The 72,089-nt window shown below is 42.2% G+C and overlaps 1 protein-coding gene and 1 pseudogene across 1 annotated transcript; one reads left to right on the top strand and one right to left on the bottom strand.

Annotated features, from left to right (window-relative positions):
* Window positions 1-15,456: 15,456 nt before the first annotated feature.
* LOC135513309 (glutamine synthetase) lies at window positions 15,457-18,814 on the bottom strand. The gene is made up of 7 exons (XM_064936214.1): window positions 18,705-18,814; window positions 17,799-17,983; window positions 17,485-17,646; window positions 17,251-17,397; window positions 17,013-17,140; window positions 16,697-16,896; window positions 15,457-16,498 (listed from the first exon to the last, which is right to left on the bottom strand). The coding sequence occupies exons 2-7, from the start codon at window positions 17,962-17,964 to the stop codon at window positions 16,186-16,188; spliced, it is 1,116 nt and encodes a 371-aa protein (XP_064792286.1). The 5' UTR covers window positions 17,965-17,983; window positions 18,705-18,814; the 3' UTR covers window positions 15,457-16,185.
* Window positions 18,815-20,843: 2,029 nt separating this feature from the next.
* Window positions 20,844-46,146, top strand: LOC135506972 (uncharacterized; annotated as a pseudogene).
* Window positions 46,147-72,089: the final 25,943 nt, after the last annotated feature.

Genomic DNA, 72,089 nt, shown 5'->3' with positions numbered 1-72,089 from the left:
ATCCCACAAAAAAACAGAGAGGAAATGGCTGCCTAAATATGATCCCCAATCAGAGACAACGCTAAACAGCTGCCTCTGATTGGGAACCATACCAGGCCAACATAGAAATAAAACAACCTAGATTACCCACCCTAGTCACACCCCAACCTAACCAAAATAGAGAATAAAAGGGCTCTCTATGGTCAGGGTGTGACACCGAACACTATTTGCAGTATCAGCAGGATTCAACATTTAACACTCACCTAGGCCAAAACCCCAAAATAGTCCCTACTTAGACTGTGCCCTCGGTTTCCCCCTCTGCTCTGGATTCTGTCCTACATATTCGTTCCCTTTCCTTGTCATTTTTTGTGCAATGCAGGATTTTTATTCTGCCAATGTTTCCACTTAAATGCATATATCTGCAAGTATAATTTATATTTTACTTTTGTCACCCGCAAATCAATCTCCTTATTCTTCATTTTTGTCCAGCTGTAAATCTGTGAGAAGAAGAATGCTGACTCAGTGTTTTACGGACATTTTGTGTTGCATTGTTTGTGACCAGCTTTTAGAATCTGACTGTGATTGTAAACCGATTGACCCTTTTAATGTGGTGCAATGAGATATACTCTGCTCTGATTACAGGATACTGTAACAGTTAATTATGTGTATGTCTATCTATAAAACCTAATGAGCGTCCTTGTAGCAGCTGACTGTGCATGCTATTCATTGACTGCCAAAGCTGACTGCCAAAAAATGGAGACTTGGGAGGAGAACTGTCCCTTTAAGGAATCGGGAACAACTTGTACAAATCTACTGTGCGTGTTACTAGCAGATTGAGGCTGATTGTCATTCATTTTGCCCTGGAGGCAGCACTGATCAATTTCCACTAGATAGGCCAGCTGCAGTGGCAACCTGTCATTCAGGGCAGGTGGGGCAGATCCCCACCTGTTTTGAGCACCACACGTTTAGGCTTGCCTGTTTTGCATTTTGGCATCAATATGTGTCACATATCAGTTTGCAAACATTGTAAAAAATATATATAATTGACTTAATAAAGCCGCATACGAACATGGTCTCTTTTATTTTCTTGAGTAAGGCAGCTCCAAGATGCAGGTGTTTCAGCCTAGCTTAGTGCTTTCTGTGGTGGTGGGACTATCCAGCAGAAAATACAGAGCATTGTGCCTGATTGGCTCAGTTTTCTGTCATGATTGGCTCAGTTTTCTGTCACTCGTGGGACAGTACGTCATCTCCAATTCTAAGGTTAGAGCTCAAAAATGTTTGCCCTTTGGGTTCAGCCATAGAGTTATATTAGAAGTGCCCATCCAAGAAGGCTCAAGGTCACTGGCCACAGATAGATTGACATCAAATCACGCTTAATCTACAGAGGCTTTGATTGGACTGATCATGTCAACATCATACATTCAAAGTTTTAGCTAGCAGTCATCATCAGTTGTCATCAAGTTGACAATCTACTGGCAAATACTTCTTAATCCTTGTCATATGAAGAGAAATAATGAAGAGATTATAGATAAAAATGTATCGGTGGTTATCGACCATTGGAAATTGCAAATTCAACAATGAGTTGTGTTGAAGGAATCAGTGGCTAACTGCAAACATTGCAAAGAGACCACTAATGTTAGCCTACTATTCAATGGAGTAGCTGTTTTTTCCCCTGAGTTCCCACCATAAATCCAGAGAATGCCAGACTTTGATGACAAAGTTTGATGACAAAATTTGCCCAAAAAGAACCGCTGCTACAACTTCACAAGGTGAGTCCAAAAATGTCTTATATGCTGCTGCATAAATTATGTAATATGCCAGGGAGAAATGTATACTGTAGCGGAGAAAGTAAAACTAAGTTTATGTTGTGCAGTAAGCTGTTTGTAGCCCATGTGCCATCCCAAATAGTACTGTCTTCACTGTGAGGTATGTGCTGTGTTCACTGTTAGGTAAGTGCTTTGCTCACTTGTATCAAAGTCATAATGAAATGACAAATGCTCTCCTTTAGCCCAGGCTTTGTTGTAAGAACAACAGACCTGTGTGATCACCCTCTCCATAGCCGATGTGAGTAAGACCTTTAAACAATTTAACATTCACAAGGCCGCAGGGCCAGACCGATTACCAGAACGCGTACTCAGAGCATACGCTGACCAGCCGGCATGTGTATTCACTGACATTTTCAATCTCTCCCTGACCCAGTCTGTAATACCTACATGTTTCAAGCAGAACACCATGTGCCCAAGAATGCCAAGGTAATCTGTCTAAATAACTATCGCCTCATAGTAGTCCCATCTGTAGCTATGAAATGCTTTGAAAGTCTGGTCATGGCTCACATCAACACCATCATCCCAGACACCCTGGACTGACTCCAATTCATATACCGCCACTACAGATCCACAGATGACACAATCACTATTGCACTCCACACTGCCCTTTCCCATCTGGACACCTAGTTATATGTACATATCTATCTCAATGACCTTGTGCCCCTGCATATCGACTCGGTACTGGTAACCCGTGTATATAGCCAAGTATTATTACTTTTATTAATACATGTTTACTTTTCTATTATTTCTCTATTGTATTGTTCTCTGTATTGTTGGGAAGCACACGTAAGTAAGCGTTTCACTGCTACTCCACACCTGTTGTTTACGAAGCATGTAAACGGCATACAAGTCTTTTTGGTATGTGAGCATGGATTTACTTTGACTACTTTCTTCAGTAAGGTTGTGAAGACTCTGTTGAAGGTCTATATAAACGGCATGCAAATGTAGTTTATATACAACTATTTTGCTGAGCATGACCTATAACTGTAAGGCTGCGTCAGAGTTCAGCTGGTTCACGATACATGGCACATAGCTATGCTTCTAAGCCATAAATACCCAGTTGCATTGGTGAGATTAGTGCACTGATATAGAGCACATTTTTTATTTAACAGAGTCTGGCTGTATGGAAAGAGTTTTCTTGTGAGAAATAGCTCAGTCATGAACTATTCTACCGCTAGGCTGGCTCCATTCACAAAGTCTTCCCCTCTCCCGGTTGAAGTCAGTCTTCTGGTGTTTTTAACTACAGGGGTCCTTTTTTTCAGTCACATAATGAAAAAAAGCACCCCCTTTTCTTTCTAATGGTATGTCCCATAATAGCGGGATTTTCCATGGACTAGGATAGGCGCTAGACCAGAGATGGTGCAAAGCCATTCATTGGAGAGAGAGGTGGATAGATTTTCTATGTCGATGTTTACAGTATGAGGTGTTGGGTTTCAGATTTAGAGTTTCTTTGACAGAAGTTACCCATTGGTCACAAACTGGTTGAATCAACTTTGTTTCTACATCATTTCAACAAATAAAATCAACGTGTTGACGTTAAATCAATATGGAAAACTGATTAGATTTGTAAAAACATAAATCAACATAAAGGGATTTCAGTCATCTTTGTCTTTTTTTAGGTGAAAGGTTTTCACCTACATTTTCACCTAAATCCAATGACATGGTTGGAATTCTTGTTGATTTCACATTGAATACACATTAGTTGACAACTCAATCAAATGTAAATCAAAATTAGACATTGAAATGACATCTGTGCCCAGTGGGTAGTTCCCTGCAGGTTGGAATATATTTTCATGAACTTGCCCTGAAGGCAGTGTGGTCACGAGCTGGCACAACCAGAAAGTCATAAAATCAGATTTTAAACTAAACCTAACCTTAACCACACCGCTAACCCTAATCTAATGGCATTTTTGTTTTCATGAAATTTTACGATATAGCCAATTTTCACTTTACAGCTGGTCAATGGCGATTTTAGCATGCAAAAAAATTAAATGTGGGATGCATGCCAGCAAAGTCACTACACAACACAACACTAAACAATACATTAATTGCCCTATAACGGTGACAAACGGTGGCCACAAACTGTTAAGGCCTACATAATGTTGTCCCAACATCAGAGTCCCAATACAATTCAGCTGGCAGTGAAAAAGTTCATTCAGCCTCATTTACTGCCTTTAAAAAAACATAGCTGATATGGCTGACTTGCTTAAACAAATGTGGTTTCTACTGACAATTGAGATGTACAAATCATGGCATAAGGGGACGACAAGCGGATAAGAGGCAATCCGTAATTTCGATTAAGTCATTAATGAGTAAGCGACGACGGACATAGTCAATATAACTATTTGTTCAGCACTTTTGAAATGTACAGCGACAGAATTCAGAACATGGGCCGTTCTTACAGTATACTCCCTGTACAACAAGTCAGAACCGTAGGATAAATAAAGGGGGCATATAAACAGACAATGAAAGCTCTTACAATATTCGATGATTACATTTCTCTAAAACAGGTTATAGGATATTTGGGACAATAAAATATAATACCTCACAGTGAATGTGGTCAAAACAGATTTTATTCCAATTGGAACTTGTACAGTAGGGAGGGTGACAGTCTCATGTGAAACAGGGTTCAACATTTCTGCTGGGCTATTACTGTAGGTCAGGACAGGAGAGAACCCAGTCGGCATGCTGTGGAACTTCAGGCATGAGGCTAGCTAGCGTGCTCTGATTTACAATACTTTCCAGTTACACATTTGGCCAGTGTTTAGTGGTTGTCTATCTTGGACCAAGGTGGTTTGTTTGGCTCCACTCTTAGAAAAAAAGTTGCTATTTAGAACCTCAACAGGATCTTTGACTTTCCACAGAGGGTTCTACATGGAACCCAAAAGGGTTCTTACTTGGAACAAAAATGGTTCTCTTATGGGGACAGCCAAACAATCCTTTTGGAACCCTTTTTTTCTAAGAGTGTAGCTTCCATTTGTCATTAACCCACAGTATGTTCTGATAGCGGCTTAATGATGTGCATAGTCAGCATGTTTGTGTCGTCCCCACTGATATCCATTCTAATCAGAGAAGATAGTATGTGTCCTAGACTCTCAGAAAGTAATTTGCTATCTAGAACCAAAAACTGTTCTTCAGCTGTCACCATAGGAGAACGCTTTGAATAACCTTTTTAGGTTCTAGGTAAAACCCCTTTGGTTCCAGGTAGAACCCTTTTGGGTTCCATGTAGCCCAAAACGGTGCTACCTGGGACCAAAAAGGGTTCTCCTACTTTGAATACTGCCAAAGAACCCTCAACGAACCCTTTTATCTAAAGAGGGTATGTAAGTCCAATGATTTTGAAAGTCACTGTCACTATTCAAGGCGTAATAAATGGAAGTGTTGCACTAACCACACTGCTAACCACACTGTTAACCACACTGCAAACCACACTGCACCCTCTGAGCCAAACAGGGACAAAGAAACTGTATCTCTCAGTAGTCTACAAACTGAAGCCTAGTGAAAATTGTGTCACTGTGTCATACATAATGGTTTGGCCAATCCTGGTGCAGGTGAGTGAGCGTGGCCTATTAGCATCAGTCCAATCACACCAGAATGCTCAACCAATCAGGCGGCTTCTAGCGTGCAGAGTGCCGCCTCTGTCTCTCTTTGTGAGAATGTGTGTCTGCTGTATGAGTGTTCTGTCTTGTATATTTACACCTACAGTATTGTGTTGGTAGATGTGATTCCATGAACATGTGTACACATGTGCATGCTTGTATATATAGTACCTACGTGTGAATGCATGTTCATGACTGCATGATGTGTGTGTATGAGTGTGTATCGGACCAGGACAGCATGGACTCAAAAGCAGTAGCGATTTTAGCATGTACATTTTGGTGTGGGGAGGGGGAATGCATGCCAGCAAATCCACTACACAACACAACACAACACTAAACAATACATTAATTGCCCTATAATGGTGACAAACGGTGCCCAGAAACTGTTAGGGCCTACATGAAGCTGTCCCAACAGCAGAGTCCCAACACCTTACCACTGCTACACCTGGCTATCAGCAGAGCCTTGTCTGGCAGCGAAACGGTTCATTCAGCCTCATTTACTGCCTTTAAAAAAACATAGCTGATATGGCTGACTTGCTTAAACAAATGTAGTTTCTACTGACAATTGAGATGTACAAACTATGGCATAAGGGGACGACCAGCGGATAAGAGACAATTCGTAATTTTGATATAGTCAGGATAACTATTTGTTTAGCACTTTTTAAATGTTCTTTGTCTACCCTTACTACTTGGCCGTGGCGTAGTGTCAACATGAGCGACAGAACACTGAGCCAATCATGGCACAACCACAGAAAGTTAACCCACTCATTGAAAATAAGAATTTGTTCTTAACTGACTTGCCTAGTAAAATAAAGGTAAAATAAAAATAAATAAAAACTGAGCTAGGCTGAAACACCTGCATTTTGGAGCTGCATTACTCAAGAAAACAAAAAAGAGCATGTTCGTATGCAGCTTTATTAACTCAATGATATATGTATATTTTTTTAATTGTTTGCAAACTGATATGTGACTCGTATTAATGCCAAAATAACATGGGAAACAGGCCAGCTCTGCCCCACCTGCCCTGACTACATTTTCCATTAGGGCAAATCAAGTCTGACATTTTAAAGTGGAAATTAAAAACTGCACAGGAAAATTATCTGCGACAAGAGAGTGATCAAATTAAGATAGCAGATCTGTATGAAATATGTGCCCAGTCATACATGCGGCAAATCCCTCTCTTCAAACGCCCCTTAAATGTACGCTGCTTTCTCTTAATAGGATTATATGGATTCCTTGCCAAGACAGAAACATTCCTTGCCTAGTCTGCACTTGGTCTATTTCTGCCACATGGTTCTCTGCAGAATCATGTTAATTCCATCTATTCTCTCTTCTCTATGTCTTTTTCAATGTCTATATCACACCATCTATGTCTAACCTGGTTTACAGCTTACGTGCAGTATGTCATCAGATGTTTATTATCTTGACTTCTGACTCACTATGCATTTGAGTGGAAACGGTGAAGCACTGGATTGTACTGGCATAATGTGTGTTACACAATGGCCAGTGTTTTTACCATGCAATGCAATGCAGAGAGACGATTGGCAGAGCTTCAACACAGCTGATTGATGGCACTGATGGCTCTAAATGCAACAATATGCTGTTTTTAATACTGACACTATGCCAATAAAGGGAAAGGTGGGGTGGAAATCTACACTGACAAATAATTGCATGACTCTTTGAAGCGGGCTAATCTTGCGGGTATTGTACAAGGTCCTATTTGGAAGACCTGATTCTGTTCTTTTTCTCCATGTTACATAACAAGGATGTTTTTTTTTCTCACCCCACCCCACTGATCTCGCCTCCCCGTCCATACAAGAACCATCTCGACCAAGCCTGTACATTCCGGTGGTCGTCATAGCAACAAAGCAGCACCATCCCTCCCCTTCCTTTGTCCAAGCAGCTCCCTCTCTGCATAGCTCCAGTTTCTCAGGGAGGAGGCTACTGGGATTTTATATGCAAGGATTTAGCTTTCAAGAAGGGTGTGTGGAGGGACATTTGGACATTTGAATGGTGGTGGTATAGCTGCTGCCTAACCAAGGGGCTTACTTAGTGACACTGTAAACAGAAATGCAGATATCCCCCATCCCCTCCCCTGCCTACACACTCTCTTTCTGTTAGGTAAAATAGCATAACCAGCACAAACTAGAAAACCGCTAGACATGCATGGGTTAGATGGAAGGATATGTTACAAGCAATACAGACATTGTTCCTTCCACAAAGCAATTGCATCTTAACATGTTGAATAGGAGTTATTCTAAGGCAAGGATTGTTGATGCAAATGTATCAATTACTCCACCATTTTAATTGTACTTAAGGTAAGGGGATCAGACTTAATCAGACTTAATAGTGGGGCTTAATAGTGGGGTGGCGGATAGCTGGTTAACTGCAAATGCAATGCTTGATGCCTGCAATGTACTTATATGGCATTTTATCTTATTCCTTCTTAGTCCATTGATTCTGAGGTAACTGTATATTCTGAATTGGATTGTAAAACATGGGAAGTGAACAGGACATACTCAAATCACAATCAAATCGAAAGATTTTATTGGTCACATCCGCCAAATACAACAGGTGTAGACTTTACAGTGAAATATTTACTTACGAGCCCTTTCTCAACAATGCAGAGTTAAAAAGTAAGACAAATATTTGCTGAATTAAAAAAGGAAATAGTAGCACAACAAAAACAATAATGAGGCTTTATACGAGTATCAGTACCGAGTCAATGTTCAGGGATACAAGGTAGTTGAAGTAATTGAGGTAATACAGTATGCACATGTGGGTAGGGGTAAAAGTGACTAGACAATCAGAATCAGTGGTGGAAAAAGTTTAGTAAAAATAAAGATACCTTAATAGAAAATGACTCAAGTAAAACTGAAATTCACCCAGTAAAATTATACTTAAGTAAAAGTCTAAATGTATTTGGTTTAAATATATACTTAAGTATGTATCAAAAGTAAATGTAATTGCTAAAATATACTTAAGTATCAAAAGTGAAAGTAAAAGTATAAATAATATCAAATTCCTTATATTAAGCAAACCAGGCACCATTTTCTTTTCTTTTTTAATTTATGGATAGCCAGGGGCACACTCCAACACTCAGAGATCATTTACAAATGAAGCCTGTGTGTTTAGTGAGTCCACCAGATCAGAGTCAGTAGTGATGACCAGGGATGTTCTGTTGATAAGGGCGTAGATTGAACCATTTTCCTGTCCTGCTAAGCATTCAAAATGTAACAAGTACTTTTGGGTGTCAAGGTCAATGTACAGAGTAAAAAGTATAATATTTTCTTAAAGAATGTAGTGAAGTAAAAGCAAAAGTAGTAAAAAAATATAGTACAGTACAGATACCCCAAAAAACTACTTAAGTAGTACTTCAAAGTACTTAAGTAATACTTCAAAGAACTTTACACCACTGATCAGGAAATAATAAACAGAGTAGCAGCTGTGTGTGTGTGTGTGTGTGTGTGTGTGTGTGTGTGTGTGTGTGTGTGTGTGTGTGTGTGTGTGTGTGTGTGTGTGTGTGTGTGTGTGTGTGTGTGTGTGTGTGTGTGTGTGTGTGTGTGCATGGTCAGTGCAAGAGAGTCCAGTGCAAAACAATTAAGATGAATACATAATGAAGGGGGTCAATGTACATTTTCTGGCTAGGAATTTGATTAACTGTTCAGCAGTCTTATGGCTTAGGGGTAGAAGGTGTTCAGGTGCCTTTTGGTCACTGACTTGGCGCTCTGGTACCGCTTGCCAACAGCCTATGACTTCGGTGGCTGGAGTTTTTGGCCGTTTTTAGTGCCTTCCTCTGACACAGCCTGGTACAGAGCCATTCTGTTATGCTCTTGTAAAACCTCAGAAAACTTCCGTCAATTCCAAGGTATACAGATATTTTTGTTTTGATTAATTTTCTCTCCAGAATGGGGTGGGGCCTGTTCCAACAAAGATGTCCGAGAATGCATTTTTGATGACACCTGAAGATTAATAAAGTGTAGGAAAACTTCAAAACATTGCATTTCTAATGTTTGTGGTACTGATTTGACAGTCTGGTAAAGGCAGCAAAAACACTTTGATATAAAACATACAAGCACAAGATATGGGGTGTAATCATTAGTCTAAACAGTCACAAAACAAAATCAGGTAGGTCCCTCCCCATTTTGTAACGTTTGTTCCGTTTAAGGAAATGTTTTGCAACAGAATAAGGGTAATTAATATGCCCCTGCTTTGGTGCAGGGACTTATTTTTTGATTTGGGGGGGGAAATGCCAAGAACAACATGACAAAGGTAAAGTACATGACTAGGGAATTTGCCAGCCAACTTTTCTCCGAAGTGACCTGCTTTGTACTTTATGATTGGCTGACTTGCTTCTCACTGAGCCAATCAGTACACTTTGTAACTTTTCTGTTGTAGGGCCAGATAGGATGTAGGTAAAAGGTCCGACAACAACTCTTGCCAGCACCCCCTTCCCCGCAGGCAGCAGAGGGAGGAGGACAGGCTAAGTCAATATTTATGTCCTACGAAGTGTCGATGTTCCTGCACGTCCAGGGGAAAACATCCCCCCTTGTTCCCTTACAGAGTAAACACATTTTTCTACCACGTGACTGACTGACATCTTCCTTAGCTAAAATACTCTGGTCCTGTCTAGCCAAGGGAGGGGACAGTGATGAATCAGCGGAAACACAGGCTGCCGCTGCAAGCTCAGCAAAGAGATCAGTAGGATAATTCGGTATTTCCCCAAGTCCTAGAAGGAGCTTAAATAGATATACAAACATTGAAGAGGATGGCATGTTATTAAGATGTTATCAGTGGAGAAGTCAGGTGACCTAGTGGTTAGAGCTTTGGGATTGCTAATTTGAATCCCCATGCTGAAAAGGTGAGAGAAAAAAAATCTGTTTATCTGTTTCTGTTTCTCAGGAGAAGTTGGGCCATGCAAAAAAACACATTTCCAATACACATGTGGAGTAGGACAAATATGAGCACCCTCCTATTCATTATCAAATCAAATGTGGGTCAGTAACTGGGTAACTTCGTTTAAAAAAACGTTGGATTTTACCTCATTTTAACATTCTATCATAAAGAGCACATGTTCAACTTCATAAAAAAATCTAGTTTTCCAATCTCAAGAGGCTAAATTTAAAAAACATATACATAGGGAAAGGGGGATACCTAGTCAGTTGTACAAATTCATTATCAAATCAAATGTGGATCAGATTTCCATTTCCCAACTTGCAGACTTGCTGCTGTGCGTTTCATTGCTAACCTTACTTTGCTACCTGACAACTTTACGTTTTTTTACTTTTAATTACCGTTTATATTTTTAGTTTTTCCCTCACTCAACTTTTTTTTTTCATTCAACTTTTTCACTCCGGACACTTTATCTGGACGTGTTTCGTCAGGCCCTCCACCAGCCGAAGCTAAGTAGTAACATTAACATGATGCCTTCTAATTGCAGTCGTTGTACTCATAATATACAGGAGAACGATCGCCATATGGCGAGTATAGCTGTGCTGCAAGCCCAGCTTCAGACGCAATCGTTAGGCAAGGGTAATTTCAGTGAAGGAAAGGATGAAACAGTGTCTGTGCCACCAGTAAGTACAGATAGTAGTATAAATCCCCTCGCACGGGGCACAGTGTCTCCTAACCCCTCCTGTATAAGTCTCCAGTATTTATGCTGTAGTAGTTTATGTGTCGGGGGGCTAGGGTCAGTCTGTTATATCTGGAGTATTTCTCCTGTCTTATCCGGTGTCCTATGTGAATTTAAGTATGCTCTCTCTAATTCTCTCTTTCTTTCTTTCTCTCTCGGAGGACCTGAGCCCTAGGCCCATGCCTCAGGACTACCTGGCATGATGATTCCTTTCTGTCCCCAGTCCACCTGGCCATGCTGCTGCTCCAGTTTCAACTGTTCTGCCTGCGGCTATGGAACCCTGACCTGTTCACCGGACGTGCTACCTGTCCCAGACCTGCTGTTTTCAACTCTCTAGAGACAGCAGGAGCAGTCGAGATACTCTCAATGATCGGCTATGAAAAGCCAACTGACACTTACCCCTGTTGCACCCTTGACAACTACTGTGATTATTATTATTTGATCATGCTGGTCATTTATGAACATTTGAACATCTTGGCCATGTTCTGTTATAATCTCCACCTGGCACAGCCAGAAGAGGACTGGCCACCCCTCATAGCCTGGTTCCTCTCTAGGTTTCTTCCTAAGTTTTGGCCTTTCTAGGGAGTTTTTCCTCGCCACCGTGCTTCTACACCTGCATTGCTTGATGTTTGGGGTTTTAGGCTGGGTTTCTGTACAGCACTTTGAGATATCAGCTGATGTAAGAAGGGCTAAATAAATAAATTTGATTTGATCAGTAACTGGGTAACTTCGTAAAAAATACATTGGATTTCACCTCATTTTAACATTCTATCATAAAGAGCACATGTTCAACTTAATTAAAAAACTAGTTTTCCAATCTCAAGAGGCTAAATAAAAAAAATATATATAGGATACGTATATAAAGGGAAAGGGGGATACCTAGTCAGTAGTACAACTGAAATGTGTCTTCCGCATTTAACTCAACCCATCTGAATCCGAGAGATGCGGGGGGCTGCCTTAATCGACATCCACGACTTCGGCGCCTGGGAAACAGTGGGTTAACTGCCTTGCTCAGGAGCAGAACGGCAGATTTTTATCTTGTCAGCTCAGGGATTCGATCCAGCAACCTTTCGGGTACTGGCCCAACGCTCTAACCACTAGGATATTGTACGTTTGTCATGTGCCAGGGTTGACTGTTACAGGGTTGGCAACTTCATCTTAAATCAGCCAAAAATCCTTGTGACAGGGGAAATGGAAGCTTGTTGTGTGCAACAGGGAGGGGCAATTGAATGCAAGCCTCACAAAAACAAAAAACAGGGTTGATGTGTTACGCTCGATCCGCTCAGTTTTCCACTACAAAACACCAGAAAATGGACAGAAAGTGTAGAACCAGTTCAACTGCTTTACACTAAGATTTGACTATTAGATACGGATGCTCAATACAGAAGTGGTCCGATGAAGCTGATGCTAAGCTACAGGACTATTTTGCTCGCACAGACTGGAATATATTTCCGGATTCATCCGATGGTATTGAGGAGTTTACCACATCATTCACATCTGCGTTAATACGACGTTGTCCCCAAAGTGACTATAAGTACATATCCAAACAAGAAGTCATGGATTACAGGCAACATCCGCACTGAGCTAAAGGTTAGAGCTTCCGCTTTCAAGGAGCAGGACACTAATCCAGATGCTTATAAGAAATCCCCCTATGTGAGAATGCTGTTCATTGACTACAGCTCAGCATTTAACAACATTATGCCCTCCCAAGCTCATCAGTAAGCTAAGGACCCTGGGACTGAACACCTCAATTTGCAACTAGATCCTTGACTTCTTGACGGGCCACCCTGAAGTGGTGAGGTTAGGCAACAACACATTCGCCTTGCTGACCCTCAACACCAGTGTCCCTTAGGTGTGCATGCTCAGTCCCCTCCTGTACTCCCTGTTCACCTCCCACTGTGGCCACACACATCTACAACACCATCATTACATTTGCCAACGACACGACGTGGTAGGCTTGATCACAGACGACAATGAAGCAGCCTATAGGGAGGAAGACAAGAGACCTGGCAGTGTGGTGCCAGAACAACAACATCTCTCAACACGGGTAAGACAAAGGAGCTTATCGTGGACTACAGGAGCGGAGGGCTGAATACTCCCCCATTCACATCAACGGGCTGTGGTAGAGCGGGTCAAGAGCTTCAAGTGCCTCTGTGTCCACATCACTAAGGGCCTATCATGGTCCAAAAACACCAACACAGTCGTGAAGAGGGCACAACAATGCCTCTTCCCCCTCAGGAAGCTAAAGAAATTTGGAATGGACCTCAGATCCTCTAAAAAGTTCTCTGTATCCAACCAAGGAGCTACAGAGGGTATACGGCCCAGTACATCACTGTAGCCAAACTCCCTGCCATCCAGGACCTCTATACCAAGCGGTGTCAGAAGGCCGTAAAAAGTTGTCAAAACTCCAGCGAAGTCATAGACTGTTCTCTCTGCTACTGCACGGAAAGCAGTTCTGGAGCGCCAAGTCTGGGACCAAAAGGCACATGAACAGCTTCTACCCCCCAAACCATAAGACTGCTGAAAAGTTAATCAAATGGCTACCCTGAAAATGTACATTGACCCCCTTCATTATGTATTTCTTTATCTTAATTGTTTAGCACCGACTCCCTTGCACTGACTCTATGCACACTCACTAGACTCGACCCACACACTCACACATACTACACTAAAACTCACACACACACACACACACACACACACTCACACTCACTCACTCACTCACTCACTCACTCACTCACTCACTCACACACACACTCTCTACATATGCTGCTGCTACTGTTTATTATATGTCCTGATTACCTAGTCTCTTTTACCCTACCCACATGTACATACTGTATTACCTCAACTACCTCGTACCCCTGCACATTGACTCGGTACTGATACTGCTTGTATATAGCCTCATTGTTTTTGCGTTAATATTTTACTTTTTTTAAAGCAAATATTTGTCTTACTTTTTAACTCTGCACTGCTGGGATTGGGCATAAGCGTTTCACTGTAAAGTCTACATCTATTATATTCGGCACGTGACCAATAAAATTGTATTTGATTTGATGTTCAATGTTTCTTTTGAAAGATGTGTAAAAATGAATAGTTTCACCATGCTTTACAATGATGGTAAAAACTTTGAGAAACGTTGGCGTTAAGGGGCTAAAAGTCTAAGGATGCTTAGCGGGACATGTCAAATTCTGAATTTTGTCTTTGTGTTAAAATCTGATTTTTTGAATGTTCCATGTGGTCTATGTTAAAAGACACTTCATTTAATATAAAAGGCTTTTAAAATTCAACATTTGTGCACTTTTTCAACTTAAAATAGCAAAGGGACACGACACTTTTTGTGGAACGACCAAACTGTGACACTAGGGTAGAGTTGAACAGCCTCACAGCCTGGGCTTCCGAGGCTAAATTTAGCATCAAGTCATACAATGTTCAAAGGGAAGTTCAACCTCCAGGTCTGCTACCATGCCAGAGGACGAGGCTGCTTTATCTGAGGAGCCCTTCCTTGATACAATATGTCTAGCCCTATTCTCCACACATGACCTAAGACATGCAAGGAATACCATCACCCCTCAGAAAACCAGTCTCGCAAGGACACCACATACAATCTATTCCAGCCCTAACAAAGTAAACGCGTCACTCAAATGATAAGCTATGGTCTGTGAAACTATGTTCTTCTGGGATGCCAAAGAAATCAGCGTCAACATACAGTAAATAGGCAGCTGCCTGCCACTGGGTTATTAACTTGTCACGCAACGCTCACATTTGGGCGTGAGAGTAGGTGCACGTGTATGACTGGTTATACTGGAAGTTTCCTAGTCTTGTTCTCAGGTGTGATAGCCGCACTGGCACAGGAAGATTATTTTTGTTTTACAACTCAGTCCTTTCAGTTTGAAATCTCAAAGTAGCTGGGAAATTCTGACACCCATTGCATGAAACAGCAACATGGCCAGCTGTAGCCCAATACGCAACACTATTCACACCATGCTAACACTTACGGTCTAGAGCAGGTACAGTCCAGATTTAAGCTTATGATCCCAGATTCATCTTGGTTGAAAATCGAAGTCTCCCTTGTGCATTTGCTCGTGAGAAATATTTTAAGACTATTATTCTGGATTCAATTACTGTGATCATGTTCCTGGGCATCAATGCCAGATAATACCCTACAGTATTTCTCAATGTGTTAACTGCAATAGTGTCCACCAGAGACCCTTTCCTCTGTCAGCCAGTGTAGGGGACTTCTAGTTTTGCACTCAGTGGGCATTTCATGCAATGAGAGGAATGTCAGAGGAACTTGGATGACCTTAGGATTTCACATCCGAAATGCCCTGCTTCTCCTATACCGTCGTCGCATTAGTCCTACATGCCGAATTCTGGCATTTCAGTAAACTGGTTTTGAGACAAGAATCAAAAACAGTCAAGCTTGTGGTAAAATAAAAGTTTAAATGTAAAAACAAAAACCAGGTTCAGCAAATGCAGCTTTTACCAAATCAGGTGCCATAACAGTATATCAGGACAAAGGATAAAACTCCTTCATGAGTCTTACAGGAACGCTACAATTGGCAAGACGGATCCGAATGTAAAAGACTGTTTGGAGCCAGACATCTAAAGAATGTACCAGACAACATGATCCAGGAATGTGTCAAATCTGGAGACAGAAACATTGCCATTTAAATACACTTCCTAGTTAGTTAACATTGAAACAGTACATAGTTTAAAGGCAGGTCAACATACAACGTACACAAACTAGCCATAGGTTTTATTAAGAAAATGACACATGCCACCCAGCCCTAGTCTTCAGTGTCAATATGTGCTTTAGAGCATTTCAGTTCAACAGACTGCAGGGAAAGAGACCAAATGAGGACTTAAACAGTTACGTTACAAATACTCCCCACTAGAAAACCAACACGAGGGGAAAGACAATACCCTGTCAGACATTTCCCCCCCCCTCTCCCATATGTTAACACCAGATTTAATTCCATGTTAAGTTGACCAGCCAACTTTAAGCTACATAAAAATACAAGGTTAAAATCATTTCAGTGGAAAATCAAAATGACAAATACAGTACTAGTTTGACTTTTCAGCCATTAAAAAAAAAAATGAGGGTGAGGGGAAGGGGACTAAGTCCAGAGAGCAATGGATCTCGTTGGGTCTAATAGTCCACAGGTTCATCTCCCTCCTCGCTGAGCAAACAGGTGCGGATCAGAGCCTCCGTCACGGCATACGGGTCACAGTTGGCCGACGGGCGGCGGTCCTCAAAGTAGCCCTTCTTCTCCTGGCCCACGGTGCGAGGGATGCGGATACTGGCGCCACGGTTGGCTACGCCAGCAGAGAACTCGTGGATGTTGGAGGTTTCATGGTGGCCAGTGAGGCGACGGGCGTTGTCAAGCCCCCCTTTAGGGTCGTAGGCACGGATGTGGTAGCTATGCCTCTTTCCCAGCCTCTCAATGGACTCCTCAATGGCCCTGAACAGGAAAGATTAAATTAAAACACAGAAAAGTAGACAGGTGGGTCAGCACCATTTGCATTACCTAGAGAACTTTCAAGTCTGGCTGAATTCAACATCCAAAAGACATACAGATTGGGTGCTAGTGAACAAACGATGCATGCCAATTTCTCATTAAACCTTGCATGAATGCATCTTGATATGAGCCAGTACTCACTTTAACCCGCCTTCTTCCCGCATCTCTTTGGTGCTGAAGTTGGTGTGGCAGCCAGCACCGTTCCAGTTCCCAGGGATAGGCTTGGGGTCAAATGAGGCCACCACGCCAAAGTCCTCACACACCCGGTGGAGGATGAAGCGAGCCACCCAGAGGTGATCACCCATATTGATGCCTTCACAAGGACCAACCTGGAACTCCCACTAAAAATGGACAAAACAAGTGTTTGAGTGCATCAGTCTTTTGAGTCAGTCGTTTCTATTGGCGGATCCTATGCAATCACAGAAACGCCAAATTTTAAAACAGTATTTGAGCCTACCTGTGCAGGCATTACTTCCGCATTGGTGCCACAGATCATGACCCCAGCATACAGACAGGCTCTATAGTGGGCTTCCACAATATCTCTACCATAGGCCTTGTCAGATCCCACTCCACAATAATAGGGACCTATAGAGAAACATGGTTAGATAACAATTCAGATATTTGACAAACTAATGCATCTGCTGGGAGAGCAAGTTGTATAAGGTCAGTCAAAGATCACTAGGATGGGTTTTCACCTTGTGGGCCAGGGAAGCCGTTGTTGGGCCAGCCAAACGGGTGTCCATCAGTGCCTAGGATTGTGTACTCTTGCTCCATGCCAAACCAAGGGACCTGGTTCTCAACCAGGTCCATGACTTTCTTACAAGTCAAACGAAGGTTGGTTTCTGTTAATTAAATGTACCCATATTAGACAAAAGCAAAAAAAAAAAAATCCTTAACAAGACCGAGGCACACCAATAATTCTAGGTTACCTGCAGGCTTATGGTTGTACTTCAACACTTCACACAATACCAATTTGTTGGGGTCTTTGCGGAAGGGATCTCTGAACATTGCAGAAGGAATCAAATACATATCACTGTTTGAGCCCTCAGACTGGTAGGTGCTGGAGCCATCAAAGTTCCATTCCGGCAGTTCTATAGAATCAAAGCAAGTTTAGTTAAAATTAACGCATGACAGTCAAAACAACTAGGCAGGCTACAAAATAAATTATGCCTACAACCCCCAGAACTCAAAATGCCAACCAACAAAGAAAAAAGTAAGCCCTTCTGTTCTAATTATTACATACCTTCGATGCTCTTGGGCTCCGAATCCAGCGTTCTGGTTTTGCAGCGGAGTCCCTCTCCGGTTCCATCGATCCAGACATACATGACTTGGACTTTGTCTCCCTGAGGGAGTTCCATGTACTGCTGTTTAACAGCCTTACTTAGTTCGGCGCTGGCGGACATAGCCATCTTGTTTGTTATAAAACACCTAAGAATGACGACGAAAAGACAACAGGCACGATGAGACTACATCAAAGCAGCCGCCTACTTGACCAGCATCGATTTGTTTGAATAAACATGATGTTGCATAACAGCGCGTTCGGAGACAGGGTTGTGTATTGTTCCAAAACGAATCAAAGTACGCACGCGAAGATAGCCATTTTCTTTAGTGCAAATACATGTCAGAGCTAAAACAGATGTTGGCACCACTTCAAGTAGAGCAAGTCTGACAAAGATAAGTCCATTTCTGCCATATTGATCACATATTACCATTCATAGATTGGTAGGCTGTGAACCACCATTATCCATGTTGCACTAATTAACACATTTCCCAACAAGAATATTTTATCAACCTCCTTTATGACCCAATGAAACTGACTACCTCTTGGGTCTTCTGGGGATTGCTGAAACACCACCCACTGTAGTCATGGCTACACATTATTGCAATTCTAATATTACATCGCACATTTCCTTCATAATTTACAGAACAATGAACCGAACACAACATCATAGAGAGGATAGCAATACATTAGGAAAGACACCAAACTTCACTTAATCTGACAAAAAAAAAGCATTTCCATATCAGGAAAAAGTGACCAAACAAGGGGTCCTGTACTTCTCTGGAACGGGGAAATAACTCGGCTACAATAGAATAGCTCAAGTAAAAACAGGTAGGTTATACTATATCATAAGGAATAAATAGAAATTACCTGGAAATACGAGAAATTCTAAATAAAATTTAAAGGACTGGCAAGTCCAATATAATGTCAAAAAATATCCCGATAGTTGTTCTCTCATTCTAGCTTCGAATTCTTGTTTCAGTTCAATTTATAACAAGAGAGTTGGAGCTCGGGGTCTTTGATTGGTCAGAGAAAAACACGATTTGTTTATTCCAAAGTGAGTGACAGCACACGCGGCTCGATCATTGGACAGGGTTCGAGTCGCAACGCCCTCTAGTATAGTTAAAAAGAATTGCTTGTCATTTTGTGTGACTGATACAATGTATCCAGTACGGTACAGTTTATACAATAACCAGTGTAGGCTATTTAGTACCTATTTAGGCTATTTAGTACAGGTTACATAAAGTACTACAATGGCTAGAAATATATACATATTTAAAGCCAATCGAGATTTGATGGGAGATAGACCTAAATTCCATCTCAGGGAAAATAAAACTCCCTCAAAAAGCCTCACATCATTATATCAACAGAAATGATGAGCGAGTTGACAGGAGCTATATTCCCAACGCCACCCTGTGGTACAAATAGGCTATTGACGTACTGAGAAACTAATAGTCAAGGCCTATAATGAATACCAATTACATTTATCTAGTTTCTCAGCTTAGAAAATATTACATTTGATGAAGAGCCTTCGTATGCTATAGAAATCATTTACATTAGCATTTGTATGTAAATGTTTCTAATTTCTGGAACATTGATCAAAGTGAGGCGGCAGGGTAGCCTAGTGGTTAGAGTGTTGGGCTACTAACTGGAAGTTTGCAAGTTCAAATCCCTGAGCTGACAATGTACAAATCTGTCATTCTGTGCCTGAACAGGCAGTTAAACCACTGTTCCTAATTTGTTCTTAACTGACTTGCCTAGTAAAATAAAGGTTAATAAAAAAGATGAATTAACTACTACTACAGGACCTTCATTCCTGTATTATTCTGAAGTAGGCTATATCATGGTCACTGTAGAGTTGCAGAAACATTTTCTTTGGCCTTGGGGTATTGGTTTTCAATGAGGGGAGAGAAGGAGGCTACAAAGTGAGAGATGGTGTCAAGACATTCCAATTTCACCCAACAATGATACATTTGGAACATTTGCTGTTTATGACATCACTTCAAGAATGCAAAACTTGTGAAAAGACTTTGCTGTAAAAAAAATAACATTACTAATGGTGTTCCTATAGGCCTAACTTTTATTTCTATATGGACTATTTAATATGGACTACTTAACTACTTAATCTTACCAGAACGTCATTGATCAGACCAAAGGGATGCCTTTTGTAAGTTTAAGACCACACACATCTCAAATGACACAAAGAACAGGTGTGTAGCTATGGCATGCACGTCTTTACTCTGTGTGTACTAGCTTAGATAAATCAAATTTGAATTTCAAATGAAAATGTAACATTTAATTTAAGAAAATTGTCTTTCACTTTCTGTGGTCTACTTTTGGGAAGACAATGTGATAAAGCACTTGCGGACCTTATCAAAGATTACAATGTTTTGGATTTCTTCAATACATTTGAATTTGCCAGTATGCGCACATTTCTTCAGTTAAATCAGTAGCTACCATGGTTGATTCTGTATATCTTGGATGCAATTATTTCTCATGTATATCTTGGCCTAGGTGTTTGGTCAGACTCCATTATGTGTTCTTTCCTAAAACAATTGGTACTTGTGTCCTCAAGTTCCATGCATCCAGGTAACCAAAGCATCTTTGACAAGACAATTACTTACTCACACTAATTTAGGTTTACAAAACAATCAAATGATCAACAAGATTCCCACATTCAAGCTGATAAGTCAACTTGCTACTGAGTGGCCTGTCATTCATTGCAGGATGTGAGAAGAGGTGGGTTCCTGGTATGACAGATCGTATCAGTTTGTTTACTTCAAAACAGACAGCTGCATCACTACTACTTTTTGTGTAATGAGTTCCTGCAGTTTTCATCATGACAAGCTGAAAGTAAATATGTTTGGAGTAGAAAGTTGAATATGTTGTCATCTTGACAGGTTGCAAGATTGTGCTTTTTTCCTGATTAAAAGAATGTTAGAAAATATTGAATATTCATTAGGCCCTAATCTATGGATTTCACATGACTGGGAAGGGGCACAGGCATGGATGGGCATGGGAGGGCATAGGCCCACCCACTGGTGAGCCAGGCCCAGCCAATCAGAATGAGTTTTTACCCACAAAAGGGTTTAATCCAGACAGAAATACTCCTCAAAGTTTCATCAGCTGTCCAGGTGGCTGGTATCACACGATCCCACAGGTAAAGCCGGATGTGGCGATCCTGGGTTGGCATGGTTACACGTGGTCTGAGGTTGTGAGGCCGGTTGGACGTACTGCCAAATTCTCTAAAACGACGTTGGAGTCGGCTTATGGTAGAGAAATTAACATACCATTCTCTGGCAACAGCTCTGGTGGACATTCGTTCAGTCAGCATGCCAATTGCACACTCCCTCAAAACTTAAGATAATTGTGGCATTGTGTTGTGTGACAAAACTGCAGATTTATAGAGTGGCCTCTTTATTGTCCCCAGCACATGGTGCACCTGTGTAATGATCATGTGGTTTATTCAGTTTCTTGATATGCCACTCCTGTCAGGCGGATGGATTATCTTGGCAAAGTAGAAATCCTCACTTATAGGGATGTGAACATTTGTGCACAAAATGTGATCTTTCTGTGATCTTTTATGTCAGCTCATGAAGTATTGGTCCAACACTTTACATGTTGCATTTATATTTTTGTTCAGTGTATTTTGTCTTCTCACCTGTCCATTGTGTTTTTCCCTTGTCAGATGAACTGAAGTGGACATTTACAGACCAGTGTCTGCTGAAGAGATGCATGGGCAGTGTGAGAGGGATGAGGTGCTTCTGTTCTTTTGTCAAAGGCACTCGTGGTATGTATTTTTAATGTCTCAAATGATTTAGGTTTCAGAAACTACTTCACAATCTTTTACGGCCTTGAAAATTATACATTTGTGTTCATACAGTTTTATAATCACTTTAGTGCAATTTTCACAAGTATGTGGTACATTTTCACAACTCTTAGTACAAAACTCAACAGGATTTCCCCAGGTGCATGAACAATGAGAATATTTACCACGATTCCGATGAGAACCTTAGGCCAAATGTTCAAGACAGGCTTGTTGCAAACTAGCTCCTGCTAAACATTGTTTCTTTCATTTCTTTAAACTGTGAAATATGTCTTCAATGATCACACATGGGATCAAATTATGGAAATGTGATGTTCAGTCAGTTTTAATGGGTAGTGAAAATGTATTGTCTAATGTGAAAACAGTGTAATGTACTGTAATTTACAGTGCCGTAGCATACCACAGTCAAAGGGAACTTTTTAAACATGTATCTTACATTTTTTGCTATTGGAATAATTAGTTGTTAAAATAACCAATTTGAGACGATATCATTATGTTGTGTTTTTGTGATTAAACCAATGTGCTTATTATATTTCAACGGTTTTAAATGTAAAACTGGCTGCCTTACAAGTGTTACCAGTTTGGTGTTTTATACTAAGAGTTTTGAAAATTCACCACATACTTGTGAAAATAGTACCAAAGCGATAAAATAAAATATAAGCCTGAGATAAGAAGTTACTGAAATGTATGTGGGAGTAGCCCTTTGTGTGTGCGTGCGTGCGTGTCTGCATGGGTGGGTGTCTCGTGTACCTGAAGGAGAGGAGTGGGTGACGTTCACTGTGAGTGTGCAGTGATCCAGATAGACTGGCAGCAGGATGAGACTCAGAAGAACCGCTACCAGGCCCTGCTCACCGTCATCAGGACTGTCCACCTCACGGAGGGCTCCAGCATCGTGACCACCTCACGGAGGGCTCCAGCATCGTGACCACCTCACGGAGGGCTCCAGCATCGTGACCACCTCACGGAGGGCTCCAGCATCGTGACCACCTCACGGAGGGCTCCAGCATCGTGACCACCTCACGGAGGGCTCCAGCATCGTGACCACCTCACGGAGGGCTCCAGCATCGTGACCACCTCACGGAGGGCTCCAGCATCGTGACCACCTCACGGAGGGCTCCAGCATCGTGACCACCTCACGGAGGGCTCCAGCATCGTGACCACCTCACGGAGGGCTCCAGCATCGTGACCACCTCACGGAGGGCTCCAGCATCGTGACCACCTCACGTAGGGCTCCAGCATCGTGACCACCTGTTGCATCCCTGCTGGTAACACAGGGGGTCTGCGTCCCAAATGGCACCTTATACCTTTATTATGCACAACCTTTGACCAAAGACCTATATGGGCCTTGGTCAAAAGTAATACTTTGAATAGGGTTCCATTTGGGATGTGTACAGGGGTTAGCCTAGTGGCAAGATGGAGGGCAGAAGCAAGAGGAGGAAGTGGGAGCTCAAAGATAAGTACCAGTACTCTTCTCCTCAGAAAGTTGAGTTCTGTTACCTTTGGGTCCAGCACTGGCCCCCTTCCAGTCCTGCCCATCCAAGAGCCTGCCCAGCCTGGACAGCAAGAGCAGTGATCCCATAATCCCCCCTCACGCCTGTATGGAGACCCCGATCTGCCACCTCCCTTCTGGAAATATGATGCCCTGGATGTACATGGCCAAGCTGGAATTATACCAGGTGGGTGTTAAACCTTTGACTGCAGTATGTGCTTGACCGCAAAGTGATAACATGGACAGTCATATATTTTCTATACTTTTTCGTCACCCCTTGATTACAAACTCATGTATTCAGTGGCAGTACAAGGTTATCCCTTTCTAGTTTTTTTTTGTGAGTCCCACCTACAATGCATTTCTGGATAAAGACAAACTAACTTCTAATCTGATTTTTAGAATAGAGGAATTTGGAAACAGCTACGCCAGATCGTCCTGTAGTTTTACTCCTCTGTTGATTTATCTCAGTTCACTCAGAATGAGGTCACTGGGAAAGTAAGTCGTGGAATGACAGCGCCCCCTAGAGCTCCCACTGCTCCAGAGCAGCAGGTGAGAACGACGAGGGAGGCTCTGGCTCACTGGCAGGCCTGTACTGAGCCTCTCACTGAGGAGACCTGAGCCCTGCTGCCCTTAGAGGATGTCAGGATGGAAGGCTTAATCCACCTGCACTACAGGAAAACCAGTAAGAAAATAATGAGTGCCATTTGGTTGTAGTAGAAGTACTCTATGGACAAAAGTTGTACCGAATAATGCAAGGATGCGACAGAAAGTTGTAATTGTGGATGTTCTCCTCAGATCTGTACGACCTTCCATTTCAAACCCTGGCTTAGAATTACCCCAAGATGGCTGTGGAGGAGATCAGTAAAACTCATAGTCTCCACTGTGACTGGAAGCCAGTACAGGGTATGACAGAAATTACATTAAATCTTTTCCTATCAGATTCAATGATAAGTCAATGAAACATACCACACTGTAAAAATGTGTCCTTTAGAGAAGCCAGTGGTGACATCCACCAGCAGTCCTGTTAAGAAGGACCACAGCTTTGCCCAAAGATAATCCACGAGACCAAGGTATTTAGGGAAGATGAAAAGTCCCACCAACCTGGACTTCTTCAAGCGTTACCTGAAGGCCTATGATGCTCATGGAGCTCTGAAGTTCTACCAAGAGGTGGACAAGTTGCAGAACAGACCAGACCACCTTCGCCTCCAGAAGACCAAAATCAACAGCATTGTGGCCCGCTTCTTCAGATGATCAGACTTTGGTAACCAGTGGTGGAAAATGTACCCAAATGTCCTACTTGAGTAAAAGTAAACATACTTTAATAAAAAATGACTCAAATAAAAGTTAAATCACCCATTAAAATACTAGTTGAGTAAAAGTATAAATGTATTTGGTTTTAAATATACTTAATTTGAAAAGTAAACGTAATTACTAAAATATACTTAAGTGTCAAAAGTAAAAGTATGTTTAAATTCCTTTTATTGGGGTGGCACGTAGCCTAGTGGTTAGAGGATAGGGCCAGTAACCAAAAGGTTGCTATATCAAATCCCTGAGCTGACAAGGTAAAAAAAAAAAAATCTGTCCTTCTGCCCCTGAACAAGGCAGTTAACTCACTGTTCCCCAGTAGGCTGTCATTGAAAAATAAGAATTTGTTCTTAACTGACTTAAATAAAGGTGACACTTAAAAAACAATATTGAGCAAACCAGACAGCACCATTTTCTTGTTTTTTAAATGTATGGATAGCCAGGGGCACACGCCAACAATATTTACAACCAAGCATGTGTGTTTGGAGAGTGCCAGATCAGAGGCAGTGGGAATGACCAGGCATGTTCTCTTGATAAGTACATGAATGGACCATTTTCCTGTCCTGCTAAACATTCAAAATTTAACGAGTACTTTTGGGTGTCAGGCGAATTGTATGGAGTAAAAAAGTACATTATGTTCTTTAAGTGTGTAGTGAACTAATAGTCAAAAATATAAATAGTAAAGTACAGATACCCAAAAAAACTACTTTTTACTCAAGTACTGTACTGTTGGTAACCACACTGAATAGATCATATAATAGTTTCCCCTCTGACAAGGAAATTCATTTCCTGCCTTATAAATTCATGAATAATCACATTTGAATCAGATTTACTGCAGGCAATGTTGTCACTATGGGCATCACACTCACGCTTAAGATTCCCCTCAGTGCGCTGGAGTTAATGACATGCGCATGCCAATATAGTTAGCCTACTATTTTTAAGCAAGTGTAGGCCTACAACTGCTAAACACTCTCCATTGCTAACAAGTTTCAGTTCTCTTTGTAGATCCAGTATTTTTATTTTCAAAAGTTGCCAAAATGCTACGTCCGTCCACTTATTGTATGTCAGTGTATTCGTAACAACCTAGCCAGTACACATTTATGTTAGATCAAACAAGCCTCACATAGCGATTTAGCAATTCTATTTGTTGACCAATTTCGAAACTCATTGACCTCCATACAAAAAAAATCCTAATTTTGTGGTTGTATTCAGCATTTCACTTTAAGTTCTACACCTGTTGTATTCAGCATTTCACTTTAAGGTCTACACCTGTTGTATTCAGCATTTCACTTTAAGGTCTACACCTGTTGTATTCAGCATTTCACTTTAAGGTCTACACCTGTTGTATTCAGCATTTCACTTTAAGGTCTTCACCTGTTGTATTCAGCATTTCACTTTAAGGTCTACACCTGTTGTATTCAGCATTTCACTTTAAGGTCTACACCTGTTGTATTCAGCATTTCACTTTAAGGTCTACACCTGTTGTATTCAGCATTTCACTTTAAGGTCTACACCTGTTGTATTCGGCATTTCACTTTAAGGTCTACACCTGTTGTATTCAGCATTTCACTTTAAGGTCTACACCTGTTGTATTCAGCATTTCACTTTAAGGTCTACACCTGTTGTATTCAGCATTTCACTTTAAGGTCTACACCTGTTGTATTCGGCATTTCACTTTAAGGTCTACACCTGTTGTATTCAGCATTTCACTTTAAGTTCTACACCTGTTGTATTCAGCATTTCACTTTAAGTTCTACACCTGTTGTATTCGGCACATGTGACTAATAAGACTTGATTTGATTTAATGGTGCAACATGTATCTTCCAGACTTAGGGTCTATACTACTGTTGGCTATGCTACTGTTGGCATAAATGAAGATTTCTACTTCAATGAGTCGGAGGCGCAAGACGTACGACTCACACTGGACCAGGCCCTAATCCCAGATACTCGAGAGGCAGACGTGAGAGGCAGACATGCAGGCACCCTGACAAAACTACGTTGGCAAGTACATAAACCACCTCTAGCCTCCGTTCTATTGTCGAACGTACGATCACTGGAGAACAAACAGGATGAGCTCAGTTTGAGACTATTAATGGGACCTGAACTGCAATATCTTATGCTTTTCGGAGTCGATGGCTGAACAATGTACAGTACATCTAGCTGGTTTCTATGCATCGGTAGGACAGAATGGCAGCACCGGGTAAGCTCAAGGCAGAGGTGTGCTTCTTAACAGCTGGTGCGAGATCTCTAATATTAGGGAAGTCTCGAGGTTCTGCTCACCTGAGTTAGAATACCTCATGATAAACTGGGGCAGCAGTGTAGCCTAGTGGTTAGAGCATTGGACTAGCAACCAAAAGGGTTGCAAGTTCAAATCCCTGAGCTGACAAGGTACAAAATCTGTCGTTTTGCCCCTGAACAGGCAGTTTACCCACTGTTCCTAGGCCATCATTGAAAATAAGAATTTGCTCTTAACTGACTTGCCTAGTAAAATAAAGGTAAAAAAAATAATTACCAAATGAGTTTTCAGCTACACTCATTGTACAAGATCTCTTTCCATGACAGACTGACCAGGTCAAAGCTATGATCCCTTATTGATGTCATGTGTTAAATCCAATTCAATCAGAAGGGGAGGAGACCAGTTAAAGAAATATTTTTAAGCCTTGAGGCATCGATTTTGTATGTGTGCCATTCAGAGGGTGAATTGGCAAGACAAAAGAGTTAGTGCTTTTTGACTTATTCCACATTTTGTTTTGTTAGCCTGAATTGAAAATAAATGTAATACATTTCTCTTCCATCTACACACAATTCCCCATAATGACAAAGTGAAAATGTTTAGAAATGTTTGCACATTTATTGAAAATTAAATAGAAATATATAATTTACATACGTTTTCACACCCCTGAGTCAATATTTTGTAGAAGACCTTTGGCAGTGATTACTGAGTAAGTCTATAAAGAGCTTTCCACACCAGGATTGTGCTACATTTAACCATTAGTATTTTCAAAATTCTTCAACCTCTGTCAAATTGGTTGATCATTGCTAGACAACCATTTTTTAGGTCTTGCCATGGATTTTCAAAGTAGATTTAAGTCAAATCTAACTGCCACTCAGGAACATTCACCGTCTTCTTGGTAAGCAACTCCATTGTAGATTTGTCCTTGTGTTTCAGGTTACTGTCCTGTTGAAAGTTGAATTCATCTCCCAGTGTCTGGTGGAATGCAGACAACCAGGTTTTCCTCTAGGATTTTACTGTGCTTAGCTACCTTCCGTTTATTTATCCTGAAAAACTCCCCAGTCCTTAACAATTACAAGCATATCCATAACATGATACAGCCACCACAATTTTTCTCCACAATTTATTGATATCCAATTGGTAGGTCTTGTCCTATCGTTGCAACTCCCCTTCAGGCTCGGGAGAGGCGAAGGTTAAGAGCTATGCGTCCTCCGAAACACAACCCTGCCAACATAACCCTGCCATGCTGCACTGCCATGCAGCTTCTTGACACACTGCTTGATTAACCCGGAAGCCAGCTGAACCAATGTGTCAGAGGAAACACCATCCAGCTGGTGACCAAAGTCAGTTTGCAGAGGCCCGGCCTGCCACAAGGAGTCGCTAGAGTGCGATGGGACAAGGAAATCCTGGCAGGCCAAACCCTCCCCTAACCCGGACGATGCTGGGCCAATTGTGGGTCACCCAGTCACAGCCTGGGATCGAACCCGGGTCGGTAGTGACGCTTCATACCTCTATGCCACTCGGGAGGCCACATCAGCCACCACTATGCTTGAAAATATTGAGAGTGGTACTCAGTAATAATTTATGTTGGATTGGATTTGCCCCAAACATAACTTTTTGTCCTGAATATAAAGTGTTAATTACTTAGCCATATTTTATACAGTATTACTTTAGTGCCTTGTTTCAAACAATATGCATTTAAAAAATAAATAATGTTTTATTCTATACAGGCTTAACTCTTCTCACTCTTTCAATTTTGTTAGTAATGAAGAGTAACTACAATGTTGTTGATCCATCCTCAGTTCTCCAATCACAGCCATTAAACTCTGTTTTAAAGCAATCATTGGCCTCATGGTGAAATCCCTGAGAGGTTTCCTTCTTCTTCAGCAATTGAGTTAGGAAAGACACCTGTATCTTTGCAGTGACTGCATATTCTTACAGCATCCAAAGTATAATAAATAACTTCACCATGCTCAAATGGATATTCAACGGCAGCTTTTATTGTTATTTTTTCCCAGCTGCCAATAGGTGTCCAACTTTGCAAGGCATTGGAAAACCTCCCTGGTCTTTGTAATTGAATCTGTGTTTGAAAGTCACTGCTTGACTGAGGGACCTTATACATATAATTGTATGTGTGGGGTACAGAGATGAGGTAGTCATTTGAAAATCATGTTAAACACTATTATTGCAAACAGAGTGGGTCCATGCAATGCATGTGACTTGTTTAGCCCATTGTTACTCCTGAGCTTATTTAGGCTTGCCATAAAAGTGTTTCAATACAACGTCAACAGTGAAGAGGCAACTCCGGGATGCTGGCCTTCTAGGCAGAGTTCCAAAGAAAATGTACTTGTCCTCTTGCTCAGTTGTGCACCGGGGCCTCCCACTCCTTTGCTTTTCTGTGAAGGGAGAAGTACATAACGTTGTAGGAGATCTTCAGTTTCTTGGCAATTTCTCGCATGGAATGGCCTTCATTTCTCAGAACAAGAATAGACTGACGAGTTTCAAAAGAAAGTTATTGGTTTCTTGCCATTTTGAGCCTGTACTCGAACCCGCAAATTCTGATGCTCCAGATACTCAACTAGTCTAAAGAAGGCTAGTTTTATTGCCTATTTAATCAGGACACAGTTTTCAGCTGTGCTAACATAATTGCAAAATGGTTTTCTAATGATCAATGAGCCTTTTAAAATGATAAACTTGGATTAGCTAACACAACGTGCTATTGGAACACAGGAGTGATGGTTGCTGATAATCAGACTCTGTATGCCTATTTTGTATGCCTATATTTCATAAAAAATCAGCTGTTTCCAGGTACAATTGTCATTTACAACATTAACAATGTCTACGCTGTATTTTGGATAAATGTGATGTCATTTTAATGGACAGAAAAATGTGTTTTTCTTTCAAAAACAAGGAAACTTCTAAGTGACCACAAACTTTTGAACGGAAGTGTATTTTTGTTCAGTGTCTAAAGCATGATGATCACATGTTTAAGCCACTGCAAATGGTTCTCAATCTCAAAGCAATTAAGATCATTGAATGAGCATTTGTGAAACACTATCTGCCAAGTGAGTGAGACCATGTACAGTGCATTCGGAAAGTATTCAGACCCCTTGACTTTTTACACATTTTGTTAAGTTACATCCTTGTTCTAAAATGTATTAAATATACTTTTTTTCCTCAATCTACACACAATACTCCATAATGACAAAGCAAAAAAGTTTGGAATGTAGTAAAAAAATATTTGCATAACTATTCATACCCGTTGCTATATAACTAGAAATATAGCTCAGGTGCATCCTGTTTCCATTGATCATCCTTGAGATGTATCTACAACTTGATTGGAGTCCACCTGTGGTAAATTCCATTGATTAGACATGATTTGGAAAGGCACACACCTGTCTATATAAAGGTCCCACAGTTTACAGTGCATGTCAGAGCAAAAACCAAGCCATGAGGTCAAAGGAATTTTCAGTAGAGCTCAGAGACGGAATTGTGACGAAGCATAGATCTGGGGAAGGGTATCAACATTTTTTGCAGCATTGAAGGTCCCCAAGAACACAGTGACCTCCATCATTCTGAAATGGAAGAAGTTTGGAACCTCCAAGACTCTTCATAGACCTGGCCGCCCGGCCAAAACTGAGCAGTCGTGGAGAAGGGCCTTGGTCAGGGACGTGACCAAAAACCCGATGGTCACTCTTATAGAGCTCCAGAGTTCCGCGAGAACCTTCCAGAAGGACAACCATCTCTGCAGCACACCAATGAGGCCTTTATGGTAGAGTGGCCAGACGGAAGCCACTCCTCAGTAAAAGGCACATGACAGCCTGCTTGGACTTTGCCAAAAGTCACCTAAATGACTCTCAGACCATGAGAAACAAGATTCTCTGGTCCGAGGAAACCATGATTGAACTCTTTGGCCTGACTGCCGAGTGCCACGTCTGGAGGAAACATGGTACCTACGGTGATGCGTGGTGGCAGCATCATGTTGTGGGAATGTTTTTCAGTGGCAGGGACTGGAAGATGAGTCAGGATCGAGGGATAGATGAACGGAGCAAAGTACAGAGAGATCCTTGATAAACCTGCTCCAGAGCACTCAGGTTCTCAGACTGGGGCCAAGGTTCACCTTCCAACAGGACAACGATCCTAAGCACACAGCCAAGACAACGCGGGATTGAATGGCCCAGCCAGAGCCCGGACTTAAACCCGATCGAACATCTCTGGAGAGACCTGAAAATAGCTGTTTAGTGACGCTCCCCGTCCAACCTGACAGAGCTTGAGGGGATCAGTAGAGAAGAATGGGGGAAACTCCCCAAATACAGGTTTGCCAATCTTGTGACATCATACCCAAGAAGACTCGAGGCTGTAATCACTGCCAAATGTGCTTCAACAAAGTACTGAGGAAAGGGTCTGAATACTTATGTAAATGTGATTTCAGTTTTTTTATTTATAATACATTTACAAAAAAATTCTAAAAGCCTGTTTTTGCTTTGTCATTATGGGGTACTGTGTGTAGATTGGGGGGGAAACTATTTAATACATTTTAGAATAAGGCTGTAATGTAACAAAATGTGGAATGTCAAGGGGTCTGAAAACTTTCCAAATGCACCGTACATTGTAAATGTATCACCATAGACACTCTTGCTCATCTCAACAAAGTGCATCAGCAAATGTTTGGCATAATCAAGGTCATGTCTCCTCCTGTCATCTGAATCTAGCAAAATTGACATGCCTACACTGCAGGACATAATGGTGATAGACCTCTTTGAAAACAACATCCTTCAATACGTGTAGAGCAAAAACTGCCTGTACTCAGTGGCCTTCCATCGGTCAAGTTCTGCCAGTGACGGAGGTTGTCAGGCAAATTCTTTTGGCAATAAGCCTCAAAAGGAGATCAGAGCCTCTGATAGTTTGGTTTTTCTGAGAGGAAGATGGTCTGCATGTTTTTGGACCTCGTTTAAGGGAAATCAACATCCTCATGACACCTAAAGCCCACCATATGAGTACAATCTAATGGAAACCCTGAAATACAGTGCCTTGCGAAAGTATTCGGCCCCCTTGAACTTTGCGACCTTTTGCCACATTTCAGGCTTCAAATATAAAGATATAAAACTGTATTTTTTTGTGAAGAATCAACAACAAGTGGGACACAATCATGAAGTGGAACGACATTTATTGGATATTTCAAACTTTTTTTAACAAATCAAAAACTGAAAAATTGGGCGTGCAAAATTATTCAGCCCCTTTACTTTCAGTGCAGCAAACTCTCTCCAGAAGTTCAGTGAGGATCTCTGAATGATCCAATGTTGACCTAAATGACTAATGATGATAAATACAATCCACCTGTGTGTAATCAAGTCTCCGTATAAATGCACCTGCACTGTGATAGTCTCAGAGGTCCATTAAAAGCGCAGAGAGCATCATGAAGAACAAGGAACACACCAGGCAGGTCCGAGATACTGTTGTGAAGAAGTTTAAAGCCGGATTTGGATACAAAAAGATTTCCCAAGCTTTAAACATCCCAAGGAGCACTGTGCAAGCGATAATATTGAAATGGAAGGAGTATCAGACCACTGCAAATCTACCAAGACCTGGCCGTCCCTCTAAACTTTCAGCTCATACAAGGAGAAGACTGATCAGAGATGCAGCCAAGAGGCCCATGATCACTCTGGATGAACTGCAGAGATCCACAGCTGAGGTGGGAGACTCTGTCCATAGGACAACAATCAGTCGTATATTGCTCAAATCTGGCCTTTATGGAAGAGTGGCAAGAAGAAAGCCATTTCTTAAAGATATCCATAAAAGGTGTCGTTTAAAGTTTGCCACAAGCCACCTGGGAGACACACCAAACATGTGGAAGAAGGTGCTCTGGTCAGATGAAACCAAAATTGAACTTTTTGGCAACAATGCAAAACGTTATGTTTGGCTTAAAAGCAATACAGCGCATCACCCTGAACACACCATCCCCACTGTCAAACATGGTGGTGGCAGCATCATGGTTTGGGCCTGCTTTTCTTCAGCAGAGACAGGGACGATGGTTAAAATTGATGGAAAGATGGATGGAGCCAAATACAGGACAATTCTGGAAGAAAACCTGATGTAGTCTGCAAAAAACCTGAGACTGGGACGGAGATTTGTCTTCCAACAAGACAATGATCCAAAACATAAAGCAAAATCTACAATGGAATGGTTCAAAAATAAACATATCCAGGTGTTAGAATGGCCAAGTCAAAGTCCAGACCTGAATCCAATCGAGAATCTGTGGAAAGAACTGAAAACTGCTGTTCACAAATGCTCTCCATCCAACCTCACTGAGCTCGAGCTGTTTTGCAAGGAGGAATGGGAAAAAATTCAGTCTCTCGATGTGCAAAACTGATAGAGACATACCCCAAGCGACTTACAGCTGTAATCGCAGCAAAAGGTGGCGCTACAAAGTATTAACTTAAGGGGGCTGAATAATTTTGCACGCCCATTTTTTCAGTTTTTGATTTGTTAAAAAGTTTGAAATATCCAATAAATGTCGTTCCATTTCATGATTGTGTCCCACTTGTTGTTGATTCTTCACAAAAAAATACAGTTTTATATCTTTATGTTTGAAGCCTGAAATGTGGCAAAAGGTCGCAAAGTTCAAGGGGGCCGAATACTTTCGCAAGGCACTGTACAAGAAACGCTGGTGTCTATCAATGGAGATGCAGCCACAGTCTTTGATGGCTAGCCATATAGGCCAGCCATCATTTATCTCCTCTCAGAGTGCAACGCTATCCTTCAGTTCCAAGAACCTTTACTCTGATATCTTTCACATGCAAAATATCCAGTATAGAATTTGCTACATTTTAGCATGGCTCGCACTGGTGCATCAAAGAAAAGCTTTGATTGTGACATGGTGATCACCATTTGTTAGTTTGATACCTGAAACTATGAGCACATTCAACTCAGGACACCAGTCAGGTAATCATCCATAGGGACTGGCTTATCCTCTCCAGTGAATAAGACAACAACAAAATAATGTAAATTATTAAAGCTGCGTACAATAGGCCAACATTGATGTTCAAATCCTCAATGAAATCTGAATGCTCAGCGTCTTCACTATGCTCTGCTTAACACCATAATATGGATAGTTACCAGAGGTGTGGACTCGAGTCACACGACGTGGACTCGAGTCAGACTCGAGTCAGACTCGAGTCACAAATATGATGACTTGCAACTCGACTTTGACTTTAACACCAATGACTCGTGACTTGGATTTGAGCCTTTTGACTTGAACTGACTTGATACCCTCCCCAAGCCCAAATATAAAAAATTGTGCTATTAAAAAAAAGTGTGCAGCGCAATCAACTCTCATCAACTCTTAGTGTGTGTGTGTGTGTGTGTGTGTGTGTGTGTGTGTGTGTGTGTGTGTGTGTGTGTGTGTGTGTGTGTGTGTGTGTGTGTGTGTGTGTGTGTGTGTGTGTGTGTGTGTGTGTGTGTGTGTGTGTGTATGTGTCTGTGTGTGTGTGTATGTCTGTGTGTGTGTGTGTGTTAAGGTTGGGTGATTTGTGTTCAAGCCTACATCGCCCCATAGCGATCCTCGATAGTCGAGCGCTATTGGGGGGGGTCTTTCTTATGGCTACCCATGTATTTCCATGGAAATATAAAGTTTATTTGGAAAGTAATAAATATATTTTTTAAAGCATTCGTGATTTGTGTCAATGTAATATACTAACTATTACTCATGTTAAAAGTATGAAATGGTATTACATTTGGTGAAGAGCACATTATGAGCACACTCGAAACGCAAAGATTAGGACTTGAGACTTGACTCGGACTTGCCTGTCTTGACTTGGGACTTGAGTGCTAAGACTTGCGACTTACTTGTGACTTGTAAAACAATGACTTGGTCCCACCTCTGATAGTTACCCCCACATTTCTCAATAGGGTTATACTCTCTGGGTGCATGCTAGCCAGCAGATCCAACCCACTTGCTTACAGCTGCACTAGGGTCGGATAGACTTCCTGTGTAGATTAAGACATCGCAGAGTCAGAGTGAGATGTCTCTGAAAATATACATCAATAAGAAATGCTTCGTATTCCGAATTGTCCCAACTGTTACCCGGAGGTGATTGAACGACTGCTACTTAACTAGCAGTTGTTCAATCTTCTTTTATAAAAGTTGGAATAATGGGACAATTCAGAGTCCCACGCTTTTTTAAATTGAGATACGGTTTCCCTTTACATATCTTGCTCCAGCTCCGCAGTGTCTTAATCTACACAGGAAGTCTGTCCAAACCTCGTGCAGTTGTACACAAGCGGGTCGAATCTGCTGGCTAGGTGTATGCATCTTTTGGAACATTTAGCCCCTCTGAGAATTACCAATAAAAAAAACTTCCCCAAGATGCCAGCTTCACACATACACCACTCTTTGTTGCAGTTTGAGGAGATACTCCTTCATACACTATCAGAAGACCACCCAATCGCATCACTATCAAACAACCTTTCAGTATGATCACTTGTAACACCAGAGGAGGTGTCACTCAAGTTACCATCTACACTAGTTTCACTAGAAATGTCAGATGTCTGTTATTGCTAGACTCTGCCAGAGCTACAGTAAAACATCCGCATGGAATTTAAGTCACCGTTTATGATAAGCCAGAGCTAAATTGCAGTAATCCAACAAACAATCAAACTAAGTACCATTTGCATTCATGGTTGACAAAATGATTGTGTCTTACCTCTTCAGCCATTGTCGTCTTCTCCACATGGCTTGATTAGCTTGACATTGGTTGTGCTCTGTGTTAATGATCACTCGATACCCATACTAATAAGGCAATCATGTCAATCGGGTGCATCTCTCAGACGACGGCACAAACAGGTTGACAAGCAGCATACCACCCTGCATCTCACTACTGGCTTGCTTCTGATGCTAAGCGGTGTTGGTCCTGGTCAGTCCCTGGATGGGAGATAAGATGCTGCTGGAAGTGGTGGAGGAGGCACCCTTTCCTCTGGTCAGAACAACATCCCAATACCCCGCGGCAGTGATTGGGGACATTGCCCTGTGTAGGGTGCTGTCTTTCAGATGGGACATTGAATGGGTGTCCTGACTCTCTGTGGTCACTAAAGATCTCATGGCACTTATTGTAAGAGTAGTGGCGTTAACCCTGGTGTCCTGGCTAAATTCCCAATCTGGCTGTAACCTTATTCTCTCCCCTGTAACTATTCCCCAGGTTGTTTCTGGAAATGAGAAAGTCTTTTCAGTCAACTTACCTGGTAAATAAAAACAAGGCCTGTTTTTCACTAGTGTGGCAACACTTCATGCAATGTATATCACAAAACATCATATGGCAACTTAGCCTTATAAATAGAATGCCAAATTCATGACAATAAATGTGTCTTTGTCTTATCCATATATATTATGAATAACATATTTATAAAGACAATATCTAATGGCAAAAGTGTATTATTAATATAATGAATTTGGCATCCTATTTATAGGGCTACTTTTGAACTTCTAGAGATCAATCATGAATGAATGATTATATACTTATCTACACATTGAAATGATGGTGTGCTTTGGGCAAATCAGATGTCAATGTACTACATTGAGTGTAGCCCACATAAACCCAACCTCACTATGAATGTACTTTCACATAGATTGTGGAAAATAAGTTAGGTATGCAAATGAGTATGAAAGCTGATCACTTTTTTTGTGTGTTGACATGAAAGCTCAGTAGAAATGAACACAGCTTGTTTCCAAAGCTAAGCAGGGTACATAGAGGTAAGCATCTGAATGGTAGACATGTTCTCCTCATATACCAATAGGAGTCACTTTTTAGGCAGGAATCGTTGACTGTGGCTTCAGATTTGATTTAATTATACCTCCAGCTATCGCTTTATTTTGGTTGATGGCATGACATTGAAATAAGGACGTTGATTCAAATATACCATTTCAGTATCAACATTGAAACAAGGTCAAATAAAATGTGTCTAATCAAATATGAAATTCAACATTATTTCAACCACCCACCTATTTAATATAGGATGAAAAACAGATGTTGATTAAACAATGACAATATACAAACATGTCAACATCTAAGATGTTATGAAAATGGGACGTGGATTGGATGTTACATGTTCAATATATTTACATAACCACATGACTTGAATTGTGTTGTAATTTCCACTTAGATTCTACATTTGATTTTTTACCATTCTACGTGTAATTTTCAATGCAATTTCAACGTATATATAGTTTTGATGATTATGTGTAAATTAAATTGATGTAACAACCTGTTAGTCAGGTTAAATCATTGTATTTAAGATGAAGTTTTACTCTAATGTTAATGTTTGCAATGCTGGTTGAAATGATATGAAAACAGTACTTGGTTGATGACTATTTGCAAATCCAGATAGAACGTAATAATACATTAATAAATTACTTTGAAACAACATTGATTCAGCCAGACTGTGCCCAGTGGGATGCTGTATGTCACAACTTCCTCCGAAGTCGGTCCCTCTCCTTGTTCGGGCGGCGTTCGGCGGTCGATGTCACCGGCTTTCTCGCCACCGCCGATCTACTTTCCATTTGTTCTGTCTTTGTCTTATCACACCTGGCTTTACTTAATCAATTACTTGTTTATAATTTAACCCTCTGTTCCCCATGTTGTGTTCGTGAGTGATTGTTTATTGTAATTTGGTCTGTGTTTGTGGGCTATCATTGTTGCCTTGTATATTTGTATTTTTTGAGTAAAGTACTTTGATTACTCATATCTGCTGTCCTGTGCCTGACTCCCTACACCAGCGACACATAGGACCATTACACTGTAATAGTTTTCCATTAAAGTATTTCTCACGCAATAATTATGTTTGGAATGTCTGGGAGTGGCCTGAGAGGGGAGGGGGAAACTGAAACTTGTTGTTATTGACAGAGGTTTGGAACCCTCTTCATTATTAGTCTATATTAACTAAAGCAAAACTCCACCCATGTAAAACCTGCTGATTATAAGGTCCTGTGTAGATTGTATTTTCAACCAGCAACTATCAGGAAATAACAATGATAAAACAAATTCCACTCTTTTACAGTGTTAGATTCATCAGCTTTTGTACAATATGATTTGATTTTTATAAAAAAATGTATTTTGACTGCACTGTGCCTTTAATAAAACCAACATTTTGTCACCTTATCCTTTGCCTCCTGCTGCCTGCCTGCCTGCCTTCCCTTGAGACCGTAAAACCTTTTCACACACTGAGCCAAGCTTATTATTAAAATCCAGTATTATTTTGCTCCCCTGTCTGCGTGTCTGTCATTGTAGAGGATTATTTTCAGTGCAGTGCCAACCTCATCTCACAGATCCCGAAGATGAGATAGGTTTCTCCCGACTCCCTCTTTGTTGCTCAGGATCTGGTTAGCAAATCTCTGGAGGCAGACTGGTAGGCAACTGAAAGTTGATAAGTGGTACCAATTTTCCTTATTTATTACAGCAGTTTATATTATATTAGTTCATTTTTAATTTTTCCCTTGCTGTTCTCCACATGTAGGCCAATGTGAATTTGAGCTATCTTTAGACACTATCTGCAGTCTGCACGACACCTGCCTTTTACAGAGTGAAGTTGGATTATAACATGCACATAAAACAGAGGTAGGCAACTAGATTCAGCCGCAGGCCGATTTTTTGTTGGAGCAGATGGTTGGGGCCCAGAACATAATTTGAATAATTTGTACACTGCAAATTGACCACAACTAAGCCCCAAAAAGATTTTAAAATAATCATCATTTAATGATCACATTTGTCTCTTTTTTTTAATTTGTTGGAATACTTGGGAACAGATTTCCTAAATTAACAGGTTTTCCTGAATCAGACGTTTGACTGATTGACTTCAAAGCATTAACATTTAATGGACACAGATGTTATTTAGTAAGGCAAAATTGTGCTGTCCTCTTTTGTACAAAGTAAACACTTAGATTGTTCTTTATAATTTATTAGAAGTGGCACAGCAAAGTAACAAAACATTATGATGCTGTACTATTATTATTAAGTCTATTTGAGCAGGGACAATGTTCAACAAAACAGAAGTCTCAGTACACTTGAGAAAATATGTGTAATACCAGATCCAGCCAACAGATCATTTCCGTCTGCAGTCCCCACGCAGGTGAACATATAAACCATAAAAACGTTATTTACGAACAGACAACATCAGTACAAACATCAGACATACATTTTTTTTTTAAATGAAGGTCGGGACATACAGATGCGTTTTTCCACCAAACCTTTGATTTAACATTCTGTCATAAAGAGCACATGTTCAACTGACCAGTCGACCTGTAAGAATATACAGTAGTCCATAGGCCACGCGTATACGCCTATTAATGTGACATCACTGAAGAAAGCGTTCTATTCTTGTCAATCAACATTTCTGCTTAGATCTTCACAGTCTAAAGCAGTGGTTCCCAAACTGTTTATAGTCCCGTACCCCTTCAAACATTCAACCTCCAGCTGCGTACCCCCTCTACCACCAGGGTCAGCATACTCTCAAATCGTGTTTTTTGTAAGCCTGTTGTTTTCATTGTATGCCTGTCACACACACACACACTATACGATACATTTATAACATTATATTATATAATAATTACAATTATATAACACAAGAATGAGTGTGAGTTTTTGTCACAACCCGTCTCATGTGAAGTGACAAAGAGCTCTTATAGGACCAGGGTACAAATAAGAATATAATAATAATCAATAATTTTGCTCTTTATTTAACCATCTTACATATTAAACCTTATTTGTTCATGGAAAATTGTGAATAACTCACCACAGGTTAATGAGAAGGGTGTGCTTGAAAGGATGTACATAACTCTGTAATGTTGTATTGGAGAGAGTCTCAGTCTTAAATCATGTTCCACACACAGTCTGTGCCTGTATTTAGTTTTTATGCTTGTGAAGACCGAGAATCCACTCTCACATAGGTATGTGGTTGCAAAGGGCATCAGTGTCTTAACAGCGTGATTTGCCAGGGTAGGATACTCTGAGCGCAGCCCAATCCAGAAATCTGGCAATGGCTTCTGATTAAATTAAATTTTCGCAGAACCGCTTGTTGCAATTTCGATGAGGCTCTCTTGTTCAGATATTGGTAAGTGGACTGGAGGCAGGGCATGAAAGGGATAACGAATCCAGTTGTTTGTGTCATCCATTTCGTGAACGTACCTGCGTAATTGCGCACCCAACTCACTCAGGCGCTTCGCTATATCACATTTGACATTGTCTGTAAGCTTGCGTCCATTTGCACACAAAAAATCGTACAATGGAAAGACCTGTATGTGGTTCTTGTTAATGCAGACAGAGAAGAGCTCCAACTTCTTAATCATAGCCTCAATTTTGTCCCTCACATTGAATATAGTTTCGGAGAGTCCCTGTAATCCTAGATTCAGATCATTCAGGCGAGAAAAAACATCACCCAACTCGTCATCATGCAAACGGTCAGACAAGCGAAAATTATGGTCAGTAAAGAAAGCTTTAAGCTCGTCTCTCAATTTAAAAAAAAACGTGTCAATACTTTGCCCCTTGATAACCAGCACACTTCTGTATGTTGTAAAAGCATTATGTGGTCGCTGCACGTATCATTGCATAGAGCAGAAAATACACGAGAGTTCAGGGGCCTTGCTTTAACAAAGTTAACCATTTTCACTGTAGTGTCCAAAATGTATTTCAAGCTGTCAGGCATTCCCTTGGCAACAAGAGCCTCGGTGGACGCTGCAGTGTACACATTACCACTCCACCATGTCTCTGTCAGTGGAATTCCCGCAAGAGGGTAACGGTTAATGTGATTGGATTTTAATCATTTGAATAGTCTACCTGTATTTGACATTGTATTGTTATTTCGCTGAACACTAAACGGTTTAATTTTATTTTGGGCAGTGAAACGAGTGAAACTCAGGCGAGAAAAAAACCTCACTCAAATGTATGGCCCCATTGGAAAATATAAATGGACTGTTTGAAAATGTGAAGGAAAAAAAATGTCATAAAAATATCAAAATGAATTGCATTTTTATTTGGCGTATCCCCCAATGGCATTACCTCCAGTAGCCCAGTTTGGGAATACCTGGTCTAAAGTAAATTCCCCTGAAAATCTTTATTTGTAAGTTTTAACATTTTGAGAATATAGAGACATTGACATCAATACAACATCCCCAGTCCTTTATTCCACCCACCCATCCCTTCCTCTCTCCCATGCACCCGCCCACCCATCCCTTCCTCCCTCCCATGCACCCATGCACCCAACCATCCCTTCCTCTCTCCCATGCACCCACCCACCCATCCCTTCCTCCCTCCCATGCACCCACCCACCCATCCCTTCCTCTCTCCCATGCACCCACCCACCCATCCCTTCCTCCCTCCCATGCACCCACCCACCCATCCCTTCCTCTCTCCCATGCACCCACCCACCCATCCCTTCCTCCCTCCCATGCACCCACCCACCCATCCCTTCCTCCCTCCCATGCACCCACCCACCCATCCCTTCCTCCCTCCCATGCACCCACCCACCCATCCCTTCCTCTCTCCCATGCACCCACCCACCCATCCCTTCCTCCCTCCCATGCACCCACCCACCCATCCCTTCCTCTCTCCCATGCACCCACCCACCCATCCCTTCCTCCCTCCCATGCACCCACCCACCCATCCCTTCCTCCCATGCACCCGCCCACCAATCCCTTCCTCCCATGCACCCGCCCACCAATCCCTTCCTCCCATGCACCCGCCCACCCATCCCTTCCTCCCTCCCATGCACCCACCCACCCATCCCTTCCTCCCATGCACCCGCCCACCAATCCCTTCCTCCCTCCATTCACCCACCCACCCATCCCTACCACCCACCTACCCAACTAAGGCATCATACTGAAAAACAGCACAAGAACAATGACAGAAACAATATATATATATATATATGCTATTAATTAAGTAAATAAGATACACAAAAGAGAAAATAAAATACAATGAATACAATAAAATAGGTGTCACAATAATAATGTAATCCTATATACACACTGTAGCCACTGACATATGGCATCTGCCTATACTGAAAAAAACTATAGCCATTCTCCATTAGCAGAACAAACAACATCTGTCCCATAACAGTGTCCCCCAGTCCTGGCACCATTCCATGCCCCCGCATCCAACGCACTCGACTCCAGTCAGAAGTTTGGTCATAGTTGGTCAATTTAACCAAGTGTGCCGACGATGGGGCAAGAACAAAGACTTGCACCCCCCAGGATGCACCCCCCAGGATGCACCCCCCAGGATGCACCCCCCAGGATGCACCCCCCAGGATGCACCCCCCAAGATCAGGAGAATCTAGTCCATACAGAAAAAAGAAGGCAACAGTGCTTAGATGACAGAATATTAAAAAGAACAAAGATAATTTAACAGGTATGACAGTACCAGTGGATTCCTATTACCACATCACAGCCACTTACACAGGACATGACTGCCTATACTGGCATGTGAGAGCTAAACTATGTGAAAGATAGGCTCTCTACATGTTCCAAGAAAGGGGACCGCGTCAGGCCAAACTTCTCTCGGAAGCCGCGCACAGCGTATCTAACCATTTCTAGTGGCAGACATCACTTCCTTAACCCACTGTGTAAGAGAAGGAGGTCCTGCCGACTTCCAATTAAAGAGGATAAGACAGTGAGCTAGAAGTGTAGGAACTGCTGCTGCATTAGTCTGGTGGGTGGTAACAGTAGAAGCCAAAGGTGGTATGCCAAAAATGGCAGTGAACAGATTGGGGCCAACAGTTTTGTTACATAGATGTAAAAATGCCTGAAATATTGGGTCCGAAACCCCCTCAGAGATTGGCATGGCCAAAACATATGCCCCACAGTTGCTGGACTCTGATGGCATCTCAAACACATTTGGGTCCACATTTGGATATATTTTTTCCAGTCTGTCATTTGAGTAATGGAGACAGTGTAAGACTGAATGAGTCCATGCCTTATGCAAAATGAGGCTCTATACTACGTTGTCATATCTCAATGGGTAGCTCGCCACCCCTGTCTTGTTCCCATGCAGACTTGGTATTTGCGCAGAAAGGCGCAATAATTTTCCATATCATAGGGGTTAAGGTCTAAGCACCTCTCAACTTGAATATTTGCAGGCAGGAGTGGAAATGAATGAAAATGTTTTTTAGCAAAGCTGCAAGTTTGGAGATGTGGGAATATTATGGTCAACCCTCAGAGTTTCAAATGAGACAAATGTGTTATCAAGGTCAGTAAAAAACACCAGGCCGTTTCTATGTCAGGACTGGAATGCAGTGTCTATCTGCAAGGCTGGGAAGATATGATTAGATGTTAATGGGGAGAAGCAGCTTGCTTGGTTAAGTCTAAAGTGATTTTGGAACTGGGACCACATTTTAAGGGAGTTCTTGACAATGCGATTCAAAACATGGGTGCTGAGGTTTACAGGCAGTGGGAAGCACAGGAGAGAGACCGGAGCATTGAGGAGGCTTGACTGTAGCTCCATGATAGCCCAAGGTGGACCATCCTTGTTTTCAAATATGGAAATCAAATAAACACATTTAGAAATATTTTCTGACCCATAGTATTTTAATCCGTTTTAGGTCTCTCTCGATATACCTTCCTCATTCTTGGATTTGACTTCCAAATGAAGTTGGAAATGCAGCTGTTCAGTTGTTTGTACATTGACTTTGCCAGATTTTTTATTTTTTTTGGAATAAGTACAAAAACCTAGGCAGGACAGTCATCTTGACAGAGTTATTGTGACCTGCTAATGAAATGGGAAGAGACGACCACCTTATGAAATCCTGCTTATTGCGCTCCAGGTGTGTTTTGAAATTATATTTTTTTTTCTGCAGTTGGGTTAATACAACACAGTTTAATTCAAATGTATATAAATTCTCCTCATTATATGGTTATATCTATGTAATACAATGTTTATATAAAATCTTGGAGTGATTTTGAGAATAAACAAAACCAAATTATATAGAAGCTGTATTTGTCTCATCAACCGTGTTATCATCTTCAACACCATTACCCTACTCTCAACCCCGTTACATGACACTATTTGTGATAAAATACTGGAACGTTTAGGAAATAATAATTTCTTTGTTGAGCTCAGTCTGAAATATTTAGAGTAACCATGAGAATATTGATTTGAGTTAAAATTCTGAAGTGTAACCATACTTTTATTTGTTTAAATGATGAGGCTACTGACACACAAAGTGTCCATTTCAGGCTTTAATACAGCAAAAGTGTGAGATTTTATAAACATTTTATATTTGCAATTATTGAATTCGCTTGAGGGACATATGGTAAATGTTGATTTTATTACAAGTATCTTTTATAATAACAATCAGACAACGTCCATATTGTCCATAACTGGGTTGAAGACAAATGGTGTCCATATCAGAAGATAATGAATAATAATAGGTCTTTGATGCCTGAGATGGAAAAATATGTTTTATTGGAGGTTAAGTATGTCCTTCATGTCATGGGGTGTTAAAAAAAAAGAGATTTATTTTGGTAAACAAATTGAAAAATGTAAAAGTCCAAATGGTACCGTTCTGGTGGAATGACCCACACATACAAACGACGACATCATACAAACATCAACTACACCACACCTGGCCAGACCCACTAACCCTCACCCCCATCTCCAGCACCGTATTACTTTCCGCCACATGGCAAACCTGTCTCTTCGTTGCACACGCACTTTTTAGATAGTAAAGCATTTTACCTTTCCATTGAGTGAACATCAGAGGATAGGTTGATTTCCAGTTTTTAAAGTATATGTTTTTTAAGATGATTGTTGAGAAAAGTACTGTCCAACCCATCAGGTATCTCACTGCACCCTCATGTGCCATGTCTTGAAATAGGAAGACAGACAAATTAAAAGTACATTTACATTGTAATACTTCTGACAGCAATCTTTCCAGCTAAACCCTCAATTCCTAATGTGATACGTCTATATTTCTCAAATGTTAACTATTCTTTTATCACAAAATGATTTCCTCTTTTTCTTCTTGAAACATGTGTTGAGCATCTTCTCCTGGTTGACCAAAAGCATCTGTAAATTCCGGAATGCCATGAAGGACATTTTGACCAGGAGCCAGTTTGAGGCCTACCTCAGATACAACTGGAGTAACATCTCTCTAAGTAAGTTCCCCTGTTTAGCTTTACCATTCTGGTATTTGACTTGTGGTGTAGCTAATACTATTAGGGATAGATTTAGAGTTAGGGTTGACAGTTTATCCTCTGTCGCCCATCTAGTAACAAAGGTGTCTATTCCCATGTTTCTCAGAGTGCATGCCGTTAATGAAAATGAGACCCTCTCTGTCAAAATAAAGGTTTAAAAAAAATGGAAAGCCAGCAGATTGAATCAGTCAGCTTGTGTTCAGAGGATGGAGACTCCTCCCACTTGAAAAGGTGGGTCGACAACCACAAACTGATAGCGGTGGAATTCCAAGTCAACAATCTGTCATTTTACCTGGAGCGAGAGAGTTAACTATTGAATATGGAGAGGATTTTATGGAGAAGGATTGTTTACTAACTTGAATTGATTTGTTCAGTCAACTGAATATGGAAAACATGTTCATATTTTATGAATATTTTGCCTACTTACCATAATTGGATCGTTAAGTGACAGAGGAACTCTTTTTGTGTTTGTGTCTACTGTGAGGGTGGGTTCGTGTCAGGAACATGGCCGACTCAGGCCCTATAATGGCATCAGTGGGCATGAAGTGGAGAATGACCATGCCCTCCACCAGAAAGCTGAAATGATCTGCAAACTGTTCCTCGAGTCAGAGATCTCTCCCGAACTCAGGGTATGTTTTCTTACTAACTCATACTCTGACTGTACTGTAGCCGTATCTGTACTCTGTACTGTATCTGTACTCTCAGTCGCCCTGATCTCCCATAGGAATGCTCTTAACATATTAGAGCTGATCAATAACACGTGAAGTACTTACCTTGCTATTTACATTGCAATTCAAGGAGGATGATATTAGATTAAAAACTAATGAGAACACAGATATTGTTATAATTCCATAATTTTAAATCCTCTATCTCATCTATCTCATGATTCTGATTTACCGGTATCTGATCGTGTCCTCATTGTCTCCTATAGATCAACATAGCAGAGAGTGCCAGGGAGTCCATCCAGCAGGCCTTTGCCATGGGCAAGGTGGACCGAGGACTCTTCTATGAAGCCATTATGGCTATCTTCCCTCACCACATCTTGTGTTGGAAAAAGTAAGTGTTAGGGCAACACCTTGTCCCAAGTGTGCCCAGCACCTTCTAAAACACTCCCCACCTTTTGCCCACAGGAATGATAAATGATGACTAAGGCCAAACGTTTTTTTACCAACCATGTGACCTTTTACTATCTGATGATGGCTGTATTTGCCTTGCAGGTTCTATAGCCAAAAGGAGAAGAAAGGTATAGTTGGAGATAATGCTGAGAAAGAAGCCTCTTCCTGACTACCTCCATCAACTCAACTCTGACTGGTACCAAAAGGTCCAAACTACCATGACAAGTGAGTCCTGAGGGATGTTATTTCAACACAGTGTTTCATATAAAATGATTAACCCTTATATAGTTAAGCTTATGGAAAGCTAATTATTTAGTGGTGTGTAGAGTTTTGTGTGGTAAGTCTGTTTATTTAAGTACACTAAGATTGTCTTCTATCTCTGTCCACAGATGAATACCCCATCCTTAGGTTTACAGTGCATTGTGGTCTCAATATGGATCTTGCTCAAATCCACTACTCAGAGTAAGTTCTAAGTTCCCAACCAACTGTCATGAAGTAGTGGTGACCCATGCAGTGACCAGTTCAGTTGTTTCTCTGGGTTTTTATTGACTTCTGTACTTCCCTGTACCTACTGTTCATCTGTTATCCTTAATGTTAGATTTCCACCACTAGAGGTGTCCATCCAACACAGAAAGTCTGCATGTCCCATTCTCAGGTAAGCATATAAACGCACCTCATAGAGCTTAGTGGTACATATCTATTACAGTACTGCAATAACAGTTAGTAATGGGAGGAATCCATTTTGTTTTATGTTGTTTTAGTCCTTAAACGTCTCTGCCTCGTTCTGACCTAACCCACTCGTTCTCTGGATCCTCGCTCTCAACAATCCAGGAGGAGGACTAGTCTATCTTTTTAACAATAGAACTAAAGGCTATATATTTTCTATATGAATAATACGGCAAGATTATTAGAATATTACATGGATGGTTAGGATAAATCAGCACCAACAGCTACAATACAGATGAGAATTGGGAAAGCCTTTTTAAACACGCCTGCTCATTCACCAGCAGGGGGAACCACTGACCAATACAGAACACTGCTATCAGATCTATTATGGCATTGATTATTTGCCATATAGATTTTTAGCATGCAATATTGTTTTGGTAGTTATTTCTCTAATTCCATTAGTAAGAAAATATATTTACTGTGGTCCAAAGTTTAGTACGGACTGTGTGTTGAAGTGATGTGTGTTGAAGTGTCTCATCCTGTACAATAATCTCGCAATGGAGCTTTGTACTCTTTGTCCCAGGAGGGATAGTTTGTCTGAGGATAAGATCAGTAGAGACAAAGCATTAAGCGAGATTCACTTTCCATACTAGGCTTTCAAGTCTTTCATCCATGACACTGACCCTTCCCTTCCCCCCAACCTCCCAACTGCACAGACTAAATCTTTTCCCCCTCTCAAAACACTCCTCCCCTCCCCTCTCTTCTCTCACCCATCATCCCCCCCCACAACCTCAGCCCTTGTTGTCCCATGTCTGTCATATATCAGTATGTCTGGCGACCCATCTAACCTCTGGATAAGAGTCGGCAGGGTAGCCTAGCGGTTAGAGCGTTGGACTAGTAACCGGAAGGTTGCAAGTTCAAACCCCTGAGCTGACAATGTACAAATCTCTCGTTCTGCCCCTGAACAGGCAGTCAACCCACTGTTCCTAGGCCGTCATTGAAAATAGGAATTTATTCTTAACTGGTTAAATAAAGGTAGAATAAAAAGAGTCCACTTAAAAATGAACGAGGTCCTTTGCACCAATATTGCTTGGATTCAATACTCAGTGCCGTGACTGAGATCACAAAGTACAAGATTTTCGTTTAGAATTTGTTTTATATTGTGGTTACAGTGAGGTCCAAAAGTATTGGGACAGTGACACCTTTTTTGTTTTGTTTTGGCTCTGTAATCCAGAACATTGGATTTGAAATGATACAATAATCAAGAGGTTAAAGTGCAGGCTGCCAGCTTTAATTTGAGGGCATTTCATCCATATCGGGTGAGGTGAGAAAGTGACAGAGGCATAAATATCATGCTAACCTGCCCTTTTTTTCTTTCTTTTTTTTCTCCCCAATTCCGTGGTATCCAATTAATAGTAGTTACTGTCTCATCACTGCAACCCCGGACACGGGAGAGGCGAAGGTCGAGAGCCATGCGTCCTCCGAAACACAGCCCAACCAACCGAGCCTCCCGGTCGCGGCAAAGCCTGGGCTCGAACCCAGAATCTCTGGTGCACAGCTAGCACTGCGATGCAGTACCTTAGACCACTGCGCCACCCAGGAGGCCAAACTCCCCTTTTATTGGTAGTGGAGGTTAGCATGTGTGATCTTTGTGCCTCTGTAACTTTCTCACTCATCATCATTCACAATTCATTCAGGATTATCCACAATCATGGTAGCATCCACATTAATGTAGCATCCACATTCAGTGTTCAGAAACATACTCTACTGTTATAAAATTGACTTTGACTCCAAAATGACACAATACGTTATTTACCATGAATTTATGTTGGGCACAAAATAATCTGAAACACAACCAAAACAAACTGCAAATGCAAATGTGGCTGACTGTGAGCCAGGCCTAATCACCCAACATCAGTGCCCAACCTCCCTAATGCTCTTGTGGCTGAATGGATGCTATGTTCTAACATCTAGTGGAACACCTTCCCAGAAGAGTGGAGGCTGTTATAGCAGCAAAGGGGGTACCAACTACATACTAATGACCATGATTTTGGAATGAGATGTTCGACGAGCAGGTGTCCACATACTTTTGGTCATGTAGTGTACTTGGAACTGAGGTCAAGATATGATTTTTGAATGGAGACGATGAGATTTAATTCCCATGATGCCTTCTGGAAGGATGAGGCATTCTGCCTCTTCTATGTCAATATCAGAGCTGCTGACGGAGAAAGAGGCTCAGTGCGAGGCATCATGGGTTTTATTTAATCCAGCTATTCTCTTTGTGATAATAACTTTTTTGCTTCATTCTGGACCTTGTCTGTCAGCTTGACATAGCAGTATCTTCCAATTCCACTGTTTCATAGTCAGTTTCATTTATTTCAAAACACCATTTCACACCCTGCTGGCTTTAACTAGGTATTATACAGCATTTGGGGAGAGGGCTGTAGATTGAATCGTGACAGAGACAAGGTCTTTTCCGGTGAAAAATAAGTGAATATTGTAAATGGCAGACTGTATAACATGTTTTTCTGTCCCTTTTCTCCCCATGACTTTTTATTGTTTACTATTCTTGTCTCTTATATCTTTGCTTTCTTTCATAACTTGATCAAAATTCTGCTTGTTCAAAAGGCATTGCCATTCATTTTGTCTGTCATTATTGTTGGATTTTAACATAGACTGTACACTTTGGTGATGTATCTCCAAATCAGTAGAAAACAATCAACACAAAGTTTGTTTTTTGAGTCTCAAGCTTGTAATATTTCTTTGTAATATAATTGTTAACCAATGAAGTTAATCAGAAGGGCTGATGTGAAGTTTGTCCATTGGATTCCTTTTTGTTATTTATAATACAGGAAGAAATGCACTTTTAAAGGTCCAATGCAGGCTTTCGTTTGTATCTCAATAGCTAATCATTTTGGAGTAAAAATGAAGTACCTTACTGTGATTGTTTTCAATTAAAATGGTCAACAACCAAAAATATATAGCTTCTTAGCAAATAGCACTGTCTACCAGTGGTCTGAGTGGGAAGGGGAAAACTGAAAATTTGCTGTTATTTACAGAGAGGTTTGAAACTCTCTTCTTATTGGTCAATTAACTAATGTACCACATGATGATGTCACCAGGCAGGCCCGAAACTCCATCCCACCAAAGCAGGCTGAACTTTCGGGTGGTCTTTTGAAGTAGCTCTTACACTAAAATGGCATTATCATAATTTTCACAATTTCACAGTATTATTCCAACCTAGTAGGTGGAAATATATATAAAACACAGGGGAATCAAAGATTTATTGAATGAAGATTTTAAAATCAGCTTTTTAATCTAATCCTCTTCAGTCTGTTTTCCCTTTTGAGTTGTCTGATATTAGTCTGTCCTTCAGTTAAATCCCAGCCACTGGCAAAAGTCAAATATTATGCTAACATATTCTGCATCTTCCAGTGCCTCGGTGTATAATGAGACTAATATCCCTTAAGCATTACTGTGATCGGAGAGTTTTGGAAAGGGACTGCTGGAGTTTTGGCTGTTACTTTGGCTGGGGGCACAGCTGTTGTCCTCTTTGACACACAGAAAAAGAAAATTGTGATTTGATCGCAACTACTTCTCAGCTGAAGGTTGTTGAACTGTGGTGCGAGTCTTTGTGCTGTATTTATGAAACACATCTCAACAATCGTGCATTCAAGTATCTTATTTTAACCTTCAAACTAAACCATACAAGTAGCCTTCAGCCTCATCTCAGTACAATCGGGACTGTAGATTACTGGAACCCTCCTCAGCTTTGTACATTGAACAATTGCCAGGCAAACTCATTCTGACATTAACAGACAGTTATGCGTTTTACTGTCTGTGAAGTATTGATTCATACTTCATATCCTGCCTGTTTACAGTCTGATCATCACCTGGTGCTACCCTCCAGTGCCCTCCGGGGCCCCCTTATGGAGCGGGCTGCCCAGGACCGGGTGTGCCAGGCCAGCCGGTGGTCCTGCCTGTGGGTGGGTGGGTCTGCTGGATCGGGTTCAGTCCCTCCTGCTGCTGCTGACATATCAGCTATGTTTATTAAGAGGATGACAAGTATATCAGGTCCCATAAGCAGGCCCTCATGCGCAGGAATTCCTTTGTTACTTTGCGAGGAGGGTGTCATCAATCTTGCTGCCAACGCTCCTCTCCTGAGCTGTTTGTGTCAAACTCAGATTCCCTTCCTTTCTGCCTGGCCTCTTCCGCCTCTCCTCCTCTCGCCTTGCAGAGAGAAAGCTCCTCACTCTGACGGAGGGAGCGACAGAGCGGCAGTCACTACGGCTGGATAGTCTAGGTCTAGGAGTAAATGAGAAAATGTGATGAAAAGATATTGACAGGTGGTGCTTTGGTTTGTAAAGTTTCAAGTTGTGTTAATCGTATGTACGGGACACGCATAGTATACATCGTCCAACAAAATGCCTTCTTTCTCGACAATGCAATAACAATAAGAAATAGTAAAAATTAAGAATATGAACATAAAGTAAATGGCAGTAGAATAGAATAAGCATTTTTGCATAAGTATAATACAGGAAGGCTCAATTTACAGTACAATATTTACACATATATTAGAGTGGGAGGGGATGGGGTGAAAAGTGTATAAATTGAGCAGTATAAGAAGAGTCTGGTAGCAGCAGTGATGTATGCTAAGGTATGGAGAATCAGAGCAGGTGGTCAGTCCAGTTCAAGTGTTCATTTGTCTGATGGATTGTTGATAGAAACTGTCTCTGAGCCTGTTGGTATCAGACCTCATGTTCCGATACTGTCTGTCCGACGGTAAGGGAGAGAACAGCTCATGGCTCAGGTGTGTGTGGTCCTTGATGATGCTACATGCCTTGCTCAGGCTTCAGTTTGAGATGATGTCCTGGATGGGTGGAAGCATGGTCCCAGTGATGTACTGGGCTGTCTTACCGCCCGCTGGAGGGCCTTGTGGCCGTAAACGGAACAATTCCCGTACCAGGCCGTAATGCAACTGATGCTCTCGATGGTGCAGCGGTAGTACTTGGAGAGAACCTGGGGCGGCATACCAAAATTCTTCAGCCGCCTTAGGATATAGAGACGCTGTTGCACCCTCTTGTGGTGTTCTCAGTCCATGTCAAGTCCTTTATGATGTGAAGATTCCTTAAGTCAACAATCAACTCCTTTTTCTTGCTGACGTTGAGAGAGGGGTTGTTGTTATGACACCACAATGCCAGTTCACTTACCTCCTCCATAGCTGACTTGTCGTTGTTGGTTATCAGGACTACAACCGTGGAGTCATGAGCAAACTTGATGATGGAGTTGGTGTCGTGTAAAGCCACACAGTTGTGGGTGAACAGAAAGTACAGCAGAGGACTGAGGACACACCCCTGGGGGGGCCCTGTGTTAAGAGTCAGTGTGGAGCAGGTGTTGGTGTCAATCTATATAGCCAGAGTTGTGACTGAATACATACATTTCTCTCTGCTGTGCATTCTAACACACACACACACACACACACACACACACACACACACACACACACACACACACACACACACACACACACACACACACACACACGCACACACACACACACACACACCCACACTTGCAAACACACCCTTTCCAGGCAATTGGACACAATTGTGTTGTGTACCGTATGTGCTTCACATTTATTTCAGTATTTTAATTTGATCTTCTTATGTAATGAAATCATATCTTCCCACAAGTTCCCACAACCCATTATCCGTAGCAAGTGAATCCTTCATTCCCCTTAGCATGGCCACATGTGGTTGCTGTAGATGTATGTACAGTACTATAGCTGTAGTGTCTCCCGTCCTCTACTGTACTCCATGTACTGAGCCTGAGACTCAGTGTGTTTAACAGAGATGGACTGTGATGTATGGCCTCCCCACTCTAGGATTGACTGAGGTCAATGACTTCATACATTTGTTTGACAAGTCTGTTATTTCTTTCTTTAGTGAAAGTTCAAATCAATACTCAGGGCAATAGTACTGCCAAGATATCTCATGATGGCTTTTCATTCTTGAATATTTGAAAGTTAGGCTGAAATGTTAAGGAGAGATGAGAGAAATAAGAGATGGAGAGAAAAGAAGGAGGAGAAAGATAAGGTTACATTCAAATTGTGGCTGTCTCTCCATTCTTAAAAAACTTTCTCAGAGTGTGGATGATGATAACCATAGAAATATATGTTATGTATCTATATGGTGATAACCATGTATCTATATGGTGATAAACCAGACAATAATGTTCTGAGGATTACTGATTATCTATGCAATGGAGGAGAGGGAACAGTCCATAGAAATATAATTACTATTCTATTGAATTACACATCTATTTCTATGGAACAGCCTCAGAGACTAGATTTCCATTTTATTCTCAAATCAAGGCCAAGCTGTTTCATTCGTCAGTCAACAATAGGCAATAACAGGGGAGGTGTGAAGCTGTGCTGCCTTTGTGTGCAAACTGTGCATACAACGCCAAAAATATCAAGTCAATCTCTTACATTAACATTGCAAATGTGTTTGCCAATGGTTTCCCAGACACTGCATAATTGGCTAGGAGATATTGTTAGTTCAGGTGTTCCACGTAATTGAATTCTGTAATGAAAATCCTGTCAATGTGAAATGGCAAAATCATTTATTGAAAATAATAATTGTGTATCTGAGGTTTCTTAGAAAGGGACTGATCAAACCTCTCTAGATTGGTGGGTTAATTTCTTTTTTCTATCAATGTGTAATATTAGATGCAATTATAGTTGCCTAATTGTTTGGCTAATGCATTTTACATAATCACGTGGAACACAATAGTTTTTTTTCAAAAGTCCACATTGGAATCAGTCCACTTGTGTGAGTCCACTTTAATAGTTGGTAGTTCGTATTCCTCATGTGTCCTCATTTTGATTATCACCGTCCTTAGTTGGAGTTAGAGGAGCATAGTTTATCCAACGTTTTGATTAATAGCTTGTCATATTTCAAATGTTAGAGGTGGTTTTCAATTATAATTATGTCCCTGTGTAAGTGATTCGGTTTGCTAGTATTGTCGGGGAAACTTGCATTGTACTTCAAAGATTACAGATTTGTACCATATTTCATTTTCAAATTAACAGACTCATTGAATGACATTATATTGATGACCTAGATTTATTGTTAATTTTCCACAACTACTAATATGTGTTCTGTAAGTGTTCTTGTATGTGTGTGTGTGAGAACGTACTTCTGTGAGTGTGTCTGTCCCTCTTCATATGCGCATGTGTAAGTAATAAGTTTACTGCATCCAGCTGGACAGAACTGTTGACAGAGCCAGATGATATATCTGATAATAGTTGGGGGGAAAAGCCTTGACTTAGTTTGATTCAGTTGCCCAGTGCTGACCTGCTGCCTCGGCCCAATCAGTCACTTTGTCCTCCCTTTGACTTCTCACCCCCTGATCCTTCTCTCCTGCCCCAGAGGACCAAGAGAAAACAACCAGAGAGCAGTTTGCCTGTCAACTATCTCTAACCTTCCCTTAATCCCCTCCCAACTGCTAAAAGCTTTTAGTCACTTCCAAACTCCCCGTCTCCTCTCTGCTAGAAATGAGATTGGAAATGGAGGCGTTTTGATATCTCAAGGCCCTAGGTCAGTGAAAAATCAATGTAGGGGAAAACAAACAAGAAACACCACGTGCTGTGAGATAATGCTTTATATACTTTATACTGGAGTTAGGACCTCCTATGCATCATGACTTCTGAATCTGTGCTTTCTAATTCTATGAAAGTCTATTTTCCTACAGCTCAACTCTTAGGGATAAGCCCTATATGTTATTTTTCCACTGCGTTTATTAGACAGTGTGAGTAGTGCCTAACAACGATCACAGACAGAGATGTTCCAATGAAGTGAAAGAGAGACAGAGTGCTATTTGCCACAACTGACATCTTCATCCCATAACTTTCCTTGTTTCTGCACCTTTGTGAATGCTGGCATCTGTGGTGTTTCCAGGTGGATACGCTGCAGTGGACTGGGAATTCACAGTATTCAGACAAGGCCACAGCAGCTTGGGCAGGTGGAGAGAGAGAGGGAGAGGGAGAGGGAGAGGGAGAGGGAGAGGGAGAGGGAGAGGGAGAGGGAGAGAGAGAGAGAGTGAGAGAGGGAAAATAATCAAAACCTTTGTGTTTTGGGTATCTCATCATGAATAAATACTGAAAAAGAGACAGCTAGTGAATAAACGAACAACATGAATCAAAACCAAAAAGGAATTGATTGCGAGCAGAGCCTGCTGCTGGAAAGACTATTGTAGCACTTTATCCACTGAATAACAAAAGCACAAATAGGAAAGTTGGAGAGAAAAATCTATAAAAAGGCCATGTAGATATCAACCTTTCAAACACGTACCCTCGATAAATGCCAAAGTATTTCTGCACTCTCAGCTAGCTTACTCAATTGAATGAATTCCCCACAATTTCGATTACATTTGAATATGATTTATACCAGCAAGTATGACAAACAGGCACAAAAACTGGCTTCATACAGTGCTCCTAGTAATAAGAAAATATTTTCCTTTGCTCTCATCTGATACACAATGTACTGTATGCCTCATATATAGTATGTTTATTTTTATGAAATGTTTTTGCCTTGTCCTGGCTCAAAGGTTCATACAGTACCCCCGGCTCTGTTGAACCTTTTGTAGTAGAGAATAACTTTTGTTCCTAGAACACTCGTAGACTACCAGTTTCAGGGCACGTTTGCTTTCTCTGTCTGGGAGAAACGTCTGGTTCGAGACTACGACACCAGAGATTGTCCTTCTTCACGTAACACATTCATATGGATTAGTATCTATCAATGTCCCCGCTCGCTATTTCTGCTCTAATTAGACAGTTAGACAAATGTGAAATAGATTAATTTGTAGATACACTATAATTATCTTGGACTTTTACGACTTGCAAGATGTAAGTTTCACATCTACTAGTTTTGGTCTAACCTCTAGGTCAGTGCTGACTCAAAGACACACACACACACACACATTGTCTCTCTTTTATCTACATCCTTTCATCTGTACCATCCTTATACTGCTCTCTGCTCCAGAGATGCTCGCTGTGTCTGACTTCCACACACTCATCCACTGGCTGCTTTGATATAGTCCAATATGATATATATATGTCCAATATGATATATATATGTCCAATATGATATATATATGTCCAATATGATATATATACGTCCAATATGATATATATATGTCCAATATGATAAGTACTGTATATGAGATGTTTTCCGTGGTGTACGTTTTAATTCCAGGCAATTCAGAAAGAAAACTCAATTCCAATTACAAATGTTCCTCATTGAAAAGCATTGAAAGGACTTCCTCAATGGACTGGAATTGAAATGGAATTGGCCTCAACCCTGGTACATACTCTGTTGAGGCATCAGTTCAGTCAGTACAATGCTACACAATTAGACAATAGAGCAAAGCTTCTTAAACCATTCTTGAATCCAGCTTCGTGAATCAAACTCATCAGAAACACATCAGTATCAAGCATTAAATGGCTTTATTGTGCATTATGACATCTGAACATCCTTCATGATGATATGGTTGTCTTGTTGGTAATTGAAGGACAGTAGTTGTGTCCTGAAGAGGGAATAACTTTAGGAGTAGTTTGCCTCCTGCGAATGTCTTCAGTTATTTTTCGTCAGCACTTGTACAGACAGAGTCGATGTTTGTAAGGGCCAAGAGAGTAAACTCAGGCTAGTTAACAGAGCCTGTTGTGTTGCCAGAGACCCACAGTGTCTGACCCTCTCCTCTTTTGTCCTTACTGGCACTGTGCTCTGTTTTTCTTTATCTCTATGGCAACCACCAGTGCATGTCATTGTGTTGGTGTTTGTCCACTGCTAAGGTGTTGCCTGCGTGTTTGATAGACCACAGCAACACAAAGGCTTTGGGAACCACTCTGCATCTGCATTGCCCATTTTCCACAGTCTGCTAGCATGCCACAGTTCATTCTGTACCCAAGCTAAATTACTGCCCTCACAACCTTTACCAACATATCAAAGGGTCCTTTCACTTAGCAGGCAGAGGGAACACTGACATTTGCATAGTGCGGAATAGAAAGGATATAACCTGACAAGTGGTATACTGCAGGCCTATATTTGTGATTGTGGATACATGTCATTGTACTGTTTTTAAAATACAATTTTTAATTGATTGATTGACAGACCCAGAGCAACGTTCCTGTCATGTAGCTCTATGGGTTTTCCGTCTGAAAAAATTATTATAGCCATTTTCCTGCAAGGAAATGTGAATCTAATTCTTGCAGAGAAAAACCATGTATTGTAGTTTAGGGAGACAACGGTGCATGGATTTAACAATCAATAATACAGAAAGCCTGTTAAAATGGCAAGGAATAATATCTGAGCCTAATGTGCCACAAATTGTCATCTAAGACCCGGTGTTCTAACCTCCTTAGCGCAGCCCCTTGAGGAAATGGGGGATATGATTAGGAATTCGTTAGCAGGCTTCTATTTTTATGCTGATGACACACTTTCTCCTCCCGGGCTCCCGATGTTGCTGGCTCTTGACTTTCTCACTGTCTTTCTAAAACTAGATCAGCCCTTTACCACCATGTTGAAACGTGACATGAAGTCCACTGACTCAAGTGCCCAGAGGTGCAGAGGGATACCAGTAGAACTGAGAAAGGGGAATAAATGAAATAAAAACCCTTTCATCTAGTCTGGTCACACATGTTGTTTTCATTCATGATCTTATTGAATTTTTTAAAATAAGAAACAGTTACAAAGCCCATATTGGCAGACTTGATTTAGATTTTATTCTTTACAGTCCTGCATGCAGCTCGATTAAGCCTATTGATGAAATGACACACAAAGGACAGACAAAACCAATACACAGAGCTAAATGGTTTTGTTGCTATTCAGCCTGTTTATATTGTGTGTGTATCCCATCATGTTTGGAGTAGATTACAGTGTCCACAGCCCCTCCTCCTCTGGCTTGGTCGAGCCCTCTGTGGTTCAGTTATTGTGTACTTTCCAGGCAGGCAAACATAGCCTTTTCACACTATCGTGCCAACCCCAGCCGTACTGTGCTGGCTTGGTTATTTTCCTTTCACAGCGTAGTTCCAGCAACTATGGTGGATGCATAAGCGGTGCAATACAGTTTAACTCTGCTTGGTTTGGCTCGGCTTAGTAGTGTGAAAAAGGTAAGGCTATCCTTGCAGCCCATAGGCCCTGTGTGCTGAGGGAATGGACAGACAGTCACTAGCCAGCCGCAGCATTTGTTTCCCATTGAAAAGGATTACAGATCCTGACGGCCATGATTAATCACCCAGCAGCAGACATCTGAATACGGCCCGGGAAAGGTTCAACTTTTTAATTCATCCCACACGCAATCTATTCAAACCAGCTGTTGGCAGCTCTCCTCTCTCTCTCTCGCTTTCTCTCTCTCCCTCTCTCGCTCCCTCTCTTCTTCTCAGTGACCACAGCCTTCCACCGTCTTTCTCTCCTCATCTATGCCTCACATAATTATCTGGGGAAGACTGCTTGTTGCAATTGTGCTGGTTTTGGATGTCATTTGGGGCTTTTTTTCTGTTAGAGATGGATTTCTTTCTTCCTTTGTGAGAGAATAGTTGATTTACTTTTTTGTTGATGCGTTTTGGGATCACTGTTCTCTCGGCAATGGAGGACCTTTATGGAGCTCTGTGCATCACATTGTTTGCTATCTGGGTGAGCACGGTCCTCACTAGGAAAACACAGTTCTTCTCAGTACAAGGTGTAGAAACATCAGAGTCAAATCACTTTTGAAAAACACATTTTATTTTGAATCAATAACACATATTTTTAGGGGTCATTATAATATAAATAACTACTGTATATGTTTGGAAGCAAAGCTGTCACCGTTTTCATAACCAGCAGCCACATGATTCTTATGAAGAGTCAGCAGGTTATATCATGGTACAGGCAGATATCCCAGAAGCCAAATGAACAGGGACAGCTACACTGCTTAATGCAACGTAGCCTAGCAACAGATACCGTGATGGCTGTTGGAAACATACTCTCATATTTATGTTTACATGAGAGAAGGATTTGTCTGTCAGCCTGATGGTTCCTAATGTTCTCTTCTCCCAGGAGCATTCTCTCTGCAGCGAACCCTGGCTGACACCCTTAAGGACAGCCTGTCCCGTCCTTTCTTCCCAAAAGTCATGAATAGTTCATTCTTTAATATTGTAAGTATGTAAATAATGGTAATGGCATTTGATGTGGAGCAGGGTAGCTTGAAAAGCACTGAAAACAAGATGTGCGTTGAAAATTGTGAGCATGTGAAACAGTAAGAAATTGAGAACTTACAGTATCAAGAGAAGGCTTATTGGATGGATCAATAAGTAAGCACTATAAATATAACATGAGGGAGCAAAGAGAGAAGTCCTTTTACAATCAACCTACTCTTCATACCTGGGAAAAGGTTTTATGGCACAGCAAAGTGCATTTTACAACATCCACTGAATCTGGTGTCATGTCCATATCGGAATTATATAACAATCTAGACACAAGCGTTGGATTTCCTGGATGTCGATAATTAGTTTCTGGATAGTTTTTTTCTGGTCAGGTCACGTGGTCAGAAAAAACTCCTAGTCATTGATCAATAACATCTTGGGCCTGTTTCCCAGTTTTCCGTGGAACATGCTTTTTACATAGTCTATAGGCTTAATCGTGTCCGGGAAACTGACCCATACAGTAGCCTATATGTACTGTATATATGACTTAACAGATCTCCTGTCTCTCTTTACTGTATGTAGAGGTTCTCTAGGGACACACAAGGCCTACATCAACTCAATTAACTGGGCACAGCCCCAGTATTACCACCATAGATTAGATTTCACTGTGCGTTGTTTACCGGAGAAGAGTGGCCCGCAGAATAATATCTTCACAATTTGTGTTAAAGGAAAATGATGATGTTATCTTAGCGCAGAACAATAAAGATAGACCTACTCCTGCGTCTGGGTTAGAGGGGGGGACTCGTAGAAATAGAAGTCAGCCTTTTGTCGCAGAGTTCATACACCTTGTGAAAGTTATGATCTTGTCTCCATGGTTACATTAGTGCTGTTGAACTGGTGGAAACCAGATTGTTTAGCTGATGGACCTTTACATGGACTCTTGTCACTTCCTCTTTTGATTTTCAACCAGCATACAGTAAGACTAAATCAACCACCACAAATACTTTTAGGTATTTTGCCAGGACTGAAAGGATGAAAAATAAGTGAAAGACATGTACTGCACTTGACTAGTGGTTGACTTAGAAAAGGCAGAATGACAAAGTGTCATCTCATCCAGTGAAGGTCGTCTAAAACTGTTAGTCTCTGTCATTACAAACAGAATGCATGAACGCAGCTTTGGCTACGTGCTAATGGTTTCCCCTAAAGATCGATCATTGCTGTGTTGTTAGCCACATGCTAATGTATTTATATTATGAGAGCTCCTCAATGGCATGCTGTTAGCTTTATGCTAATGGCCTTAAAAGAGAGTTAATCACTGCTGTGCTGTTTGCCACATGCTCATCTATTGCTACAGCATCACAGCGATGTGTTCCAGAGGTTAGCAAAACAGTGACTTAACACATGATCACTCTTTATGAGTCTGGGGCCAGGAAGAGAGAGAGGGCCCACAGACGATGCTAAAAAGACGCTAATGACAAGCCATTCAAAGCAATCCAATTATGCAAAAGGGGTCTAAACAATTCCATCATCCCCTAAATTAGATTGTCCTAACGAGATAAAGGCACCAATTAATCCTGGATTAATATCCACAGCTCATTTTCCCGCAGAAAACACTCTAATATGCAAATGAAAAATAGAGAGAGACATACAAGTGCCCTTCTGCAATTTCAGATAGGTTGTTGTGTTTTGGGTTTAATTGAGCATAGCATAGAGGTCTGTCAAAAAGGAAGAAAGATAACAGGGAATGGGTGTTGGGAAAAGCACATCTGAATTGAATTCAGTGGGTTCAGTTTGAGGAAGGGTCACAGGTGTTTGTGAAAAGATCCTTCACATACTAAGGGATTCTGACCAACTCAGGAAAGTGAGAAGAGCATCATGAGAGTCAACAAGTGTGCTTCTGCTTCTGCGTCTGCAGTACTTAGGTTGGAATGTTAACTCAGCAGATTTCAATTGTCCATATATGCCTGGGATTGCTGACATAACTACTGCTTAAAACATTAAATTTCAATAGATAATAATTGATTGATTAAATAGATACATACAATTTAGACCTGAGCGCTTTGTAGGCCGTGCACTCGTCAGAATTTCACTGCTTTCTTTAAAAACAAAGCAATTAAGAATTCAGTTCATCATCATCATCATTATCATCTTCACAGTCCTAATTGTTTGCCTGCCAGCTGTCGAGAGTGGTGATAATTGAGTATTCTGACAAATTTTTTACAACAGCTTTTCTCAAAACAACCTTCCATCATGAGTGAGTGCTTGTTTACAGAAAGGCACAATTTAGAAAGCTGTGATTCACATAGTTGGTTTTTAAGACATTCACTCAAATCTTCCATTCCCCTGATAACCTTATCATTTCAGTTTGAGACTAATGGTCGAGGGAGAGAAACAGCCATGAGTGCTGGTCTCACTAAAGGTGAGACATTTAACCCTAATGTGACAGGTTACAGGATCCTAGGCTTATCGTAATTTTTTGACCAAAACGTTTTTTTAAACTTTATAAAAGTACAGACTCAGAGCTTAAAAACTGGATATCATACATTCTAATTAGATAACGAAATGGGAAAGTAATGCTGCTTTGAAAATGTAGAAACTTGTTAATCACCTTTGATAAAAAAGCCTAAGAAGATTTTGGTGCTGTTTATACCCATTCAGCATCGTCCACACTCTTACTCTTAAGCCTTAGCGCCACCCATCTCTTCAGGAATTTACATGTAAACTCATGTGAGTCAGCATGGCATTGTCTCTAGAAAGCAGGCTCTCACAACTTTCTGCCACTGAGCTTTGTCGATAGCACCAGCTAAATTCAGGGTAACAATGTTGTTGATAGCTAAAGCAACACTTTTGCAGTTGTACGTACAGTTGAAGTCGTAAGTTAACATACACTTAGGTTGGAGTCATTAAAACTATTTTTTTCAACCACTCCACAAATTTCTTGTTTTAACAAACTATAAGTCGGTTAAGATATCTACTTTGTGCATGACACAAGTAATTTTTCCAACATTTGTTTACGGACAGATTATTTAAATTATAATTCACTGTATCACAATTCCAGTGGATCAGAAGTTTACATACACTAAATTCACTGCGCCTTTAAACAGATTGGAAAATTCCAGAACATGATGTCATGGCTTTAGAAGCTTCTGATAGGCTAATTGACATCATCCTAGTCAATTTGAGGTGTACCTGTGGATGTATTTCATGGCCTACCTTCAAACTCAGTAACTCTTTGCTTGACATAATGGAAAAATCAAAAGAAATCCGCCCAGACTTCAGAAAAAATGGTGGCCCTCCACAAGTCTGGTTCATCCTTGGGAGCAATTTCCAAATGCTTGAAGGTACCACGTTCATCTGTACAATCAATAGCACGCAAGTATAAACACCATGGGACCACGCAACCGTCATACCACTCAGGAAGGAGACGCGTTCTTACTCCTAGAGATGAACGTACTATGGTGCGAAAAGTGCAAATCAATCCCAGAACAACAGCAAAGGACCTTGTGTAGATGCTGGAGGAAACAGTTACAAAAGTATCTATATCCACAGTAAAACGAGTCCTATGTCGACATAACCTGAAAGGCCGCTCAGCAAGGAAGAAGCCACTGCTCCAAAATCGCCATAAAACCCAGACTACGGAGAATGGAGAATAAGATCACCTCCTCCCAGCTGCCCACTGCACTGAGGCTAGGAAACACTGTCACCGCCGATAAATCCACTACAATTGAGAATTTCAATAAGCATTTTTCTACGGCTGGCCATGCTTTCCACCTGACTACCCCTACCCCGATCAACAGCCCTGCACCCCCCACAGAAACTCGCCCAAGCCTCCTCGTTTCTCCTTCACCCAAATCCAGATAGTTGATGTTCTGAACGAGCTACAAAATCTGAACCCCTACAAATCAGCCGGGCTAGACAATCTGAACCCTCTCTTTCTAAAATGATCTGCTGAAATTGTTGCAACCCCTATTACTAGCCTGTTCAACCTCTCGTATCGTCTGAGGTTCCCAAAGATTAGAAAGCTGCCGCGGTCATCTCCCTCTTCAAGGGGGGAGACACTGGTCATGGGTGCACTTCAGCCACGTTCAAAGTCCTAAACGATATCATAACCACCATCGATAAGAGACATTACTGTGCAGCCGTATTCATCAACCAGGCCAAGGCTTTCGACTCTGTCAATCACCACATTCTTATCGGATGACTCAACAGCCTTTGTTTCTCAAATGATTGCCTCGCCTGGTTCACCAACTACTTCTCTGATAGAGTTCAGTGTGTCAAATCGAAGGGCCTGTTGTCTGGACCGCTGGCAGTCTCTATGCGGGTGCCACAGGGTTCAATTCTCGGGCCGACTCTCTTCTCTATATACATCAATGATGTCGCTCTTGCTGCTGGTGATTCTCTGATCCACCTCTACACAGGGCAAAAAAGTATTTATTCAGCCACCAATTGTGCAAGTTCTCCCACTTAAAAAGATGAGAGAGCCCTGTAATTTTCATCATAGGTACACTTCAACTATGACAGACGAAATGAGAAAAAAAATCCAGAAAACCACATTGTAGGATTTTTAATGAATTTATTTGCAAATTATGGTGGAAAATAAGTATATAGTCAATAACAAAAGTTTATCTCTATACTTTGTTATATACCCTTTGTTGGCAATGACAGAGGTCAAACGTTTTCTGTAAGTCTTCACAATGTTTTCACACACTGCTGTTGGTATTTTGGCCCATTCCTCCATGCAGATCTCCTCTAGAGCAGTGATGTTTTGGGGCTGTTGCTGGGCAACACGGACTTTCAACTCCCTCCAAAGATTTTCTATGGGGTTGAGATGTGGAGACTGGCTCGGCCACTCCAGGACCTTGAAATGCTTCTTACAAAGCCACTCCTTCGTTGCCCGGGCGGTGTGTTTGGGATCATTGTCATGCTGAAAGACCCAGCCACGTTTCATCTTCAATGCCCTTGCTGATGGAAGGAGGTTTTCACTCAAAATCTCATGATACATGTCCCCATTCATTCTTTCCTTTACATGGATCAGTCGTCCTGGTCCCTTTGCAGAAAAACAGCCCCGAAGCATGATGTTTCCACCCCCATGCTTCACAGTAGGTATGGTGTTCTTTGGATGCAACTCTTTGTCCTCCAAACACGACTAGTTGAGTTTTTACCAAAAAGTTATATTTTGGTTTCATCTGATCATATGACATTCTCCCAATCTTCTTCTGGATCATCCAAATGCTCTCTAGCAAACGTCAGACGGGCCTGGACATGTACTGGCTTAAGCAGGGGGACACGTCTGGCACTGCAGGATTTGAGTCCCAGGCGGCGTAGTGTGTTACTGATGGTAAGGCTTTGTTACTTTGGTCCCAGCTCTCTGCAGGTCATTCACTAGGTCCCTCCGTGTGGCTCTGGGATTTTTGTTCACCGTTCTTGTGATCATTTTGACCCCACGGGGTGAGATCTTGCTTGGAGCCCCAGATCGAGGGAGATTATCAGTGGTCTTGTATGTCTTCCATTTCCTAATAATTGCTCCCACAGTTGATTTCTTCAAACCAAGCTGCTTACCTATTGCAGATTCAGTCTTCCTAGCCTGGTGCAGGTCTACAATTTTGTTTCTGGTGTCCTTTGACAGCTCTTTGGTCTTGTCCATAGTGGAGTTTGGAGTGTGACTGTTTGAGGTTGTGGACAGGTGTCTTTTATACTGATAACAAGTTCAAACAGGTGCCATTAATACAGGTAACAAGTCGAGGACAGAGGAGCCTCTTAAAGAAGAAGTTACAGGTCTGTGAGAGCCAGAAATCTTGCTTGTTTGTAGGTGACCAAATACTTATTTTCCACCATAATTTGCAAATAAATTCATTAAAAATCCTACAATGTGATTTTCTGGATTTTTTTTCTAATTTTGTCTGTCATAGTTGAAGTGTACCTATGATGAAAATTACAGGCCTCTCTCATCTTTTTAAGTGGGAGAACTTGCACAATTGGTGGCTGACTAAATGCTTTTTTTGCCCCACTGTACCTAGGTGTCTGGTTAGACTGTAAACTCTCCTTCCAGACTCACATTAAGCATCTCCAATCCAAAATTAAATCTAGAATCGGCTTCACAACAAAGCATCCTTCACTCATGCTGCCAAACATACCCTTGTAAAACTGAACATCCTACCGATCCTCGACTTCGGCGATGTCATTTACAAAATAGCTTCCAACACTATACTCAACAAATTGGATTCAGTCTATCACAGTGCCATCCGTTTTGCCAACAAAGCCACTTATACTACCCACCACCTGTACACTCTCGTTGCCTGGCCCTCGCTTCATACTCGTCGCCAAACCCATTGGCTCCAGGTCATCTACAAGTCTCTGCTAGGTAAAGATACACCTTATCTCAGCTCACTGGTCACCATAGCAGCAGCCAACCGTAGCACGCGCTCCAGCAGGTACATCTCACTGGTCACCCCCAAAGCCAATTCTACCTTTGGCCGCCTTTCCTTCCAGTTCTCTGCTGCCAATGACTGGATTGAACTGCAAAAATCACTGAAGCTGGAGACTCATATCTCCCTCACTAGCTTTACGCACCAGCTGTCAGAGCAGCTCACAGATCACTGCACCTGTACAGAGCCCAACTGTAAATAGCCCATCCAACTACATCATCCCCATACTGTATTTATTTATTTATCTTGCTCCTTTGCACCCCAGTATCTCTACTTGCACATTCATCTTCTGCACATCTACCATTCCCGTGTTTAATTGCTATTTTGTAATTACTTCGCCACCATGGCCTATTTATTATCTTTACCTCCCTTATTTACATTTACATTTAAGTCATTTAGCAGACGCTCTTATCCTACCTCATTTGCACACACTGTATATAGACTTTTTCAACTGTATTATTGACTGTATGTTTGTTTATTCCATGTGTAACTCTGTGTTGTTGTATGTGTCAAACTGCTTTGTGTCACGCCCTGACCGTAGAGAGACGTTTTATTTCTCTATTTGGTTAGGTCAAGGTGTGATGAGGGGTGGGCATTCTATGTTTTGTTTTCTATGTTTCTTTATTTCTAGGTTTTGGCCGGGTATGGTCCTCAATCAGGGACAGCTGTCTATCGTTGTCTCTGATTGGGAATCATACGTAGGTAGCCCTTTTTCCCTCCTTTCAGTGTGGGTAGCTGACTTTTGTTAGTGGCACTATAGCCCTGTGAGCTTCACGTTTGGTTCTTCGTTTGTTGTTTTGTTGGCGACATGACACTTTGCTTGGCCAGGTCGCAGTTGTAAATGAGAACTTCATCTCAACTAGCCTACCTGGTTAAATAAAGGTGAAATAAAATCAGTCAGGAGGTTAAAGCTTGGTCGCAAATGGGTCTCCCAAATGGACAATGACCCCAAGCATACTTCCAAGGTATTGGCAAAGGACAACAAAGTCAAGGTATGGGAGTGGCCATCACAAAGCCCTGACCTCAATCCCATAGAAACTTTGTGGGCACAACTGAAAAAGTGTGTGATAGCAATAAGGCCTACAAACCTGATTCAGTTACACCAGCTCTGTCAGGAGGAATGGGCCAAAATTCACCCAACTTATTGTGGGAAGCTTGTGGAAGGCTACCTGACACGTTTGACCCAAGTTAAACAATTTAAAGACAATGCTACCAAATACTAATTGAGTGTATTGAAACTTCTGACCCACTGGGATGCCTACCTGGTTAAATAAAGGTGAAATAAAATACTGTAAATACAGTTTGCAACTGAAATAAATCATTCTCTCTGTCACGCCCTGGCCATAGAGAGGTTTTTATTCTTTATTTTGGTTAGGCCAGGGTGTGACGAGGGTGGGCATTCTATGTTCATTTTCTATGTTTTTGATTTCTGTGTTTGCCCGGGTGTGGTTCTCAATCAGAGGCAGCTGTCTATTGGTGTCTCTGATTGAGAACCATACGTAGGTAGCCTTTTCCCAGCTGTGTGGTGTGGGTAGTTGTTTTCTGTTTAGTGTGTTTTGCACCTGACGGAGTTGTTTCGGTTGTTCTCTTTCCTGTTTTGTAATTAGTGTTCAGTTCTATTTAATAAATATGAACACGTACCACGCTGCACCTTGGTCCTCAACTTCTTCCACCAACGATCATTACATAACTATCCACCACAACCGGACCAAGCAGCGTGGTAACCAGGAATAGAGGGTTCTGGACTCCTGGACTTGGGAGGAGATACTGGAAGGCAATGGACACTGGGCACAGGCTGGGGAATATCGCCTCCCCAAAGAAGAGCTGGAGGCAGCAAAAGCTGAGCGGCGGCGATATGAGGTAAGGCAGCGCAACAGGCACGAGAGGCAGCCGGGAGATTGGGGGAGTCAGGCGATAGACCTGAGCCAACTCCCCGTGCTTACCGGAAGAAGCGCAGTACTGGTCAGGCACCGTGTTATGCGGTTAAGCGCACGGTGTCGCCAGTACGCACTCATAGCCCGGTGTGCTATAGGCCAGCCCCCCGCATGTGCCATGCGAGAGTGGGCATACAGCCAGGGCGTATTGTGCCGGCCCAGCGTATTTGGTCTCCGATACCCAGGGTATCCTGCGCCGGCTCTGCATGCTGTGTCTCTGGGGTGCTGGGAGGGTGCAGTGCTTCCTATGCCTGTGCTCTGCTTGTGCCGGGCGAATGTGGAGGGGTCCCTTGCCTTCCAGTATCTCCTCCCAAGTCCAGGAGTCCAGAACCCATTGAGCATAAGGGAGAGGTGTGAGTGGTATGCACCAGATCTCCAGTACTCACCCACAGCCCGGTTCAACCTGTGCCTGCACTCTGGAGGGTCCGGGCTAAAGTGGTCATCCAGCCTGGAGGAGTGGTGCCAAGGCTGCGCACCAGAGCTCCAGTGACCCCCCCACAGCCCTGTCCATCCAGTGCCTCCTCCACGCACCAGGCCTCCTATAGGTCTCCCCAGCCTGGTGGGTCCTGTGGCAGCCCCACGCACCAGGCTGTCTCTCCGTCTCCTCCCTCCAGGTTCTCCCGTCTGTCCGGAGCTGCCAGAGCCGCCCGTCTGTCCGGAGCTGCCAGAGCCGCCCGTCTGTCCGGAGCTGCCAGAGCCGCCCGTCTGTCCGGAGCAGCCAGAGCCACCCGTCTGTCAGGAGCTGCCAGAGCCGCCCGTCAGTCAGGAGCTGCCAGAGCCGCCCTTCAGTCAGGAGCTGCCAGAGCCACCCGTCAGTTAGGATCTGCCAGAGCCGCCCAGCAGTCAGTCACGAGCTGCCAGAGCCGCCCGTCAGTTAGGATCTGCCAGAGCCGCCCAGCAGTCAGTCAGGAGCTGCCAGAGCCGCTCGTCAGTCAGGAGCTGCCAGAGCCGCCCGTCAGTCAGGAGCTGCCAGAGCCGCCCTTCAGTCAGGAGCTGCCAGAGCCGCCCTTCAGTCAGGAGCTGCCAGAGCCGCCCTTCAGTCAGGAGATGCCAGAGCCGCCCGTCAGTCAGGAGCTGCCAGAGCCGCCCGTCAGTCAGGAGCTGCCAGAGCCGCCCTTCAGTCAGGAGCTGCCAGAGCCACCCGTCAGTTAGGATCTGCCAGAGCCGCCCAGCAGTCAGTCACGAGCTGCCAGAGCCGCCCGTCAGTTAGGATCTGCCAGAGCCGCCCAGCAGTCAGTCAGGAGCTGCCAGAGCCGCTCGTCAGTCAGGAGCTGCCAGAGCCGCCCGTCAGTCAGGAGCTGCCAGAGCCGCCCTTCAGTCAGGAGCTGCCAGAGCCGCCCTTCAATCAGGAGCTGCCAGAGCCGCCCTTCAGTTAGGATCTGCCAGAGCCGCCCAGCAGTCAGTCAGGAGCTGCCAGAGCCACCCGTCAGTCACGAGCTGCCGGAGCCATCCGTCAGGCAGGAGCTGCCGGAGCCGCCCGTCAGTCAGGAGCTGCCGGAGCCGCCCGTCAGTCAGGAGCTGCCGGAGCCGCCCGTCAGTCAGGAGCTGCCGGAGCCGCCCGTCAGTCAGGAGCTGCCGGAGCCGCCGTCAGTCAGGAGATGCCGGAGCCGCCCGTCAGTCAGGAGTTGCCGGAGCTGCCCGTCTATTTGGGGCCCGCTGCAAGGGTCCCCAGTCCGAGGTCGGTGACGAGGGTCACCACTCCTAAGGCGCCACTTAAGCGGGCCAAGACTATGGTGGAGTTAGGTCCACGTCCCGCGCCAGAGCCGCCACAGCGGACAGATGCCCACCCAGGCCCCCGCTATGGGTTTAGGTTTTGCGGCCGGAGTCCGCACCTTTGGGGGGGGGGTACTGTCATGTCCTGACCTTAGTTCCTTTTTTATGTCTCTATTTTAGTTTGGTCCGGAGCTGTCAGAGCCGCCCGTCTGTCCGGAGCAGCCAGAGCCACCCGTCTGTCAGGAGCTGCCAGAGCCGCCCGTCAGTCAGGAGCTGCCAGAGCCGCCCGTCAGTCAGGAGCTGTCTGAGCCGCCCGTCAGTCAGGAGCTGCCAGAGCCGCCCGTCAGTTAGGATCTGCCAGAGCCGCCCAGCAGTCAGTCAGGAGCTGCCAGAGCCACCCGTCAGTCAGGAGCTGCCGGAGCCGCCCGTCAGTCAGGAGCTGCCGGAGCCGCCCGTCAGTCAGGAGCTGCCGGAGCCGCCCGTCAATCAGGAGCTGCCGGAGCCGCCCGTCAGTCAGGAGCTGCCGGAGCCGCCCGTCAGTCAGGAGCTGCCGGAGCCGCCCGTCAGTCAAGAGCTGCCGGAGCCGCCCGTCAGTCAGGAGCTGCCGGAGCCGCCCGTCAGTCAGGAGCTGCCGGAGCCGCCCGTCAGTCAGGAGCTGCCGGAGCCGCCCGTCAGTCAGGAGCTGCCGGAGCCGCCCGTCAGTCAGGAGCTGCCGGAGCCGCCCGTCAGTCAGGAGATGCCGGAGCCGCCCGTCAGTCAGGAGATGCCGGAGCCGCCCGTCAGTCAGGAGTTGCCGGAGCTGCCCGTCTATTTGGGGCCCGCTGCAAGGGTCCCCAGTCCGAGGTCGGTGACGAGGGTCACCACTCCTAAGGCGCCACTTAAGTGGACCAAGACTATGGTGGAGTTAGGTCCACGCCCCGCGCCAGAGCCGCCACCGCGGACAGATGCCCACCCAGGCCCCCCGCTATGGGTTTAGGTTTTGCGGCCGGAGTCTGCACCTTTGGGGGGGGGTACTGTCATGTCCTGACCTTAGTTCCTTTTTTATGTCTCTATTTTAGTTTGGTCAGGGCGTGAGTATTCTATGGTTTTGTTCTATGTTTTGTATTTCTGCTTTTGGCCTGGTATGGTTCCCAATCAGAGGCAGCTGTCAATCGTTGTCTCTGATCGAGAACCATACTTAGGTAGCCTGTGTCCCACTATGATTTGTGGGTAGTTGTTTTCTGTGTCTGTGTTTTCCATACAGAACTGTTTCGGTTTTAATTTATTTCTCTTGTTTTTTTTGTATTCTGTGTTGAGTTTAATAAATACATTATGGACACTTACCACGCTGCGCATTGGTCTGATATTTCATACTCCTCGTCAGAGGAAGAAGAAAATCGTTACACTCTACTATTATTCTGACATTTCACATTCTTAAAATAAAGTGATGATCCTAACTGACCTAAGACAGGGAACTCTAACTAGGACTAAATGTCTGGAATTGTGAAAAACTGAGTTTAAATGTATTTGGTCAAGGTGTATGTAAACTTCTGACTTCAACTGTAGCTATATCGTTTAAAAAATTAGCTAAAATTGATCTGTAGTGAGCTCCAAAAGATTGGGACATTGACCGTTTTGGCTCTATACACCAGCATTTGAAAGGGTACTATGACGTTAAAGTGCAGACTGTCAGCACTTTAACCTCAAGGTGTTTTAATCCATATCGGGTGAAGCTTTTAGAAATTACAGCACTTTTTGTACATAGTCCCCCCATTTCAGGGGACAAAATGTATTGGATGAAAATACCCTCAAATTAAAGTTGAAAGTCTTGCACTTTAATAGCCTTACAGTCACTATCATTTAAAATCCAAAGTGCTGGAGTACAGAGCCATAACAACAACAAAAATGGGTTTTTGTCCCAATACTTTTAGAGCTCACTGTATATACTGACTGACCATGAAAGCACCCATTCTGTTCGAGGCAGAGGCCTGTAACATGACAGACCAATCAGGACTCATCTCTCGGCATATCCAGCCCCTCATTATCTCAGCCAATCATGTCTAGCCTAGAAGGATCCTGTCTTTCTTTTCAGATCACATGCAAATTTATAATTAAGGCACATGAAAGTTCACGTGAAAGCCTAGTTTGGAAATGGAAAAATATTTTTGGGTGACTTTGCACTCTGAAGAATGGTGATGTTACGTTTTTACATGCCTATACTGATTGAATCTTTCTCTTTTCATTGACCTTGTCTCTGCCGGGAGAAGGGAAAACATGATTATTTTGTTTGACATCATAACTGGCTGTACATACACTGATGATGTTTCATAAAACAAAGCGACAAAGCGATCTAAACACAGCTGATCTTAGCCCTGCTGTTCCTGTTATTGTGTCCGCTTTGACTTATCTCGGAACCCAGAACTAAATCTTGTGCCAGACTACTTTGAGTGAGAAAGTGAGTGAGGAAGTTACAGATGCACAAAGATCATGCCTCTAAAACATGCAAAAATGTCACCATTAACACAGAGGAGGTTGGGGGGGGTATGATATTTATGCCTCTGTAACTTTCTCACTCATCATCATTCACGATTCCTTCATGATTATCCATAATCATGGTGTCCAGAAACATATTATATTCTTATTTACAATCAAAGTGACTCCAAAATGACACAGTACATAATCTACCATTCATTTCTGTTGGGCACAAAATAATCCGAAACACAACCAAAACAAAGTGCAAATACATCCAACAAGTTTGTAGAGTCACAAGCTTGATGTCATCATTGAGTTCCAGGAATATGGGACCAAATACTAAACTTTTGACTACATTTAAAATATTATAAGTACATTTGTCCCAATACTTATGACACCTTCAAATTGGGGGACTAGATACATAAAGTGCATTATTTTCTAAACTGTAAAACACACTCAAATAAAAAGTGACATTTGATGTTAAATCCAAAATGCTGCACTTTAGAGCCAAATGAAAAGTATTAGCTTCACTGTCCAAATAAATATGTAGGGGAGGGAGTGTATATATTGTGGCAGTGTCATTTTCACATAGGGTTTGTATACACTATGTAGATTGCTTACAGAGTCAGTAGTATTCTCTCTTCATGTTTTTAAGTCTGTGATGCCTCCTCACTCACATTGAGCCTCTGGAATGAGAGAGAAAAGACTAAACCAATGAACTGTGACACGGAGAAAAGATAAT

The sequence above is a fragment of the Oncorhynchus masou genome, chromosome 3, assembly GCF_036934945.1.
Source record: "Oncorhynchus masou masou isolate Uvic2021 chromosome 3, UVic_Omas_1.1, whole genome shotgun sequence".
Lineage (NCBI taxonomy): Eukaryota > Metazoa > Chordata > Actinopteri > Salmoniformes > Salmonidae > Oncorhynchus > Oncorhynchus masou.
The sequence above is the reverse complement of the archived record's forward strand: the minus strand, read 5'-3'. Positions and strand labels throughout refer to the sequence as shown.

Coding starts and splice junctions, on each gene's coding strand:
- LOC135513309 (XM_064936214.1), bottom strand. CDS start 17,964: ATGGCTATGTCCGCCAGCGCCGAACTAAGTAAGGCTGTTAAACAGCAG. Junction 17,398..17,484: donor GTACAACCATAAGCCTGCAG/GTAACCTAGAAT, acceptor TTTAATTAACAG/AAACCAACCTTCGTTTGACT. Junction 16,499..16,696: donor CGGGAAGAAGGCGGGTTAAA/GTGAGTACTGGC, acceptor TTTCCTGTTCAG/GGCCATTGAGGAGTCCATTG.